The 64278-nt window shown below is 40.9% G+C and overlaps 2 long non-coding RNA genes and 1 pseudogene across 2 annotated transcripts; 2 read left to right on the top strand and 1 right to left on the bottom strand.

Moving 5' to 3' along the window:
- The first annotated feature begins 35265 nt into the window (after window positions 1-35265).
- On the top strand, window positions 35266-37738 carry LOC130989365 (uncharacterized). Its single transcript, XR_009090588.1, has 3 exons — window positions 35266-35603; window positions 36794-36854; window positions 37475-37738. It is a non-coding gene; the product is annotated as an uncharacterized LOC130989365 (long non-coding RNA).
- Window positions 37739-44857: 7119 nt separating this feature from the next.
- LOC130989364 (uncharacterized) lies at window positions 44858-47444 on the top strand. Its single transcript, XR_009090587.1, has 3 exons — window positions 44858-45309; window positions 46500-46560; window positions 47181-47444. It is a non-coding gene; the product is annotated as an uncharacterized LOC130989364 (long non-coding RNA).
- A 5590-nt stretch (window positions 47445-53034) lies between these two features.
- Window positions 53035-61929, bottom strand: LOC130990850 (bifunctional protein FolD 2-like; annotated as a pseudogene).
- Between the last annotated feature and the right edge of the window lie 2349 nt (window positions 61930-64278).

The following is a 64278-nucleotide window of genomic DNA, read 5'->3' as shown; positions in this document are numbered from 1 at the left end:
AAAGAAAGCAAAAACATAATTAATGAGAACGCAATTGAAAGAACTGAATTAAATAAAACTCTGAATAAAACAATTGTAGCGACTTGAATCTTCAATCTTGTGGAAATCCAATCCAAGCTGTAAAAACTGGAAAGCAATAATTATCTAAAGCTATGAAACTGAGAAAATAAAGTTGGGAACTGAAAAATAAAGTCTGGGAACTCTAGATAGGTCTAAATAAGATCTATTTATAGTGTCAGGGTAAAAAACAGTGTTTGGAACCCAGAAGAACTCTAAAAATCAGAAAATCTCGCAAAACCGCCCAATTCGGCGGTCAAACTCGGCGGTCGCCGAGTTGACCGCCGTTTTTGTGCTGAAAAATGACCAAATTCGGCGCCCGCTGAATTTAACACTCGCAGTGCAAAACAGAAAGAGAGATTTCAGCGACCAACTCGGCGGTCGCCGTTTAGGTCGCCGAATTTCTTCTTCAAAATGCCCATTTTCGGCGGTCAAAGTCGTTGACCGCCGAGTTTTAACTGCTGCGCGCGATATTTTTGTTTTGGCCATAACTTTCTCGTCCAAACTCCGATTTATGACCCGTTTGCGCTCACGAACTCGTATCGAGACGATCTACAACTTCTATTTCAGAACAATTTGCCAAATTCGAACTAAATAAACCTGAAAATTCCTTCAAAGTTCGAGTAAGAATCATGTTTCACAAGATAAAGCAATTTAAGCACAAAACAATCATCCAACACTCAATTTCCTATAAAATTATCATCATATGAACATTAAAAACCATGGAAACATGAGTGTTATCACTAATTAAAGTGTTAAATATAAATTTAAATATCTTTTTAGCAGCGGAAATATAATAAAATAAAATTATTTATAAAAATAAATAAAGAATTTTATTTTATTATATTTCCGCTGCTAAAAAGATATTTAAATTTATAAATTAACACTTTAATTTATTTCTTGAGGATTTTTTAGTCATGTGCAAAAACAGAAAAAATATAAAGGTGATGTATTTTGTGGCGGATTTAAAGGCGATGTGCAATTATAGAATTTAAGGAAAGGTGGTGTATTTAGAAGCGGATTTTAAAGGTGATGTGCAATTGTAGAATTCAAGGAAATGTGATGTATTTAGGGGCAATTAACCCTTAAATAAAATAAGTACCCCCTCCCCAAAAAACAAAATTAGCACCTAAACAATAATTATTAATTAATCATATAATACATGAACCACACAAATTTATTCACATTATTAATTAATCATGTAAAATATTCATTTTATATTCGCAATTATTGATATTAAAAAGATAGTATACTTCCCTCACAATTATTAAAATACTCTCGTTTATATTATTCATTTCAGATAAAATAATTGTGAGGGAAGTATACATTCTCACAATTATTGTTTAATCATATAAAATATTGTTAACCTTTATCGTTAGAGATTTATTGTTAAATTGTTTTCCCTCTACTGTGCAATATCAAGATCCCTTTATCTTGTGATTTTGGTGAAAACGACACGTTGTATTATAATTATTTATTTAATAATGATAAGAAACTACGCGGTTTTGAATTTTGGTGCACACAGAGATGCCTTTCTTTTGAGTTTTGAAAACAAATTATTATATCTCCAAAAATGCAGTACAACTTTACTTCTTTTTTTTTGCTTGCAGATTTCTGAAAGGCAAAATGGAGTACAATTTAAACAACCCTAATTCTAATTGTAAACTAAAGCAGCGCCGCTTCTATTCCTCTCCCTTCATCTTCTCTCTACATCTTTTCAATGTCTTCATTCTCTCTGTCTCCTTTTCTCCATTAATACCTCCCTCTCACCCTCTCGGCTCCTCTTGCGCCGCGTCGCGCCGGCGCCGTTGCTGGAATCGGCGCCTCTCTCTCTGTCCCCGACCTCTCTCCCTCTCTGACCATCTCTCTCTCGTCACCTCACCGGAATCCACCCTTCCTCGCCGTCTGCCTTTGTTCTCTAGATCCAGCGCCGCCTTCCATCCATCTCCCTCGCTCCCTTATCAGAACGGGCAATAGCCACCTCTGCCGCCGCCGCCACTTTGCTCTCTCCTCTCCGGCCTCCGTGGCGCACATCTATCCCTCTCTGCCCATCTCTCTCTCGTCACCTCGCCGGAGTCCACCCTTCCTCACCGTCTACCTTTATTCTTCAGATCTGGCCGCCTTCCATCCATCTCCCTCACTCTCTTATCAGAACGGGCAACAACCACTCCTGCCGCCGCTGCCACTTTGCACTCTCATTGCCGGCTGCCGTGGCGCAGGCGGCGCCCGGCAGCTCCGTCCAGCCATAATCTCTTTACAGTAGCTTTTTTTTCATTGTTTATTTCTCTTCACTTCTTCATAATTCCGATCTACTACCGTCGCCGTCGAACTGATCGGCCATAACCACTAACATCTTACTCCCTCTTATCTTCTCTTCTCTCCCCTGATTTATGGGAATGACCGAATGATTGAGAATTTGTGAGGCTGAACTGATATTTATATTCGATCATTTCTTGGAGCCAAAACATCCCTTGATTTGTGGGAATTCCTTGGAGCCAAAGTATTTGTTCACAAACAGAAACACATTGGTTAAAGAAGTGGATCATTTTCACAATTACATAGCAGATTTGTTCACAAACAAAAATACATTGGTTAAAGAAGTGGATCATTTTCCCGCCAAAATTCATGCAGGCTAAGGCTCAGCTTTTATATATATATATAGATTATGCAATTTAGTTTATGTCAATTAGATTAGGAGCTTTTAATTTACAAGTCTTTAAATTCTTAGTTGCTTAGCGTTTATGTTTAAGTTCTTAGTGCTTTACTTTAAGTTCGTTTAAGTTCTTGCCTAGGTTTTAATAGTTTCTTATTGCTTACGTTCTTGCTTTTGTTCTTTCTCACCTAGTTAATTCTAAGTTTAAGTTTTAAGTTAAGTTTACTTTACAAGTCTTAGTTTAATTTTACTGCTTTAAAACGACAACCTTTACTGCTTTCTTTACTGTTTTCTCGTGACATAATTAGAGCCCTTAAAGATCTTCCTTGAGAGACGACATTGGGTTAACTTACCACTGCTAGGATGTCCTTGTTCTATTGCAAGTCAATCTAGAGGTGTTTCTAGTTGAGTCACTCTACTCTGCTTTGCTCTGCTCTACTCTGCTCTGCCTCCGTTCGTGGCCGACGACAGCTGCAGGTCCGCCGCGCCCTGGCCTCTCTTTGTGAAAACCCAACCACCACCGCCCCAAACACTCAAACAGCAGGTGACAGTAAACTAAAAAAAAATCCTTTCTTGAAATAATTCTATCTTGTATACAAAAATGTATACAAAAGCATAGTCGTTACTTTATAGGGAAAAGTTCTATTGAGAAGCCTAAATATTTTGGGAAGTGAGAACAAGTGGCATCCCTTGGATCTACTACATCGGACGAACATGAATGATTCCATCATTATACTTGATGTTATCTACGAAGGCTATTAGTGTCTTTCTATACTTGTTGTAACGCATGTCTCCTAAATTTACGGATGCTGAATCTTTTTATTTTGGGTATTGTATTCCGATCATTTATATTAAGTCAATATTTGTACGATGTCAGATTTACATTCTTGAGGAGGAATCCTGCTACTTACATTTTTTTTATACATCATTTTCAAAGAATTAAAAGTTCATTAAACTACATCACATCAATATGTTCATTATAAATCCTTGTTGGGAACCTTGTGGAATATCCTAACCCTTGTTTTGATGATACCAAAATTCATAGGACTTAACTGTAATAGACTAGAATTGTTTTGAACTCAAGTGTTAGAGTTCGTTTCTAGTTTAGATTGCGGTGCCAAAGACTGAAGACTGAAGACTGAAGAACGAAGGACTGAAGACTGCAGATACCAACTGAAGTATCAGTTGAAGAATCAGTTGAAGACTGATTACTTAATGCGCGCAAATGGACTAATACTAAAGTCAAGTATCAGTTGAACATTCCTCCTAGGACTGATCTTCCAACGTTCAGAGGAAGCCACGTACTCACAAGTACTGCCGCATTAAATGCAGAGATCTCAGGATATCTTTATCTCTGCAGAGGTCATTCCTATCTGGTGGTTACTTTTCAGAGACGTCACATCTCATATCCATCAAAGAGAGCCGTTTCCACCCAGACAAGGAACCTCGAAGATTGAAGCCCTCAGCCCAAATTCGAATTGCTCTCCAACGGAAGAAATCTTGAGGACGATCTACGCCAACGGATCTATTCGAGAGTTCTCCTACAAATAGCGCTCGAGGATCACTTCAACCTTCACCGATTCAACGACATAAGCTGAAGCTCTGCCAAAATTGCTACTCAGCCTAAAGCTAAACCTCCCCAAAGCTTGAATCGAAGAAGAGAATTCCAAAGCCAAAATCAGTCACTGCTGATTACATACATTCTCTTAGACCCTAGGCATATATCTGTTTACCCAGAAGCCAAAGGTCAAACTTGCTTCAAAGAACTTGTTCTTTGTAAGTATAGTTAGCACTCGTTCAAACCTCCCCTCCATAAGAGTGTTTGAGTGGTTCGGAGTTCAGGAAGGTACTCTGAACTCTGAGTGAGAAGTCTTGGCACGGGTTGTGCTGAGCAGGGAAATCCTACGTGAGTGAAGCGTGGGTACTGAAGAAGGGTTTTCTTCAGTTTACGGTTGTGTGCACCAGGCAAGCACACGGTTCAGTTTGCAGTGCACCCGTTAAGCACTTGCGGAGTGGATTGTTGGTCTGATCAACCAACCGTGGATGTAGGAAAGGGTTTTTTCGAACCACGTAAAAGTCTCTGTGTTGTTTACAGTTTTCAGTTTTTATATTATTACTTGTGCTATTTCCATTGATAAACTGAATACTGATAAACGGCAAAGAGCAACCTAATAACCAACAACTTGCTCCACCAAGGCTATTGCGAAACTAAGTTTAATTTCCGCTTTGTGTGATAGCGGTCTGACTGATCTATCATCTGATAGTCAGGAAGAGTGATATCACCTATGTTTTAGCAAACACGACTGAAGCCCTTACTTGCATCGGTTAAGTTCCAGCAACTTAACTGATAACTCTTTACTGAAGAGTTTTCAGTATCAGTCGTCAACCCTGTTTGGTCAAAATTGATTTATATTAAAACAGGCGTCTGTGTTTGAATGCAAAGTTTCGCTTTGATCTCTGACTGAGATCCCTCTGATTGAGGTTTGATTAAAAATAGCCCATAGGTGTATTCCCTCCCCCCCATACACCTATTCGAGACCCTCAGGACCTAACAATCCCATTCAACAGTAACCATTAAAATACTTTTTTTATGCAATGGAGTTTAATGCTCAACCCATTAATCGATATTGGTTTTAGCAGTAGTAATATATCTAATTCTGTTTTGATTGAAGAAATATGATTATAACATATTTCATTCAATTAAATTTTTATAATATTGATGAACATGTGCAATAATATATATGAACATGCTCACTAATTTTGTTAGTTGTATATTTATCCCAAAGAACTAATTTGTCACATATGGATTCTAGTTATATACTTTTAAGATTTTTGTTAAATTATTTCTTAGATGGTACAAAGTTTGGGTTTTGACAATACAAACTTCGATTTTTATTGAACGTGTATCACAAAGTAACGAACAATTTCCTTTGTTCGTTATATTTTTTAATACGATCATTTGAATTATATAATGAACGTTATCTAATTTTTATTGAATTGTATCACAAAGTTTACCGAATGATTTATCCCTAATTGTTCATAATTTGAGGGATTAGTAGTTGATAATTTGAACTCTTAGTGATTGATGTGGTGAATTTAATGAAGAATGTTTCACTTTTTTTTTTGCAAAAGAGTTTAAAATGTAGGAAAATGGGCAGATTGTAGAGTGAGCCGCGGCTGACCATCACTCGCCAGAGCTCAAGCTGCCAGAGCTGGAAATTGCTCGCAAGCGGACAGAGCTAACAATGTAGCCAGAGCTGTCATTCACTCGGCAGAGCTCAAGATGTCAGAGCTGGCAATCATCGCCAGAGTCGCAGAGAAGAGCAGAGTGCATAGCAGAGCTGAGCAGAGTCCAGAGTAGTCAGAGCTCACAATTCCCAGAGCTGACTATAACCAGAGCTGACCAGGGGCCGCCAGAGTCGCCAGAGCTGACCAAGCCCATCAGAGCTGACCAGTGTCGGCAGACCTGACCAAGGATGCCAGAGCTGACCAGGTCGCCAGAGCCGACCAGCATCGCCAGAGCTGACCAACGTTGCCAGAGTTGAACAGTGCCGCCAGAGCTAACCAAGGGTGCCAGAGCTATCATACTTTTTTTGTTTGATAAATTGGTTTAATCGAATTTTTGCTATCATTCGATACTAAAATTTAGTGCCTCAATTAGAGTGCATTTAATTCTATGAAAAACCTAAAAAGAAAATTAGAAAAAATTCCAGAAAAAACTTTAATACACCAAAAAATAACGAATGTTGGACAAACAAATTGAATCAAGAATCAAATAAAAATTGCATACCTATAGAAGCATAATAACATAAAATTGCCCAAACGATATTGATCATAAAAGACTACAATCGAAGGCTAAAAATATCTGAAAAGCAAATACGCCATTTCAATGAAAGGTGAGAAATTGTCGGGATTTGATTATGTTGGAGATTATAGCTGAAAAAAGTTTGGCGAATTTGACCTCTTCGGTTTTAAAAGGTAATTTATGTCATAGTAAATGAATTAATAAATTAATTTGATGAATGGATCTTGTCCGTCAAATACTCTTTATTGGATGGATCTGATTTGTTCTTAATTCTAACACTAAGGGGCTTTCTCAATAGAATTGAACCATATATATATATATATATATATATATATATATATATATATATATATATAAGATACATTTTTGGGCAAAGACTACGACTATACTTTTGTATACAAGATAGAATGTGGTGAATCGTGATTGAGTGGACGATGTTTTTACGCGGGGAATCATAATCGGGTTGTGAGTTTTACCTAGTGTTGAACGTGAAAACCGAGAGAGTAGAGTTGAATTGCTGAGAAAAAGGAATTTGCTGTTGTATTGAGAGAAAGCACGTGAAAATACATGATACGAGTGCATGGGTATTTATAGAATACATTTGAGGGGCAAAATAGGAATTTCAGCCTTGAAGTCATGTTCCCCGTGTGGTTAGGGGTACTGTGGTAATTTCGCCTGCCTTTGCTCATTTCTCTGCCCAGAAACGTGTGTATCGGGAAGTCTTGGGTTCCTCTGCGAACAGATGACTCCTCTGCTCTGGCGCTTCCCGGGTAAAGTGGTCATTTCTACCGTTGACTATCTTGTGAGTAGAGCATTCCTCTGACCTCAGCGATTCCTCTGATTCGAGTAACTCCTCTGTCCGAGCCCATCCTCTGGCCCGAATGACTCCTCTGACCCGACTGATTCCTCTGTCCAAGTTCATTCCTCTGCTATGCATATATTACTCCTCATCAGCTACTACCCCTTTAGTCTGGCTAGTTGCTTTGAAACGAAGTAACTAGTCAGAGTGTTCGCTCGTATTGCTTACGTCACCTGCATTAAATGCCCGCCCTTTTGCAGCGTACTTTTTCGCATCCCGAGGCTTCCTTTTTAGCCCTTCCGTCTTTTCATTTTTTCGTAGAAATCCACAACCGTCGATCCTCCCCTCAATGCCACGTGTCATTCATCCCGCTACTTTGTTGTTGCCTGCGTAGGTTAAACTTTAGTGGATTCAAACTTAATTTTCACTTTTCATTTTCTTCGTTCTTGCTTCGTACGCTTCAACTACTCATATTGTTTCCGGCGGCCTTCCTTTCCCGATTCCGGCGTATACTTTGCGATTTATCTTCTTCAGTTTCCACCGCAGACTTAGGTAAATCCTGCATCCCCTCTCCCTGGTACTTGTGTTCGGCGTGGGTTGGTTGTGTTGAGTCTGTTGGTGCTCTTGTTCAGAGCTTGTAAACCCTAGGCTGTAATCATCCATGGCTTCTTCATCCGCTAACCGCCCTGTTTTTTTTCCCTTCTCCTACCCCCTCTCCTTCGGCTTTTCCTCCTTCTTCTCCCACTCCCCCAAATCCTCAAAACCCTCTGGCCTTTCCACCCTCTTCTTCCGATCCCCAGAATCCTCAAGACCCTCCGGCCTCCCCTGAATCTCCCCCACCTCCTCCTAAAATGCCCAAGCCCATTCCCCCATCCAGGCTAGATGTCGTGGACACGAATAAGATGGCCGAAATGTGTAGAAACCCTGCTGGCCTGAGGTTCAAACCACAGACCAAATCTTTAGAGCCATTCCGTATAATGCAAATGAACACCGCGGCTATATGGCAGGCCCAGATTGACGCCGGATTGAGACTTCGCCCTCCTCCACTCTTAGTAGAAGTTTGTAATTATTTCCAGATTCCCTTCTATCAAGTAGCCCCCTCCGCCCTTCGGAGATTATTTTGTTTCCACATTTTATGTAGATCTCACGGTGTCGAAGACACCAAAAAGCTATTCCTCCAGACCCAATCCCTGAGATTACAGGGTGGACCCCTATATAGCTTTGCCGCCCGCAAAACGTACCCCACCACTTTCCTCAGCTCCCTGAACTCCTATGATAAGGGCTTCCTGCCCTATTACAGCTATGTGGTAACCGCCACTGGTACTTGACGCTAGTACGGTGCCCAAGAGCTAAAATGGCATGATATCCGTACCAAACATAAGCCCGCTTCCCAAGGAACCCCCAGCGATTTTGATCTGGGGGTGATAGCCAAACTTAACGCCCTTAATAAAGAAAAGCCCTTCCCCTGCAAACAGCTCACCGAGAGCAACTCGGCTCTAGCAGCCAATGATTTATTCCCTCTATATCCACACACAACTATAGGTAATGTCACGTGTTAATAAATATATGTATTGGCACTACTCTGATTCTGATGATGTAGCGTTGTTTGTCTGCAGGCATGTCATGGAGACAAAAATGTCGATCGATTCTTCCTGCCGACCGTCCCTCTGGTCCCGGGGGATGCGGCTCTGGGACTTAAGGTTCCAGCGGCAGAGGCTCTGGAGACGCCAGCTCCAGGGCAGATACGTCAGCGCAGCCCGCTGGCTCTGAAATGGACACCTCTCGGACGGTATCCAATGTCGCAGGGGTGACCACCCCCACACGGAGCTTTCCTTCGGGCAAGGGCAAGTCCATGGATATCCTGGAGATGTTCAGCCCGGATCAGTAGAGAGCCGACGGCTCTGGTGGCAGTTCTCACAGGGCAGAGGGGGTGTCTGCTCTTACTGCCGTTTATGGGGGTAATATCCCCGTGGTAGATATCTCTGAGGATGCTCCCGCACTGGAGAAGACTCAGGACATCCATACCCCTACATATACAAGAAAGAAGAAGAAGGGTACCTTGATGTCTCTCGGGGAGAAGATGAGGAGAGAAGCCCTACAAAAAGGGAGCGCGCTGGTGATGGAAGAAGAGCCGGCAGATGAAGCGAAGACCACTTTCGCGGATGCCGAAGGGGGCAATCTTCTGGCCCTTACTGCAGAGGCATCGGAGGCCTTCACTTCCAAGCCCGTCTCGTCCATGAAGGGACGAGACTTTGTACGAAAACTGCTTACCCAGATCCATCCTAAGGATTGGGAGGCAGCTTCCAAAATGAAGAGGGCAAAGTTGGCCAGCAGCATCGGCCAATTGTGGACTCAGGTACCCTGCATTTACCCTTACCTTGGTGATGTTTTGTGGTCACTTTTTAGTTTCTCTGTTCTGACACTTTCCCTTTGATTCCCTGCAGTTGGAGTCCCACATAGGTGAGGCAATCCAGTGTATCGATGACTACGATACACTGGAGAAAGATTTGAAAAAGGAGAAGGAGGTGCAGGCGAAGCGTGACAAGGAGGTCACGGTCCTGGTGGAGCGCTTCAGCCAGGCTGATACGGACATGGCCGCGCTGCGGGCCAAGGTTGAGCAACTGGACGTGGAGAAGGCCTCCCTGGCCTCAGAGCTGGAGAGGACCAAAAAGGAGGGGTATGAGAACTTGGAGAGCTTCCGGGCCTGATACCGATTAGAATATAAAGAGGCCAAGCACCGCTGGAATGTGGCCTGTGAAGGCGCTCTGAAGTGTGGCTATGTGCTGGGTGCCCGGGACCAGCGACTGGAGTTCTTCATCTCCCCTCGGGGCCAGCAATTTCTAGACATGATGCTGGAGGATACCCTGACGGCGTTCCAGAGGACACCAGAGTATCTGGAGGGGTTCTCCCAGCTTTTTGCCCATGTCATCAAAGAGACGGCAATGAAGACGGCAGAAGTGTTGGGGGCGTCAGAGGAGCAGGCCTCTGCTCTGGATCTGGAGGCCCTGATGGACAATATCAAAGATGAGGACCTCAACACGCTGCTGGGCATAACTGCTGACTTCCCGGAGAATCCCCTGTGGTGGTATCCGGTTCTGGAGAAGGTCTTTCCCCTATTTACCTTTGGGGTTTGCCCTGATCCTGTGCAGGCTGCTCCCAAGTATCAAGCCCCTTTCTGTGAGGCCCTGAAACTGTTTGTAGGACAGTTGAGGGGCTGGGCTAACGTTGGCTCCCGGGGGTTTGATCAATTCAGCATGGACCCCCATTTGCCTCCCACCTTTGATGCTTCCGTCTCCACCTCTGAAGCTGTGGACCAGCTCTTTGCCTTGTACCGAAATGAAAACGAGTATACCAAAGAGGTCTTGAAGCTGTTGGACGTGGAACAGCGACTGCGTGAGGTGGATGACTCTGATACGTTGAAAGTGCTTGAAGAAGGGGTCCCCTCTGCCGAAGCCTCTAATGCTGCCGCTGAAGCTACTGACCCGAACTCCTCTGCTGCTGCTCCTTCCTCCTGATTGTTGTTATTATCCTCTCCTTCTTCCCGGAATTTGTATATCTCAATTGTAAATATTCTGCTACATTTGAATGATACCTTTTTTTTTTATTTCGCTGTGATGCAAGGCTTTATCTTTTTGAACTAATGATGAACTCCAATTGTAATTTCTTCTTCACTCTAAAATGGTGTGAGTTCGCTTTTGCTCCTCTGGAATTCTGGTGTACTATTTTGATTCTTGCTGTGTTGTTTTATGTTTTCCTTGTCATGTTTTTGATCTGACTCTGCATTTATTTTTGCTTCGTATTATCCTGTTGTTGTTGTCTTGCATTTGAATTGATGTGAGTTGTATTTTGGCACTCCGAGGTGTAGCTGTTATTTCCTCTATAGAAAATAGGGTTTTAATTTCTTGTTAAAGTGTTTGTGATTCCTCTGATCAGCTTTCCTCTGAATGTGTTGTTGATATTGTTGCAATTTCTCTGATCAGCTTCTATTTGTTTGTGTTGTTGAGGTATGAGTGATTTCTCTGATCCTCGTGGCTCTGGTTTCTTTTTAACATGCTTTACTTTGACTTTTCCCTTTTGTTGCTCTGACTCTCCCTTCGTATGCGCTCCTCTGACTATTTTCTCATATGCATTTATCTGACACTTTCCTCGTATGCATTTCTCTGACTCTTCCCTCGTATGCATTTCTCTGACTCTTCTCTCGTATGCATTTCTCTGACTCTTCCCTCATATGCATTTCTCTGGCTCTTCCCTCATATGCATTTCTCTGGCTCTTCCCTTGTGCTGGCTGGAATACTCTGCGCGGAGCATAGCTGGTCATAGGGACCCAGCTAACTTTCGCGAGTTACGATTAAGAGAACACTCTGCGCGGAGCATGGATGATCCGGGGGATGCATCCAACTTTCCCGGCTTACGATTAAGAGAACACTCTGCGCGGAGCATGGATGATCCGGGGGATACATCCAACTTTCGCGGCTTACGATTAAGAGAACACTCTGCGCGGAGCATGGATGATCCGGGGGATGCATCCAACTTTCGCGGCTTATGATTAAGATAACACTCTGCACGGAGCATAGACGGTCAGAGGGACCCGCCTAACTTTCGTGGCTTACGGTTAAGAGAACACTCTGCGCGGAGCATGGATGATCCGGGGGATGCATCCAACTTTTGCGGCTTACGATTAAGATAACACCCTGCACGGAGCATAGACGGTCAGAGGGACCCGCCTAACTTTCATAGCTTACGGTTAAAATGAACCCTCTGCTTTTCTCTTTTCATGGATGTTGATCTTAGATGTTTGTCTTCCCCTTGACTTGCTAAGCAACAATTTGGATTGAAATTATGAATTATGGGTATATACCCTACTCCCCCCTCTGGTGACATGTGCAATGCTCTGCATGAACATGTTCAGTAAAATATGCAACGTAAAATGAGATAATTAAAATGAACGAGACAATACCGCGGAATTCCTAAAACCACGCATCCAATTTTATTGATAACATGGCCCCAAACCTCGTTAAAACCTCTGTGGGGAAAAAGAGTATCCGGTCTACAATTTGGTATTTCGTTTAACAAAATTACACATAGAACTTTTTCAAGGTGTTGATATTCCACGGTCTTGGGAGAGCTCTGCCGTCTGGATCCGACAATACACATGCTCCGCCACCCAAAACCTCTGTGACGATGAAAGGAACATCCCAATTGGGCTCGAACTTGCCCACTGGTTTTAGAGCGTCGGCCCTCTTGAGAACTAGGTCGCCCTTGGACAGCTTTCGCGCTCTGACCCTTTTGTCATATCCGGCCTTGATAATGCTCTTGTATTTCGCTGCTCTGACCTGGGCTTCATCTCTCTGCGCTTCCACTAGGTCTAGCTCTACTCTGCGGAGTTCTGAATTTTGCTCTGTGTTATATGTTGTTATCCGGTACGACTCTAGTCTGGCCTCCACTGGTATCACCGCGTTAGATCCATACACCAGAGTGAATGGTGCCTCCCCGGTTGCTGTTTTTGGGCTGGTGCGATAGGCCCAAAGTACGGTGTCTAGCTCCTCGACCCACTTCCCTCTGCTCTGATTTAGCCGCTTTTTGATCCTTTCACAAATTGTTCTATTTGCCAACTCCACCTGCCTATTTGCTTGAGGATGGGCTACGGAAACGAAGAGTTGCGTTATATCCATGTGATCACAAAAATCGGCGATCCTCTGCCCTGTGAATTGGGTTCCATTGTCCGATACAATGATTCTAGGGACTCCATACCGGCAACATATGTTTCGCCAAATGAACCGCTCTACAGTTCCCTCGTCAATGTTTGACACGGCCTCGGCTTCTACCCATTTGGAGAAGTAATCCACTGCCACAATGAGAAAGCATTTACCCTCTGGTGCCGTAGGCAATTTCCCGACGATGTCTATGACCCATTTGTCAAATGGGCAAGCAGCATACATTACTCCCATAGTCTCCCCTGTAATATTAATCCTGCCAGCATGCCTCTGACAAGCCTCGCATTTGCGAACGAATTCTCTGGTGTCATTAGTGATGGTTGGCCAATAGAACCCTGCCCGGATGGTTTTTCAAATAAGATCTCTGAATTTCGTGGGCCCACCACAGCAACCTGCATGAATTTATGTCAGAGCAAAGTTAGCCTCCTCAGGAGATAAACATTTCAGTAAGGGATGGGTGAAGGAACGCTTGTAGAGTTGATCATTCATCAAGCAGTAATTCTCATATCGAGCCCTCTGATTGGACTCTCTGCTCAGTCGTTCCCCTGTTATGAGAAAGTGTATAATTGGAGCCCGCCAATCGTCCCGGATTTCCACCACAAAAACCTGGAAAGTCCCCATTTCTCTGGTGTCGCAGAGCAGCGTGATCTCATCATTCCACGTTTGCTCCACTGCACTAGCAACCCGGGCCAATAAGTCTGCCCGAATGTTCTCCTGTCGAGAGATCTGTTCTATTCTGAACTCCACAAATTTTTTCTTTAATTCAACAATTTTGCTGTGATATGCCCGCATCCGATCCTCTTTAATGTGATATCCTCCCGAGAGTTGTTGAGCCACCAATTGTGAGTCAGTTCTGATGATGACACATTCCGCCCGCAGCTCTGACAAAATATGCGCTGCTGTGACCACGGCCCCATACTCGGCTTCATTGTTGGATATCTTACAGGTGAATTTAATAGCGAATTGGTATACCTCTGATCCTGGAGAAATGATATACACTCCGATCCCACATCCCTCTTTTGTAACCTATCCATCCACGAAAGCCACCTAAAATTCTTGCACTGGGCGACGAGTAGTTTCTTGAATAAAATCCGCAAGGGCTTGGGCCTTGATAACCATCCTCAGCTTGTAATCCACATCATACTCCCCTAACTCCACAGCCCATTTCACCATGCGCCCTGAAAGATCTGTCCTCCCCAGCACTTGTTTGAAAGGTATGGCAGTTCGAACCACCACGCGGTGTGACAAGAAGTAGGGTCTTAGCTTCCGAGCTGTGACCATGACCGCCAGAGCAACCTTTTCAATCTCTGAATAGTTTAATTCGGGCCCCTAAATCACCCTGCTGACAAAGTTGATCGGCCTCTGATGGCTCCACTCCTCTCTGATAAGAACAGAGCTAACTGATTCCTTGCCCACTGCTATGTACAAATATAATACTTTCCCGGGAATTGGTATGGTCAGAGTCGGGAGCTCTGCTAAGTATGCTTTGAGATCATCGAAAGCTGACTGACACTCCGCATCCCATTCAAATCTGGTCCCCTTCCTTAAAATCTTAAAAAACGGCAAGCTTCGCTCTGCTGATCGTGAAATAAACCTACTCAGGGCAGTGATATGCCCATTCAGAGTTTGTACCTCTTTGATTCCTCTGGGCGGTGTCATATCCATTATGGCTTTCACCTTGTCTGAGTTGACCTCGATCCCCACCGGGGTGACCTTGTACGCCAAAAATTTCCTTGTGGTGACCCCGAATGTGCATTTCGCTGGATTAAGCATCAGTCTATGATCTCTGATGACTTGAAAATTTCTTCCAGGTCAGAGATGTGATCCTCTGCTCTAATACTTTGCACGAGCATATCATCCATGTATACCGATATGTTCTTCGAGAGCTGCTCCTTGAATATTTTTTCCATCATTCTTTGATATATAGCCCCCGCGTTTTTAAGACCGAATGACATGCTCTTCCAACCAAACACCCCGCACCAGACGGCAAAAGCCATTTTGGCAATGTCATCTTTATGCATTTTGACTTAGTGATACCCCTGATAGGCATCCATCATAGATAGCAACGCACAACCCGAGGTGAAATCCACGAGTTGGTTAATCCTCGGCAGAGGATAATGATTCTTAGGGCAAGCGGCATTCAGGTCCCTATAGTCCACACACATACGCCAAGTGTTTATCTTTTTAGCCACCATCACAGCGTTTGAGATCCATTCCGGGTACTAAACTTCTTCGATGTGACCCGCATCTAGTAATCTCTGGACCTGTTCTCTGATCGCAGCATCTTTCTCGGCCCCAAAGTGCCTTGTTCTTTGTTTTACTAGTTTTACGTTGGGGTCTACATTAAGTCGATGTTCCGCCAATCCTCTGTCAATGCCCTTTAAGTCGGCTGTGCTGAAAGCGAACACATCTGCATTCCTCTGAAGGCAGTTGATTAGCTCTGTTCTGGTTTGTTCACTCATGGATGACCCGATTTTTGTCTGAAAGCCCTCTTTTCCCGGGAATAGCTCAATCATGTTACACACATCATTGGTAGATATCAAGGCAGATTTCTCTGAGTTTTCTCGAGCATTTAACAGCTCTGTCAATTCCTGTCGTTCTTCTGTCGGACCAGCGATATCACCCGTCTTTCCCTTCATTCTAGTGTCTGATCTCTCTGTCGCCCTATCTCTTTTTTGACCCGAAGAGTGCGTGAGCATTCACACATGGCATTCTTTTGACATCTTTTGATCACCCCACACTTCCCCCACTCTTCCGCCTTCGATTGAGAATTTTATTTTTAGGTGGAACATTGAAATGACTGAACGCCGTCAGAGCAGGGAGTCCGAGTATCACATTGTAAGATGGTTTGGGTATGTCTACTACCAAAAATCATACCATCATGAGCTTACAGGCATTTGCTCTACCCAGAGTAACTGGTAACTCCACAAACCCCAGTGGCATGACGATTTCTCTACCGAATCCGAACAGAGGGGCATCCATGGGTTCAATAGTGGCTTCGATCCTCATAGCTTGGAGACATTCTAAATATAAAATATTCACCGCACTCCCAGAGTCCACGAAGATGCGATGTACAATACAACTTGCTATGTCGGCCGTGAAAACCAGTGCATCATCATGGGGGTATGTTCGCTATTTTATTTAACACGCCGCAAGTATATGGGTGCAATTGTGTACAGTAGCAAGCAATGTCGTATTCCACAGAGACTGAATTAACCAATTCCTATCCTAAATTATTCTACTCTATCTGGACAAGCGATATTGAGAGTTTTGTTTTTAAACTAAATAAATAAATAAACACTGGAAAGAAAATAAATCAAGCTGCGAAACAGAGAAACAGATAAGACGAGATTTCCCAAGGCAAAGGTTTCAACAGATTCTCCTAACTAACATGTTCAATTCAATTAATAAGGCGATTCCTAAGGCAATCTCTAAGCTAGTCCATACCCACTCCCGTGGCATACAAACCGTTGCTTACATGCAAGGCTACCATCCCTGGATCGCACTTCTAACATGTAACTCCTAAAAGTTCCTAGGATTAACGCCCTCACACTTATCAATTCCCTTTAGAATTAAAATAAATGTGTTCTATGTTCTTAGTTCAGGTAATAATTATCATCTCCCGATCTCAAATTAAAACCTATGATTATGCTAAATTGGTGCCCAATCAATAAAGCAAAACAATTAAAACAAGAACATAGAAAGGAATAACAATCCAATTAATTGAATCAAACAGTCAGAAATTCAAACCATGTTTACTCCCTAAACCCTGGGAAAAAAAGGGATTCTAGCCATACATAGACATATGAACTAGAATACAATTCTCAATAAAATAAATAAACATCCACAAGAAAAACCGTAGTAGAATTGAGAATCTTCGATTCTTGCTCTGGCTCCGTTCTCCGTCTCTCTCAGCTCTCAGGAAAAGTAAAATATGATAAAAGATGATAAAAGGTTCAGAGAATAAGTTCTTGGGGAGTATTTATATGCCCTAGGTCTTGTAGCTCTCAAAAATACCCAGAATCGCTAAAAAAACGAATTTTGGGCGGAAATACGGAGACTCGCGCGGCCACGTCGCGCGGCCGCATGGCTGGCCCGCGTGACGAAACAGAACTCCTGACAGCTTTGCGCAGTGATTTTGTTTTGGCTCGTTCTCTCTCGTCCTAACTCCGATTTATGATCCGTTTATGCTCACGAACTCCTCTCGAGCTAAACTAAAACTTGTATTTCAGCCAATTCTTCCAAATTCTGCTTCATTATTTCTGAAAATTCGTTCAAACACAAGCAAGTAACAAGTTCTTGACCATAAACGAATATAAGCTCAAATAAACCATCAAACACACAAAATCCTCATAACTAAACATCAAATATGACACACCAAGAGGTAAAAATGCATGTTTATCAACCCTCCAAACTTGAACTATTGTCCGTCCTCGGACAAAACAAAGATGAACCAAGAATGAATCAACAAGAGCGCAGAGAAAAGTGGATAACATTGTGGCTTCAGATTTGTCAACAAAAATACCAACATGCATTTGTATCTCCTATCATCAAGATATCACACTCATGACAAACTTCAAATTGTGGTCTCAATGACTTGCAATCTTCACCAAAAAGATAAAGAATTTAAGATCTTTCAACTCTCAAGTGTGTCAATCAACATGGACGTGTATACGCTCAGTTCAAGCAAAACAAGTACTCAACTATAAGCTTGTCAATAGTCTCACCTCTCCACCACTCAATGTGTGCTCCTATAACCAAGATCAAAAAGGTCTTTATTGAGGGTTGTAATGTAGGCTCTTTGGTAGGGTAGGATATATTTGGCTAAGTGACTAATAAATACTCTCAATGTAGCACAATCACCAACCTTATAGCATTCTAACTCAACACAATCCTCCACCTCCCATAAAACCAAAATTTTCAATACGAGAACCATCACAACTCAACAATTATTTCTCATAACATTATGTCTCTCTAATGCATCCTATGTACCCATTTTTTTCCAATTCTTTTTTTTTTCTTTCTTTTTTCCACCATTCTTTTTTTTTCTTTTTTTTCTTTCAACAACTTGTAGGGTACTAGGATTTTCAATTTAAAATCACAAAACATAACTCATGATCATTTATCTCCACAACCCAATTCTCTCCTATCAAAAAGTCTCCAAGCTCCCACCCATAGCTAAATCAAAGAATATGGAAAAATAAGGCTCAAAGGGGGTGAACTAGGATCATATAAAGATATAGGACAAATATGGGATAAATAGGCTAGCAAAGATGGCCTTCTATCATCTCAAAGTTATTAAGCACACTATGTGACCTCGAGGGAGAAACCAAGACAAGTTCTAGTGAAACACAAGCATGCTCGAACAATCACTCAAGAATAAGAAATAAGACTGTAAAAATAGTGACAGTCAAGGCTCAAATCTCACAGCTTATTTCATTGATTGCAACATCAAAAGAGACCATGCTTATCATTCATCAATCATGCTCAATCACAACGATATCAACACAAATGCATGCAATTTCACAATTTTAAAGCAGAAATCATCATAAGCCAATTATCCAACAAAACACTACACATCTCACATCATCATCAAGGTACATCACAAAGAAACCACCAAAGCAAGACTGAGAAAACTCAACGAAAGAACACAAACAACTAAAACAAAAAGTGCACCCACAAAGACACATCCCCCCAAACTTATTCACCACTAAGGAGAATAAGTTTGAAAAGGATTTGTGGGGCACGAAAACAACTATCAAACGAAAAGAAACGAACTAACCAAGATTGGGTTGCCTCCCAATAAGCGCTATTTTTAACGTCGTTAGCTCGACAATCCAGCAGGCATAGGTGGCGGCCACTTTTCATCAAATTTGAGTACATCATCTGTTGCGAACCAATGATAAGGTGGTTTTCCAACCTTCAAAATTTATTGAAAACTATGGCCATCCTGTGAACAATCAGAAGTACTACCACACTCCAAAAAGTGTTCATTAGATGAATCAAAATTAAAATCAAAAGATGGAGTTAGATAAAAGCTAAAGAGACAAGCCTTCAATGATTTCCCTTGGTCGATGCAAGTGTCAACTACATTTTGGACATCGCGCTCTTCAATACTTTTAAAATTTTCATCCTTCAAGCTCATCTCAACTTTCAGAACTTCTTGCTCTTCTTCCATCGCTTGAGGCTCTTCATATGATGTATCACTTTCGAGCTCAATGGTCATACACTGCTCTTTTGGACTCACCACAGTATTGCTTGAGAATTGGCCCGACTGATATAGATTGCTAATAGCAGTGGTCACTTGAGTCATCTGAGTCTCAAACACCTTCATCCGGGTCCCTAAAGCAGCAGTGGTAGACTCAAGCTTTTCCATCCTCTCATTCGACTTGGAGATAAATTTCATCAATAGCTCTTCCAAATTAGGCTTCTTCTCCTCATTGATGACTCCATTGGTGACAGAGAAGCCTGGTGGAGCCAAAAACGAGTTATTCAGGCACCCTCCATGATAGAGCTGTTGCCAACTCTGATTGTTTCCCTGCTGTACTCTTTGAAATCCACCCTGCTGAAAATTCCTGAAATTCCAATTGCTGACAAAATTTGCCTCTTCCATCATCATCGGATTTTTCACAGCTGACTCCATCTTAGTAATACTCAAAGCATTTATCTTGGAAGACAATGCAGCGATTTGAGTGGCTAACAAAGTAACTGAATCAGAATTTGTGGTGGCAGCAACATTATCCAAATATACCCTCTCGGCTGGCCATTGATAGCATGTAATGCCCATGCTATAAAAAATCTCCATAGCTGCTCATGCACTACTTGGAAAAACTCCAGAACCAAAAATAAGAACCAAAAGAAAAATAAAGAACATAAATAAAAATAACAAAAAAAAAATCCAGATTAGTCTCAAACAATCTACAGATAGTACTGATAAAAATCAGTCCCCGGCAACGGCGCCAAAAACTTGTTCGCTATTTTATTTAACACGCCGCAAGTATACGGGTGCAATTGTGTACAGTAGCAAGCAATGTCGTATTCCACAGAGACTGAATTAACCAATTCCTATCCTAAATTATTCTACTCTATTTGGACAAGCGATATTGAGAGTTTTGTTTTTAAACTAAATAAATAAATAAACACTGGAAAGAAAATAAATCAAGCTGCGAAACAGAGAAACAGATAAGACGAGATTTCCCAAGGCAAAGGTTTCAACAGATTCTCCTAACTAACATGTTCAATTCAATTAATAAGGCGATTCCTAAGGCAATCTCTAAGCTAGTCCATACCCACTCCCGTGGCATACAAACCGTTGCTTACATGCAAGGCAACCATCCCTGGATCGCACTTCTAACATGTAACTCCTAAAAGTTCCTAGGATTAACGCCCTCACAGTTATCAATTCCCTTTAGAATTAAAATAAATGTGTTCTATGTTCTTAGTTCAGGTAATAATTATCATCTCCCGATCTCAAATTAAAACCTATGATTATGCTAAATTGGTGGCCAATCAATAAAGCAAAACAATTAAAACAAGAACATAGAAAGGAATAACAATCCAATTAATTGAATCAAACAGTCAGAAATTCAAACCATGTTTACTCCCTAAACCCTGGGAAAAAAAAGGGATTCTAGCCATACATAGACATATGAACTAGAATACAATTCTCAATAAAATAAATAAACATCCACAAGAAAAACCATAGTAGAATTGTGAATCTTCGGTTCTTGCTCTGGCTTCGTTCTCCGTCTCTCTCAGCTCTCAGGAAAAGTAAAATATGATAAAAGATGATAAAAGGTTCAGAGAATAAGTTCTTGGGGAGTATTTATATGCCCTAGGTCTTGTAGCTCTCAAAAATACCCAAAATCGCTAAAAAAAACGAATTTTGGGCGGAAATACGGAGACTCGCGCGGCCACGTCGCGCGGCCGCATGGCTGTCCCGCGTGACGAAACAGAACTCCTGACAGCTTTGCGCAGTGATTTTGTTTTGGCTCGTTCTTTCTCGTCCAAACTCCGATTTATGATCCGTTTATGCTCACGAACTCCTCTCGAGACGAACTAAAACTTGTATTTCAGCCAATTCTTCCAAATTCTGCTTCATTATTTCTGAAAATTCGTTCAAACACAAGCAAGTAACAAGTTCTTGACCATAAACGAATATAAGCTCAAATAAACCATCAAACACACAAAATCCTCATAACTAAACATCAAATGTGACACACCAAGAGGTAAAAATGCATGTTTATCAGGGTACATGAGTGTCCTCAGGTCCTCTGACCCGAAGGTTATGGTTGGTTCCTCTGCTGCGCTCGTAATATCCTGACCTCACTGCCCGCACAATCTGTTTCTTGGCTCGGTTGGAAGTTGGTAGCCCGTTCTCCCCAAAAATCATGTGCACCTCCCTTCTAGCCGGAGGAGGAGGTATCCGAGCCTGTGCAACCCCTCTGCGCTGATCGCGGTTTTCTTCCAGGCGTCTGTCTCGGTCATTTCCCTGAGCTTGCCTCTGATCATTTCCCTGGACCTGCTGACCCTGAGCCTCATTTCTTCTGGCTATGAATTGATCCAGGTTGCCCTGGCGTACTAAGAGTTCTAATTGGTGCTTGAGATGCCCATAGTATCTGGTATAGTGTCCATAGGTATTATGGTACTCGCATAGTTTATTGTTAGGGCCCGGCTGTGACTGGCCATCCCTGTAAGTACCCGGCGGCCTGAAGAACCGCTGGTTTTTAATTAGGTGGAAGATTTCTTCTTGTGGCTTGTTCAGAGGAGTGTATTTATCGAAGCGGTTGACTTCGTTCACGGTACGCTGTTGGCGGGGCGGTGCCTCTACATCTAGTACTCTAGGGGGCAACCCTCTGAAAGGTGCTCGATCTTGGTTTCTGTTGCTCTGGTCTGGTGCGACCTCGGCCCTTCTGGCTTTGTGCTTATCATTTTTTGCCTTTCGTGCCGTTCGGGCATCTTCTAATTATAAATATTCTGGTAATCTTGACATGATGTCATCAAAATCTCTAGCCGGCCTGATCTGTAACTCGTCAAAGAAAAGTCCGGGCTTCAATCCCCTGACGCATGCGCAATTTTTAATTTGTGACTCCGCTTCTGGGACCTTCAGAGCAGCGAGATTAAATCGGGCAGTGTATTCCCACAGCGTTTCATATTGGTCCTGTTTTATATCCATCAGAGAGATGGCTGACTTTCCTACCCTTCGCGAGCTCGCGAACTGTCTGAGAAAATGTGTTTGAAGGTCCTCAAAAGAGTGAATAGAGTTTGGGGCCAATGTTCCGAACCATAACTGGGCGGGTCCAGTCAAAGTAGTAGAAAATATACGGCACTTGATGCCCTCTGAATACATGTGTAACGTGACTAGCCCTTCGAACCGGCTGAGATGCACCTCAGGGTCAGTAGTGCCATCGTAGTCGAGTGAAATAGGTTTGTAGCTTCTTGGAAAAGTATCCGCCAAGATATCAGCAGAGAACGGGCTCCGGCTGGTGGTGGTTTTGACCTTTGATGTTTTGGCCCGTTTTTTCTCCCTATATCTTCCCTGTTCCTTCCTGTCCCTCGGTGAATCATGAATGTGGTGGTGTTTGTGGATCTTGTGCCCCTGCTTGCCAGAGGTGTACTCCTGTTCTCGTTCCTCTGACCTTTCAGTCTGACGGGACTTCTCTGACCGATATGACTTCTCTGCTCTGCGAGATCTCTCTGACCTCTTTACATTTTTCCTTGGTCTTTCCTCTTCAAAAATAGGAGTAATGAAACGACTATCAGACTCATCCACCACCTCTCTTCGGACAATGCTACGCAGCACCGTGCGGCTCCCCTCTGGCCTCCTTTCTGGTTCCCTCTCAGCGGGGAATTTCTGTGTTTCTTTCGGCAATGCGAGTTGTTTACTGGTAAATTGTTCGTTCACCTCCAGAGCAGCGTGAGGTGGGAGTTCAGTGCTCTGTTGGTTGAGCATTCCCAACAGAGGAGCAGTAGTGGGGACAGTTGGTACGAGCGGAGTTCCCAGTGACCCATCATCAGATGTGAGGAGCACAGGAGCATAATTCAACAGAGCTATCATCTGCTCTGCCAAAACGAAGTTCAGTGACCCACCATCAGATGTGGGGACCAGGCTTTGTAGCTCAGACCCAACAGTAACCAGAGTAGATCTCTAGGAAGTGACGTTCTAGCCCGACAGCGGGGTAGCAGAGGTGTTAAGGAAGCCTAGCGGTGTAGAGAAAACAGTGCTGACTGGCAGACTGCTTAGCAGAAAAACAGGCATTTTAGTACGGGCGGCAGAGTTGAGCCCGGTGTTGTCAAAGTCCTTCTTGAGGGTGCGGCGAATGTCAGAAGAGTCCATGGTACCTACACATAGAAAATGTGAGAAAAATCGCGATAAAAGACAGATCGATCCACCCCTTGTCACAGGAATCCTCGACATAAGAAATCCTGAATACTGGCGCGAAGGCCATTATGAATTCCCGATCAAAATACTTCCATGCGCCGGGAAATAAACCCAGGGCACAGATTCAAACACGGAGCACGAATAACAGAGATTTCCTCTCTGGATTCAGATTCGAATTCGGCAGAAAAAATAGATTACCAGAGGAACCACCCAGAAAGCCCGAAAAACAAATATAAACAGAGCAACAATCGAGAGATCGTTAGTAAAACACATTAGATACGGTAGAAAATGAAGATTACACGAGAAAACATGAAAATCATGCACAATTAACATCATAACAACAAAATAGACAGATACCAGCACCCGATTCTCGAATTTACCCATCCTCCAAACGTGCACATACGAGAAAGCAACAAAACCCAAAACCCGTGAATCTATAAGTTTTCGGATGGATCAGAGCGGAAAAAGTAGATCTACCGCCCCGAATCCACCCGGGTACTCGGATCGTCGGACTAACTGGGACCTGCGCACACAAATTCGCCCGCGATTCGCAGATCTGCATGCGCAAGCTGAAACTCACGCCTTAGACTCATAGCCTTCCCACAGACGGCGCCAGCTGGTGAATCATGATTGAGTGGACGATGTTTTTACGCGGGGAATCATAATCGGGTTGTGAGTTTTACCAAGTGTTGAACGTGAAAACCGAGATAGTAGAGTTGAATTGCTGAGAAAAAGGAATTTGTTGTTGTATTGAGATAAAGCACGTGAAAATACATGATACAAGTGCATGGGTATTTATAGAATACATTTGAGGGGCAAAATAGTAATTTTAGCCTTGAAGTCATGTTCCTCGCGTGGTCAGGGGTACTGTGGTAATTTCGCCTGCCTTTGCTCATTCCTCTGCTCAGAACCATGTGTATCGGGGAGTCTTGGGTACCTCTGCGAACGGATGACTCCTCTGCTCTGCGCTTCCCAGGTAAAGTGGTCATTTCTACCGTTGACTATCTTGTGAGTAGAGCATTCCTCTGACCTCAGCGATTCCTCTGATTCGAGTGACTCCTCTGTCTGAGCCCATTCCTCTGGCCCGAATGACTCCACTGACCCGACTGATTCCTCTGTCCAAGTTCATTCCTTTGCTCTGCATATATTACTCCTCGTCAGAATGATTTCAAGAAAGGATTTTTTTTTTAGTTTACTGTCACCTGCTGTTTGAGTGTTTGGGGCGGTGGTGGTTGGGTTTTCACAAAGGGAGGCCAGGGCGCGGCGGACCTGCCGCTGCCATCGGCCACGGACGGAGGCAGAGCAGAGTAGAGCAGAGCAGCGTATAGCAGAGTAGAGTGGAGTAGAGCAGAGCTTTGATAGATAAAAATAAAATAAAAAATAAATTTTTATTTACTTATATGGATTGAAACTTTGAAATATCCAAATGCCTTTAATTATTTATACTCTCACTGTCTCATTACAAAATGTTTCACTTTTCAAAATGGGATGTCTCATTCATTTTTTGGCAATATATTCTCTTTATACATAATATTTAAATAATTTCCACCAACCCATTTTATCTACTTTCTACACATTTCTTAATCTTTGTGCCCAAAAGTAATGAGACATCTGTAATGAAACGGAAGGAGTATTATTTTAACTAATTTTGCTTAATTCATATCCTATTGAAAGGGTGAGATTGAAGAAAATATAATTAGAAAGACAAAACTATTTAATCATATAAAATAAACGATCTCATAATGTTTATGTGGCCTTTGCAATCTGGATTTCGCTATTAGTTATCCTTCCATCCACAAGTTGGGCTCAATATTGAGGCTCGTAATTTGGACATTCAATCTCTTCACAACATGTTAAAGTAAGCTTAAGTTTAATATTATCACTTTAAAATAGATGGATAATATTATTACTTATTGAAGTGAAAAGGGAAATGGGAAAGAATGAAATTACAAAATGAGAAAAAAGAAAAAAAAATTGAAGAAATAATTATTTTTCTACCCCTCATTTTTTTTCATGATAAATTTACGATCAAATAAAAATGCACCATTATATTTTAGTAATCGGTCGTAACACCAATACTACTTCAGTTGAAAAAACTATGATTTTGTTATTGGGGTCATGCAACGTATATTATCTATCAAATTTTATTCAAATGCAAGTAGCTAGTAGCCAAAATAAGTTTACGAAAGCTTCTGCGTGGAGTATGGACGTCGCAATCAGTAAATTTGTTATTATTAAGAAATAATTAGAAGGTTATTACTTATTAGAGTTTACTAATCCACCATTCAAATTTAATTTAATCATAATTAAGGTTTGAAGTAAATGTTCGATCATGCACACGTCGGCATAGGAGACTAGATCAAAGAAGTTTTACCCCCAAGGCCCCAACCACCAGCTCAAAAAATAAATGAAAATGGACTTTTTAAGTTTCCAAACAGAAATAAGGGAAAGAGTCGAGTAAGCGTTTTAGTGGGACATTAAGTATTGAAGAAAATATATTAGGCCTCAAACAAGGATACCATACAATACAATGCAACTCACAAAAGTTTGAAGAAATGCAAAAAGATCACTAAAGACTTTGTCTTAGATGCTACACCCGATGAAATATATCGTGTATAATACCCACACTCCGTTTACGCACACCCTGTATTTTGACAAGGGATACCACACCTACGAAATCCACCCAGTATAACTGATAAACACTAATTTTGCATGGTTTTTATGGTTTATTATTCGGCGGTTTAAGTCGATTTTATGCCCGTTTTATTATCTTTTGGAGTTCATTGGCTATTATTTCATGATTTCACGATCGGGTGTTGTTTTGGCTGTTTTGATGCAGAAATTAGTAGTACTGGAGCATGGAGCGTAAGGAATATGTTTAAGAGAAGAGTTTTGAGAGAATCGAGCCCAAAAATCGAGAAAAGACGAAGATTCTGAAGTCGGGGCGAGAAGGAGGCAATTCGGCGGTCAAAGGAGTTGACCGCCGAAAATTTGTGTTTTGAAGAGCAAAAATGGCGACCAACTCAGCGATCACCGAGTTGGCCGCCGAAATCCCTGGATCGGAAATATGCTATGTGGAAGAAATTCGGCGATCGCCGAATTTGGGCGATTTTAAGGGCAAAAATGGCGACCTATTCGGCGACCGCCGAACGAGCCGCCGTTTTGGCCGCGTGTTTTTAGCCTTCCGCGTTTTTACGTTTTTCTATGTTATTTTCGATTTAGAACTCTGTGTTTTACCCTAAGACTATAAATAGGTCTTCTTTTGACCTATCTAGGGTTCCCAGACTTAATATTTTCAGTTTTCTAGCTTTAGAATTTCATTGCTTTCTAGTTTTCGAGGCTTGGATCAAAATTGAAGATTCAAGCCGCTACAATCATTCTTATTCAGTTTTTATACAATTTGGTTTTTATAATTATGTTCTTTTTAATTATGTTTATGTTTTATTTCAGTATGTCTGGCTAGTTTCGTTTAGCTAATTCTAGGGTTTGTAAATAGTTGATTGAATTTATGTGATTTATTTGTTAATATCTTTGTGCCTTCCGGTTTATGATTCATAATTCCTGGTGCTTATTTTCTTGTGAATTATTTGATCAATAGTTTGCATGTTTAGCTATTCGGTTTGAGACCTAGCGGAGATAACTGTTTAGCGGATTCAGGAATGTATGATATGATTTTAACCTTGAGACCTAACGGAGATAGGTGGATCATAGGGAGCTATTTTTAGGATCTATTGGGAGTTAGTAGATTTTCTTGAGACCTAACGGAGATAGATAATTTACTAATCTACGATCGTTGCTACTCTAGCGAGAGTGATTGATTAATTAAGTGATCTCTCATCATAACTGGATTAAACTGGTACATGGGATTAATAGATTTATTGCGTAGATTTAGTTAACGAATTTACTGCCCTAGGATCAGTTGTTTTTAATATTTGATTTTTCCTACGTGTTTTGATTTATTGTTATTTGCGTTTTAGTTTAAGTTAATCAAACCTTCTTTTTATTCGTTTGCCTGTCTACTGTTATAGCCTGTTTCGGATATAGCTAGAGTTATTTCGTTGTGTCAGTCCCTGTGGATACGATCTTCGATTGCTGTTTATACTACAATTACACCTTGTTAGTTGCGGTATTTCTATTGCTAATAAAATAGTGATCAACTTTTTGGCGCCGTTGCCGGGGACTGATTAGAAGTTACTTTAATATTTCCGATAGGACTTTATAGTACTTCAGGTTTTCATTTGTTTTTATTTTTTTGTTCTAATTTATAAGTGTGATTTTGTAGGTTTCGCATGAACACAAGATCTCACGGTAATCCTCTTGTTGAGCTTGATCCTGAAATCAACGCTACTTTGCGCAATCTCAAGAAGCAAAAGAATCAAGTTGAGTCGGATACGATGGCTACCCCTGAGCAAATTCAAATTCGAGCTTTGCAAGATCAAATGAAAAAGCTACTTGATGAAAAGGCAGTTGCAGAGGCTCAGAAGCCTCCGATTAATGAGGCATTCATACTGCAATATATTTACCAGGAACCTCCACGAGTAAACGTTAACAATTTTGAGCTGAAGACGGGTTTGATTACAATGGTCCAACAGAGCCAATATGGTGGACATGCGATCGAAGACCCTAATGCGCACCTGGCGCATTTTCTGGAGCTGTGTAGCACGGTGAAGATGAATGGTGTTCCCGATGACATTATCCGTCTTCGTCTTTTTCTTTTCTCACTGCGGGATAAGGCGAAGTCGTGGTATCATACGCTGCAGCTGGGAGATAGTACCATGTGGAAGGACTTAGCTCATGCGTTCCTACGCAAGTTTCATCCGCCTGGCCTTACGTTGAAATTGAAGATGGACATCGTGCAGTTTCAACAGTTTGAAGGAGAAAAGCTAGCGGAAACTTGGGAGCGGTATCAGGAAAAGCTCAGAAAGTGCCCAAGCCATGGGTTCGATGAAGGCACACTCGTGATAATATTCTACAATGCCTGCGGGGAGCGTACACGGATGCACATGGATACAGCTGCAGGTGGCTCTCTACTCCAGAAAAGTAGTTCTGAAGCATGGAGAATTATTGATAGTATGGCTTCTACGAGCTACCAATGGCCATCAGAGAGAATACAATTGAAAAAAGTTGCAGTTGTTTCCAGTTCTGATCCTATGGCAGCGATGGTTACACAGCAGGCAGCGATTGCTACGCAGCTGGCAGAGCTGACTACTAAAATTAGTGAGTTGAATGTTGGACGTCCTGAGCAAGTTGTGACAGACCCGTCAGGCATGGAAGATATCAATTATATTAATGGCAGAAACTATGGGAATGTATAACAGAGGTCAGCAATATCAGCAGGGCCAGCAACAGTTCCAGCCAGGAGGACGCTCGCATCCGAATCTTTCTTATGGCAACCCAAATAATGTTGTGCAACCTCCACCAGGATTTTCTGTTTCTAGTGGGGGAGTAATCAATGAGCCAAAGAAAGATTCAATGGAGGACATGATGAAGCAGATGCTCATGAAGATGACTGGGATGGAGACAAATGTGGGAAATAAAATTTCTAGCATAGAAAATAATTTCTCAGCACTTTCCAAGCAGGTGCAGATGTTAGAGAATCAAGTTGGTCAGATGGCTAACCAAGCAGCTGCACAGCACAAGCCGGGCCACTTTCCTAGCAACACTGAAATTAATCCCAAAAATCAGTGTAATGCGATTCATCTTCGAAGCGGGACTGAGTACCAGAATTTTCCAGAGCTGCAGAATGACAAGGGAAAAAGCAAAGTAGTGGAGGACGATGATGATGACTTGGAGAAGCTTGCAGCGAAACAGCCACCTCTCCCTAAGAAGGATTCGAGCTCTTCTGTTGTTAAAGAGCCTGTTCCTATCCATTCATTCCCTAGATCGGAGTACAAGCATGTAGCTCCGTTTCCACGGCGTCTGCTAAAACCGAAGTTGGATGAGAAGATGGGCAAGTTTATGGAGATATTTTCAAAGTTACAAATAAATATTCCTTTACTTGATGCGCTGAGAGATATGCCGGGGTATGCTAAGTTCCTCAAGGATGCAGTTTCCAACAAGAAAAAGTTAGGGAAATACGAGATGATCAATTTATCAGAGGAGTGCAGCGCGGTACTACAGAAAAAGCTACCGTTGAAGCAGAAAGATCCCGGTAGCTTTACCATCGCTTGTGTGATTGGAGGACAGAATTTCTCCCGTGCTCTTTGTGATTTAGGGGCTAGCATCAATTTGATGCCCCTATCTATTTTCAAACGATTGGAGATTGGAGAGATCAAGCCTACATCGATTGCTCTGCAGATGGCAGATCGTTCCCTTACTTATCCAAAGGGAATTGTGGAGGATGTTCTTGTGCAGGTGGAGCAGTTTATTTTTCCTGCGGACTTTGTGGTCTTGGACATGCCGGAGGACAAGAATACTCCATTGATTTTGGGGCGTCCATTTCTAGCTACCGGCCGTGCTCTTATTGATGTGCAGGATGGAGATCTCACATTTAGAGTCAATGATGAAAAATTGACTCTATCTATCTATGACGCTATGAGAAAACCAGCCGAGCCGCAGCTGGATGAGTGCAACATGATTGAATCTGTGATAGATTTTCCTGCAGCTGTAGACGATCCCTTAGAGGAGTGCATCACACGGTCCTTATATCCATACTCTGAGCTAGATGAGGCATGTGATGAGATTTTGGAGTACATTGCTGAGCTGGAGGCTGTAGAGAGTCATCCTATTGAGCCTATTCAGTTCCTGGATATTAACAAACCTGTTGATGGGGGAAGCAAGTCGGTGGAAAAAGAAAAAGAATTTCATACGCCAGCTGCAGCAGCAGCTGCACCCAAACTTGAGCTGAAACCGCTTCCTAAGCACTTGAGGTACCAATTTTTGGGTGAGAATGAAACTTTTCCTGTTATTGTATCTGCCTATTTATCTCCGTTGGAGTTGGAGAAGTTGATTCGAGTTTTGAGGAAATACAAGTCTGCTATAGGATGGTCTATTTCTGACATCAAAGGAATTAGTCTTTCTATTTGCATGCATCGTATTTTATTGGAGCAGGAATACAAGCCTAAGGTGCAGCCACAGCGACGTTTGAATCCGGCTATGCAAGAAGTTGTGAGAAATGAGGTGCTTAAGTGGTTGGATGCCGACATTATTTATGCCATCTCTGATAGTGAGTGGGTGAGCCCAACTCAAGTTGTTTCTAAGAAGGGAGGCATGACTGTGGTAAAGGATGAAAGAGATGAGCTCATAGCTACAAGGCTAGTCACAGGATGGCACGTGTGCATTGATTATCGAGCTTTGAATGCAGCCACACGTAAGGATCACTTTCCTTTGCCTTTTATTGATCAGATGCTTGACTGATTGGCAGGATATGAGTACTACTGCTTTCTGGATGGGTACTCGGGCTACAATCAAATCATGATAGCCCCGGAGGATCAGTATAAGACCGCGTTTACTTGTCCCTATGGCATCTTTGCTTTTAGGAGGATTTCTTTTGGTCTTTGCAATGCTCCTGCCACTTTCCAGCGCTGCATGATGGCGATTTTCCATGGGTTGATTGAAAATATCATGGAGGTATTTATGGACGATTTCTCTGTATTTGGATCTTCTTTTGATAATTGCTTGGAAAATTTGTCTCAAGTATTGCAGCGTTGTGAGGAGACGTCTCTAGTGCTTAATTGGGAGAAGTGCCACTTTATGGTTCGTGAGGGCATAGTGTTGGGGCATAAAGTTTCTGCCCAAGGTTTGGAAGTAGATCGTGCCAAGATCGTAGCCATTGAGAAGCTGCCTCTTCCTACATCTGTGAAGTCTGTGCGGAGTTTTCTTGGGCATGCAGGATTTTATAGGCACTTTATCAAGGATTTCTCCAAGCTATCCAAGCCACTCTGTGCTTTGCTTGAGAAGGATGTAAAGTTTGTCTTCACCGATGAGTGCCTTGTCTCCTTTGAGAAGTTGAAAGCAGTGCTGATTTCTACGCTAGTGTTGATCACGCCGGATTGGAGTGCCCCATTTGAGTTGATGTGCGATGCTAGTGATTGGGCCGTGGGAGCTGTGTTGGGGCAAAAGAGAGATAATTTATTCAAGTTAATTTACTACGCTAGTAAAACTTTGGATTTTGCTCAGATGAACTACACTACTACAGAGAAGGAGCTGCTAGCTGTGGTGTACGCTTTTGATAAGTTCCGACCTTATTTGATTGGAACTCATTCAATTATCTACACTGATCATGCCGCCATTCGCAACTTGTTCACAAAGAATGACTCCAAGCCCCGATTGATTCGTTGGATTTTGTTGCTCCAAGAATTTGATATGGAGATTCGTGATCGAAAGGGATGTGAGAATGTGGTAGCCGACCACTTGTCTCGTTTGGAGAAGCCGGTTGAGGGAGACGATCCAAAGATAGCCATTAATGAGTCGTTTCCTGATGAGCAGATTTGGGCTATGCTATTCAAGGATCATTGGTTTGCCGATTATGTGAATTACTTGGTGATTGGAGTTCTTCCCGAGGGAATGTCACATTATCAAAAGAAGAAGTTTCTCCATGACGTCAAGTTTTATTATTGGGAGGATCCTTACTTATACCGGATGTACGCCGATGGCTTTATTCGACGATGTGTTAGAGAGCATGAATGGCCAAAGATCATTGAGGAGTGCCATAGCTCACCTAATGGAGGTCACTTTGCTGCCAACCGCACTACCATGAAGGTAAACCATAGTGGATTTTATTGGCCTTCAATTTTTCAAGATTGCCATCCTTTTGTGAAGTCGTGTGATCGTTGTCAACGCATGGGTAATATCACCAAGAAGGATGAGATGCCGGAGAATATCATTGTTGAGGTGGAGCTGTTTGATGTTTGGCGAATTGACTTCATGGGTCCTTTCCCTGCGTCCTGTGGTTTTTCCTATATTTTGCTTGCTGTGAAATATGTTTCTAGATGGGTGGAGGCGATTCCCACTGCCACCAACGATTCCAAAGTAGTCATTAAATTCTTGCAAAAGAATATTTTGACTCGGTTCGGAGCACTGAGAGCGTTGCTTAGTGATGGGGGGTCGCACTTCAACAATAAATTGCTAGCAAGCGTTTTGGCAAAGTATGGAGTAAAGCACAAGGTAACAACTCCATATCATCCTCAAGCTAATGGGCAGGCGGAGTTGGCTAATCGAGAGATCAAGCAAATTTTGGAGAAAAGTGTGGCCAACAAAAAGGATTGGGCGAAGCACCTAGATGATGCTCTTTGGGCGTATCGCACTGCCTACAAAACTCAGATTGGTATGTCTCCCTATCAACTTGTCTTCGGCAAGTCATGTCATTTACCTGTTGAGATTGAGCACAAGGCATATTGGGCGACGAGGAGAATCAATTTGGAGTTCAAGGAGGCTGGTCATACAAGGCGTGATTTGTTGACGGAGTTAGATGAATGGAGGAATGAGGCCTATGAGAGTTCCCGCATCTACAAAGAGAGGGCCAAGAAATTCCATGATTTGAGCATTCGTACCAAGGAAATCAAGCCAGGAGATGATGTACTTTTATACAATTCTAAATTGCGTTTGTTTCCTGGCAAGCTGCAATCAAGATGGACAGGGCCATATGTGGTGCATAAGAGCAATTGGAATGGAACGTATGAGTTGTTCGCTGCTGATGGCACTACTTTCACTGTCAATGGTCATCGCCTCAAACCGTAATTCAAGTCAAACGTGGATCGTGGTCTTGAAGTTGTCGAATTCAATGACCCATGAGATTGAGGTACCGTCAAGCTATAGACGTTAATTTTAGCACTTGTTGGGAGGTAACCCAATTTTAATTGCTTTGTTAGTTTTTTGCTTGTTTTTCTTTCTTTTTGTTTGTCGTTGTTTTCTTCTCGCTTTTGTTTTTTGGCGCCCTATTAGTTTATGTTCGTTTTTTATGTTTTTCCTAGTGTTTTTTTTCGTTTTTGCAGTTAAAAAAAAAAAAAGTGGGCGAAAACCAAAATCGGCGACCAACTCCCAGTAGGTCGCCAAACTCGAAGAAAGCCGAAATCCCTGAACCAAAATTACAGGTGGAGCTTGGAATTCAGCGACCGTCGAATTTAATCTGTAAAATGCCGAAAAATGGCGACCAACTCGGCGATCGCCGAGTTGCCCAGGTAAGGTTTTATTGCGTTTTTTACCCCATTTTTTTTCATACTTCACACCCAAAACACACACTCAGCACACATAGTGGCGAAAATCTCGATTTTTCATCTTCAAATTACTCCCAAACGGCTTTGAATCTTCTAAATCCCTTCCATACATCTACTACCCACATCTTTAGCTTCCATTCCATCCGATTACTTCGAGTTTTCTTCCACCACATTGGGAGATTCACGATTTTGGGGGTTTTGCTCAAGAAATTTTGAATTTTCAAATTTTGCTCCTAAATCTTCAAGGTATGTGCTTCTAACTCTTAATTTAGTGTTAATCCTATGCTACTACTACGATCCTTTGGTTTGAATGTGGAATTTTGATGGTTTTGTACAGCTAGGGTTTATACTAGAACAATATTTTGAGCTTAATTGTTTACGGAGATTGGATTGTGAATGCTTAGTGTTGTTGTTTGAGCTTATTGATAAATGCTTATTGGTGATGTTGAAATTGGTTGAATTCAAAAGAGCATGCTAGTGCTAGAATGGTTTGTCTCAAGGGGTTCTTATCTTTGCTTTGCTTTTGCTTGGTCTTTGTTTGATGTTTATATGTGATGTTGACTGTGGCATTGATAAAATCCATGAGACTTTGTATATTTGGGAAGATTAAGCATGATGTGGGGGATTATGATAGACAAATGAAGTTGAAATTGTAGAGGGAGTTTGATAGGTGGTGCTAGTTTAACATGTTTTAAAATCTCATGGAGTGATAAATGGTTTCTAACTAGCAGTTAATCTAGGTACAATGGCCCCCAAGAAACGTAGAGCTACCGGCGCCTCAAGCTCCCGCCAACCGGCCGAATACACACGTGAAGACCCCGAATTTCATGGGGTATCCCTCATATCATACGATGATCGGATTTGGTTTCGAAAGCTTGCAAGGAAGGGGATCGAGATAACACGCTACGCCGATCATGACCTTCTTAGGGAGATGGGAATCTATGATGACGTGCGTGATCTATTCTACCATGTTGGGTGGACCTACATCTTCAATGGTGGATGGCCCACCTATGAACGAGTAACGTTGGAGATCCTAAGCACTTTGGACCAGTTGGTCTTCAATCAATCCAGACCAAGAACCATCTCATTCCAGCTCAACAACATTTGGGAGGCTGATACCCCGGTGACCGAGATCACTACGGCGCTTAACTGCAGAGTGGGGGGTTACACCGTGCATACCATTGGTGCAGAGTTCAACTGTAACACCCCGTGTTTTGAGAAGCTATTTGTGCCCTAGCTCGAATTTAAATTGAGTTTTAAATAGTAGCTAGAGGAATTATGCACGTGGGCGAATAAATGAGATAAGAAATTTTTAGAGTTTAATAGGAGGCGATATTATTTTCTCGAGTCTTATAAATTCTCTTATTGAGAAACCTATCTTCGCCCTATATTTTTATTAAAATGTCTATGTGATATAAATATTTTACTTGGTAGAATATTCACATATGATTTATTGATGCATTGTTATTATGATGTTAGATATATCATAATAGAGATAATTTTTCCTCACATGAATAAATATATTTTCATGAGATATATTTTTCCCACATACTAAATAAGAGTTATAATTATTCAAGTATATATATATATATAGATATATATATATATATATATACACACCTATCTCTCTTTCTCTCTCACTCTCTCTATCTCTCTCAATCTCTCTCACTCTTTCTCTCTCACTCTATCACCCTTACGCAGCACTAGCTCCCTCCCCACTCTCCCACATTATTCTTCTCTTTCCCATCAATGGAAATCACATGCACCATTAAAGAGCCCCTAAAAAGCTAATCTAACTAGCCAACTCATTCCTCCACACTTTAAGCTCACAAGCACATGCACACCTCTCTCTCATCTCCCTCCCTCTCTTATTCTTCTTTATTTTCAGCAGCCCTCCTCCTCCTCCTCACTCCACCACACTTCTTTTTCTTGTTCCACCAAATATAGTAAGAACTAAGGTTTCTTAAAGTGTTCATCTTCAAGCTCAAGCTCCAAGCATACTACGCATCATCTTCTACTCCACCTCCATTGATCTTGTTGGTAGCAACCTCAATCCTCCTCTTATGTTATATATATATTTTCTTGTGGTATAAGCATGTATATTGATGCATAATTGAAGCATGATGAGTTATTAGTGTGAAAATGCATGAGAATGGTGATGAAAGTATAGATCTATGATGATATGTGTATATGTTGTTGTTTCAACCATTTTGAGAAGTTTTCTTACGTTCTGGACTGATCAGTCGACGAGGTTTCCCTCGTCCAAAACTCTTCAAAATTTTACAGTGTGTCGATATATGTGTCTTGAGGACGCTGGTAAAATTTCAAGTCATTTGAACTTCTTTTACTACCTTTTTAAAATGCAAAACGTTTACTGCGCATGTCCACCGGAAATTTAGAAAGGCAGTCCCTAGAGTCACACTTTTCAGTAACTTTCAAAAACATTCAGCCTCCCAAATTTGTATGGTAGAAAGATACATGTATTATACTGATTTACACCAAATTTCAAACCATTTGGCCAACGTTTACTATTTTTCAAAAATCATAGCTTCCAGTCGTGCAAAACTGCCGAATCTGGTAGACTGTGGGAAAACACCCATATCTCGTAAACCACTTGGAGTTTTTCACTCTACTTTTTTTTAAATAAAACTAGACGCAGAAAGGTTTTCAACAGTGTAAGTCTCGAATCTAGGAGATTTCTGAGTCAAAACAGTTTATTCGTTAAAGTTGAGGCAGAGCAGAATGATAAACTGTAGGAGTCTGAAAATTTCTACTTTGTAATTGTTTTGAGGATTTTAAAGTTTTGGTGGATTAATACACCATGTTATGTCATGAAAATACTACTAGAAAATTTTATATTTATTTCCAAGCTTACGTGAATATTTGGGAATTTACTTACAAGGAAAAAGATTTCGAGTTCATAGGATTATTTTTTTTAAGTCATTTGACTATTGTGATAAATCGTGAAAATGTATTATGTGGAAATTGATTATTGCAAAGTATGAATGACTATTTGATGTTTATGAATGCTATTTACCTAGGATTGAGAGTCTTTTAATTGGATAAGATATCTAATTAAATTGAGAGGTCCAATTGGGTAAATAGTAGATAGGTTATAAGATGAGATTAAGCATATGATGAAAGCATAAGTATTGAGATATTAGTTAGATGAAATTCTAACTAGAGTTTATTTTGTCACATGACAATCTAAACCACGTGCGCCACCAAAGGTTCGAGTGACGGCCGGCGTTAGTACGACTCTGAGCATTACGTCATCGACCCCTGAGACAGGTGGGCTTTATTCTAACTCTATTATGGCTAGCTACCATGATAATGAGTACAAATGCAAATTCTTATGAAAATGAAGCATGTTGAAGCATTATTGATGAATCTTATGAAAATGAAGCATGTTGAAGCATTATTGATAAGTATTATGAAAATTGTCAACTTGCCATATTTATTATTGATGAGAATGAGATATGGTATGTTGCCTCTATGAAAGACATGATTATGATCATGATGCAAGATATCGGCCTTTGACTGATTTATATGACAGTAAAGGTTTTGTGCGCAGAGGTGACCGTGAGCCGTCTCTAGTCGGCCGGTCACGGTGATTTGAAGGAGGCCTCCTTCTCTTCACCTTATATATATATATATTATATGAGTTCTCATAGTTGGCACATACCGTGAATATATAATGTCTGCAGACTAATGATATTATTATGATGATGCAAATGAGTTTATGACAGAAAAACATGAACATGTATTTTTAATCTCAGTTAAATCCTGTTGATGCATTGAAAAGGGCAAGATTGACATATAGCTCTAAGAGCAACATTTCAATTATTTCCGGCATGAGTCCACTGAGTGCTTTTTGGTACTCAGCCCTGCATGTATTTCTAAATGTGCAGGTCTGGCTTGGCGCGAGGATGGGTGAAAGCTGTTGGAATTGTCAGTTGGTTGTGTCTTTCCTATGTCTCATATTTATCTTTATAAGCTTTGACTCTATAAGAATTTGAACTCCCTGCTATATGTCTTCACACATATAGTAACGCATCTCGCTGCATAACTCTGATGAAACTCTTTATTTAATTTGCTTATGTCTGTAATATCCCTTAAGGGAAATACTTCTCAGACCCTTGCTAAGTTTCAATGGCTTAATCATGTTTACCCAAGCTAGTAATTATTTTGGTCTTGAAATCCTTCTTTAAAATGAGTAAAGTTTGCAATTGCTTCCGCTAAAATAAGATGTATTCCTATTTCTTTCACTATTTCTTTTATTAGTCGTACGATACTTGGTATACGCTATCACTGGCTATATCGGGCTGCGACAGAGTGGTATCAGAGCAGCTCGTCTGCTCTGAGTATAATCTCTTATAGAGTTTTTTTTTTATTGAGTCTAAGCTAGAGTCTTAGACTAAAAGAGCTATGTCACTGACAAGAGCCAACACCCCATCTCCGCCAGCTTGACGAGGTATGCAAGTTAAAGTTTAAAGTTACTTATGAGCATGAGATATGCAATTGATAAGTTGATGATATTTATAAGTTGAGAAAGAAGCATGATTAGTACATGATGCAATATTATTGATATCTAGTTTTGATTGACTGGATAAGTAAGATGGTGGAAAATTTTTATTGGAATCAATATTGATACCGATACACTACGAGAATCCTAGAGGAACACCGACAAACGAGTATGTTATTGAGTAATAAACGAGTAAGTCATTCTTGACTTAGTAACACGAGTTGTTATTCTAGCATGGCAGACGGATTCGACATAGTACAGGCTTTCTATGACTGTACTTTGGAGCACCACGAGACTATTGGAGAGTTCTTAGCACGCTTCCACCACAGGTGGATTGACGCCGTAGAGCATGGAGTCACGGCCCAGCAGGCCATGCAGATACTACCACATAGGATGCCACCCCACTGGCAGGCTTGGTGTCATTTTATCGCCCCAGACTTCTATAGCCCGTTGGCACCGGGAGGATTTGAGGTGCGATTCCCGGAGTACCTAACCATTCTGTTGAGCCGGTTCGTGATGTATGCGAACCCACCCTACTTTTACCTGACGGAGAGTGACACCCGAGAGGGTGAGGCAGAGAGTCAGCCTCAGGGTCTTCTTGAGACTGAGGATCCTTTTATGGCATTGGGACTAGACCTCCTTAGCTTCCAGCCGATTGATGACCCTATTCCTTCACTTCCTCAGGGCACTCTGCCCGAGGAGGAGATTTCTCCTATTGATATCTTGGTTACCCCTATGACCATAGACACCACTGAGGCCATCGATACCATCGAGCAGCTGATGAGCCCCATCCGTGAGACCCTCCCTGTTCCTCCCCTCCCTACGGTTGGAGAGGGCGAGATTGCTATGGCTGATGTTGATCCATTCGCACCAGGACCTTCACGACCCCAGGGGACAGCTAGAGACATGGAGGACGACACAGGATCAGTCCCGGTTGTTGGGACTCTCATCTCACAGCCCTTGGATCTTCCTAACATGGGCCAGGCCTTCGAGACGGACGTCCCTCGAGGAGATCCGATTCGAGAGAGAGCCGCCTTCGACCCTTTTCACCGTGCTGACTCTGACAGTGAGGATGGTGTGCCGTATGTGCCCCGATTGAGTGACGCTCGAGCAGATGTCGGTGCTGATGCTACGGAGGATGGGAGTGACGATAGTAGCCGGGGTGATGGTAGAGGTCATGGGTGGATATGGTTTTGATATGATGGTATTTGAGTAGAGATGTATATATATGGTAGCTTTGTCTAGATAGCCCTAGATTTGGCTAACAATGGATAGTTCCATCCCAGACCAGGGCTTGTACTTATTTTAGGCCCCTATAGTACACGGGTAACGGATAGTATCTGTACCCAATTGTAGGGCTGCTTGTACATAGACGCAGTATTGATGCAGTAGCTAGGTCTTTAGCAGAGTAGTACTTTGTACTGACCTATAGCAGTTTATAGATCATTTTGTACAAAAGAAGCCCTCGCTGAGGCAATTTTCACGGTATATACATGATGGGCCAAAGTGGCCATTTTTGACTAAATGAGAAATGTGATTACTTATTTTGATGCATTGTTATGATGTAGTTGTCAATTTGTATACATTGATTGAGAACCGAGTACTTGATGCATTGAGTATACTCTATGTGATAATGTATGTATATACATATATATATATATATAAGACGCATGGTATGTTGTGAATTACTCAGCCATAAGACTAGAGTAAGATGATCCTTGTCACATAGAGGAACTTATCTTTTGACCCAAACTTGTAGATTGTCATAATGCCTCCACGAAGAGTGAACAGAGATACACCCGAGAATGAGGAAGAACCCAGAGAACCTACGCCGCCGCCTCCACCTCAAGATAGGAGAGTGGAAGAACTTTTCTTAAGACAGAACCCACCGACTTTCGCAGGCACGGGAGACCCTGCTGAAACGGAAGAATGGATTCGTGCTATGGAACGAATCTTTCGATTTTTGAGATGCAACGACGCACAACGTTTTATGTGCGTGTCTTACCAGCTGAAAGGAACCGCCGACTATTGGTGGGAAGCAAAGCAGAAAACTATGACCCCGGAGCAGTTAGATGAACTCACTTGGGAGCTTTTTAAGACTGCTCTGTGTGAGAAGTTCATACCCAGAAGCTATAGGAAAAAGAAGGAGATGGAGTTTACCACCTTAAAGCAAGGGAATAAAACTGTAGTGGAGTACGATCGACTATTCTGCGATCTGGCCCGCTATGCACCGTATAGAGTGGATACGGATGAGAAGATGTCCGAGTTGTTTTGCGCCGGACTGCGACAAGAGATAAGAGTTGTATTGGCTAGTCAAACGACACTTTCCTATGCCGAGGCCTTGAACAGAGCTCTAGATATGGAGCTAGCAATGCAACCAGAGAAAGCAACACACACACCAACGCCTCCATCAGCTCAATATACGCAAGTATCAAACACTCCCTACTCTAACCAAGGACAGAAAGGAAAACGCAAATGGGAAAATCGTGGAAATGAGGGTAAAAAGCCATGGCAAGGTCAGAATGTCCAGGCTCCATTGGTGAAAGGCGATAAATTATTTTATGGTGGACCAGCGACCTCACACCCCGGACACCAAGGGATACCCCCTTGTCCTAAGTGCAACAAGTTACACACAGGAGTGTGCAGAGCTGGAAACCCAAATTGTTTCACTTGTGGGAAACCAGGGCATTACTCGAGCCAGTGCCCCAACCGACAGCAAGGGATGAGTGGAGGAAGACCCAATCAGTTTCCAACCCCACAACTCAGAGCAATGGAAGGAATTCTTCCTCTACCTCAACCACTACAGCAACAACCTTTTCGCCGTCCAAACCAGCCTCATAAGCAGCTACCTGCACCGCAAGCAGGAACACCACCGCAATATCAAAGGATGTATGCTATCAATCAGAAGAATCAGGATAAGAACCAAGGAAACTTAACAGGTATTGGGGAACTGAAAGGTGTACCCATTGTTATTCTCTTTGATACTGGAGCATCACATTCTTTCATCTCATATACTTGTGTGGATACGTTAGAGCTGAATGTAGAACCAGCCCAGCTACACTTAAGGGTAGCCACTCCCTTAGGGAAGATCACCACCGTGACACATGTGTGTCCTAACTTAGAATTTGAATTAGGACCTCTTAAGCTTAAGGCTAAGACGTTGAGACTTCTGCGCATGTGGACCACAGACATCATTTTGGGAATGGACTGGTTAGCAGAACACCATGCGGTGATACAATGCGAGCAGAGATGGATATCATTCCAGCCACCTGGCCTGGAACCTACATGTTTTTATGCCATCAATAGGAAATGGAAGAAGACACCTATCATCTCTGCAGTGCAAGCGAACAAGATACTAAAAGAAAAGGGCGCGACAGCATAGTTAGTATACTTGAGCCAAGAAGAGGAAGCACAAATAAAGATTGAAGATGTACCTATAGTGCGGGAGTATCAAGACGTTTTCCCTGATATTCTACCAGGTCTACCCCCGAACCGACAATTGGAATTCACAATCGACTTGGAACCTGGAGCAGCACCAATATCCAAAGCACCATATAGGATGGCACCAACAGAATTGCAAGAACTGAAGTTGCAACTACAAGAATTGTTGGACATGGGATTCATTCGACCCAGTGTTTCGCCTTGGGGAGCACCGGTCATGTTTGTCAAAAAGAAAGACGGAAGTTTAAGATTGTGTATCGATTACCGGGAATTAAACAAGGTGACCCTAAAGAACAAGTATCCTTTGCCACGTATAGACGATTTGTTTGATCAACTTCGAGGAGCACGCGCTTTCTCAAAGATAGATTTAAGGACAGGGTATCACCAATTGAGGATACGACCTGAGGATATTCCAAAGACAGCATTCCGCACGAGATACGGACACTATGAGTTCATAGTGATGCCTTTTGGATTAACAAATGCCCCCGCCGTATTCATGGATCTCATGAATCGAGTGTTTCATGAATATTTGGATCAATTCGTGTTGGTATTCATAGACGACATCTTGATTTACTCGAAGAATGAGAAGGATCATGAAGAGCACCTTAGAACTGTGCTAGAGAAGCTAAGAGCTGAAAAGCTTTATGCTAAGTATAGCAAATGTGAGTTTTGGCTACGAGAAGTCAATTTCTTAGGCCACGTCATTTCAGCTGCAGGAATCAAAGTGGATCCTGCCAAGGTTCAAGCAGTGCAAGAATGGAGATCACCAACGACACCTCACGAGATTCGTAGCTTCCTAGGATTAGCAGGCTACTACCGTCGTTTTATACAAGATTTCTCCAAAATAGCCAAGCCTATAACTCATCTGCTCAAGAAAGAAGTCAAATTCTTGTGGACAGACGAATGCGAACAAAGCTTTCAAGAATTGAAGAAGAGGTTGACCACCGCCCCAGTACTAGCCGTTCCAGAAGCAAACAAGGAATACACTATCTATACAGACGCATCAAAGAAAGGACTAGGTTGTGTACTGATGCAAGAGGGAAAGGTAATAGCTTATGCCTCGCGACAGCTTAGGCCACACGAAGCAAATTACCCGACACATGACCTAGAGCTAGCAGCAGTAGTGCACGCATTGAAAATTTGGAGACATCACCTTTATGGAGTAAGGTGTGAAATTTACACCGACCATAAGAGTCTCAAATATTTCTTTGAACAGAAGGATCTGAATATGAGACAAAGAAGATGGCTAGAATTGGTCAAGGACTACGATTGTGGAATCAATTATCATCCAGGCAAAGCCAACGTCGTGGCAGATGCCTTGAGCAGAATGGAACGAGCCAAGTTAGGATGTATCCTAACCAAGGAGAATGACTTGGTTAGGGAATTCGAAAGGTTAAGGTTGGAAGTGGTATTTCCACCGCAAACCACAGATTTGATCATGGCGACACTCAGTGTTACCCCCGACCTAAGATCAAGGATTGTTAGTATGCAAAGAGAGGATGAGAAATTGGAAAGATTGCGAGTGAAAATCCGTACCGAGAAGCTTGAGTCATACCAAGAAGCAGCAGATAATGCATTGATGTTTGAGGGAAGAATCTGTGTACCCAATGATGAGAAATTAAGAAATGAAATCATGAGCGAAGCTCATGACACGCCTTACGCAGCACATCCGGGAGGTACGAAGATGTACCAAGATTTAAAAGCAAGATTTTGGTGGGAAGGCATGAAGCGAGACATAGCTTCGTTTGTAGAACGATGTTTAGCTTGTCAGCAAGTGAAGGCATTACACCAACGACCTTATGGCAAATTACAACCGTTAGAAATCCCAGAGTGGAAATGGGACCACATTGCCATGGACTTTGTCACTGCCTTGCCAAAGTCGAATAGAGGGAATACCGCCGTTTGGGTGATCATAGATAGATTGACGAAAAGTGCTCACTTCATACCGATTCCTGTCACAAGTGGTTCTGAAAAGTTAGCTCAAATATACATTCGTGAGATAGTACGTTTACACGGAGTTCCAATGACGATTACCTCCGATAGAGATACAAAATTCACCTCACGTTTTTGGATGAGCTTACACAGGGAATTGGGTACTAAGTTGAATTTTAGCACAGCTTTTCATCCACAGACGGATGGACAGTCTGAAAGAACTATACAAGTTTTGGAAGATATGATTCGGACTGTAGTGTTAGATAGAGGAGCTCAATGGGAACAAGTGTTACCCCTGATTGAATTTGCCTACAATAATAGTTTCCAAACGACTATTAACATGGCACCATATGAAGCCCTCTATGGAAGAAAATGTAGATCTCCGCTTTATTGGGATGAAGTAGGAGAAAGAAAAGTGTTAGGTCCTGACGCAGTGGAAGAAATGATCACAACTGTGAGACAAATTCGGCAACGAATTAAAGAAGCTCAAGATCGCCAAAAATCTTATGCCGACACTAGACGCACAGAGATTCAGTTTGAAGTGGGAAGTAAAGTCTTTTTGAAAGTTTCCCCTTCTCGAGGGATTCACCGATTTGGTATAAAAGGAAAGCTCAAGCCTAGATTTATAGGCCCATACGACATATTGGAAAAAGTAGGCCCTGTTGCCTATAGACTCGCGTTACCTCCAAATTTCGCGAATGTTCACAATGTCTTTCACGTGTCGCAGTTGAGAAAATACGTGTTTGACCCGAAGCATGTTATTCATCGAGAGGATATATCTCTTGAACCAGACCTGAAATATGAAGAAAGACCCGAAGCTGTGTTGGATAGAAAGATCCAACAATTGAGAAATAAGTCACTTGCCTTAGTCAAAATACAATGGAGACATCACGGGCAAGAAGAAGCAACTTGGGAATTGGAGGATAAAATGAAGGAAAAATATCCAGAATTGTTTCCCGAAGGTGAGATTTCAAATTTCGGGACGAAATTTTTTTAAGGGGGTAAGGATGTAACACCCCGTGTTTTGAGAAGCTATTTGTGCCCTAGCTCGAATTTAAATTGAGTTTTAAATAGTAGCTAGAGGAATTATGCACGTGGGCGAATAAATGAGATAAGAAATTTTTAGAGTTTAATAGGAGGCGATATTATTTTCTCGAGTCTTATAAATTCTCTTATTGAGAAACCTATCTTCGCCCTATATTTTTATTAAAATGTCTATGTGATATAAATATTTTACTTGGTAGAATATTCACATATGATTTATTGATGCATTGTTATTATGATGTTAGATATATCATAATAGAGATAATTTTTCCTCACATGAATAAATATATTTTCATGAGATATATTTTTCCCACATACTAAATAAGAGTTATAATTATTCAAGTATATATATATATATAGATATATATATATATATATACACACCTATCTCTCTTTCTCTCTCACTCTCTCTATCTCTCTCAATCTCTCTCACTCTTTCTCTCTCACTCTATCACCCTTACGCAGCACTAGCTCCCTCCCCACTCTCCCACATTATTCTTCTCTTTCCCATCAATGGAAATCACATGCACCATTAAAGAGCCCCTAAAAAGCTAATCTAACTAGCCAACTCATTCCTCCACACTTTAAGCTCACAAGCACATGCACACCTCTCTCTCATCTCCCTCCCTCTCTTATTCTTCTTTATTTTCAGCAGCCCTCCTCCTCCTCCTCACTCCACCACACTTCTTTTTCTTGTTCCACCAAATATAGTAAGAACTAAGGTTTCTTAAAGTGTTCATCTTCAAGCTCAAGCTCCAAGCATACTACGCATCATCTTCTACTCCACCTCCATTGATCTTGTTGGTAGCAACCTCAATCCTCCTCTTATGTTATATATATATTTTCTTGTGGTATAAGCATGTATATTGATGCATAATTGAAGCATGATGAGTTATTAGTGTGAAAATGCATGAGAATGGTGATGAAAGTATAGATCTATGATGATATGTGTATATGTTGTTGTTTCAACCATTTTGAGAAGTTTTCTTACGTTCTGGACTGATCAGTCGACGAGGTTTCCCTCGTCCAAAACTCTTCAAAATTTTACAGTGTGTCGATATATGTGTCTTGAGGACGCTGGTAAAATTTCAAGTCATTTGAACTTCTTTTACTACCTTTTTAAAATGCAAAACGTTTACTGCGCATGTCCACCGGAAATTTAGAAAGGCAGTCCCTAGAGTCACACTTTTCAGTAACTTTCAAAAACATTCAGCCTCCCAAATTTGTATGGTAGAAAGATACATGTATTATACTGATTTACACCAAATTTCAAACCATTTGGCCAACGTTTACTATTTTTCAAAAATCATAGCTTCCAGTCGTGCAAAACTGCCGAATCTGGTAGACTGTGGGAAAACACCCATATCTCGTAAACCACTTGGAGTTTTTCACTCTACTTTTTTTTAAATAAAACTAGACGCAGAAAGGTTTTCAACAGTGTAAGTCTCGAATCTAGGAGATTTCTGAGTCAAAACAGTTTATTCGTTAAAGTTGAGGCAGAGCAGAATGATAAACTGTAGGAGTCTGAAAATTTCTACTTTGTAATTGTTTTGAGGATTTTAAAGTTTTGGTGGATTAATACACCATGTTATGTCATGAAAATACTACTAGAAAATTTTATATTTATTTCCAAGCTTACGTGAATATTTGGGAATTTACTTACAAGGAAAAAGATTTCGAGTTCATAGGATTATTTTTTTTAAGTCATTTGACTATTGTGATAAATCGTGAAAATGTATTATGTGGAAATTGATTATTGCAAAGTATGAATGACTATTTGATGTTTATGAATGCTATTTACCTAGGATTGAGAGTCTTTTAATTGGATAAGATATCTAATTAAATTGAGAGGTCCAATTGGGTAAATAGTAGATAGGTTATAAGATGAGATTAAGCATATGATGAAAGCATAAGTATTGAGATATTAGTTAGATGAAATTCTAACTAGAGTTTATTTTGTCACATGACAATCTAAACCACGTGCGCCACCAAAGGTTCGAGTGACGGCCGGCGTTAGTACGACTCTGAGCATTACGTCATCGACCCCTGAGACAGGTGGGCTTTATTCTAACTCTATTATGGCTAGCTACCATGATAATGAGTACAAATGCAAATTCTTATGAAAATGAAGCATGTTGAAGCATTATTGATGAATCTTATGAAAATGAAGCATGTTGAAGCATTATTGATAAGTATTATGAAAATTGTCAACTTGCCATATTTATTATTGATGAGAATGAGATATGGTATGTTGCCTCTATGAAAGACATGATTATGATCATGATGCAAGATATCGGCCTTTGACTGATTTATATGACAGTAAAGGTTTTGTGCGCAGAGGTGACCGTGAGCCGTCTCTAGTCGGCCGGTCACGGTGATTTGAAGGAGGCCTCCTTCTCTTCACCTTATATATATATATATTATATGAGTTCTCATAGTTGGCACATACCGTGAATATATAATGTCTGCAGACTAATGATATTATTATGATGATGCAAATGAGTTTATGACAGAAAAACATGAACATGTATTTTTAATCTCAGTTAAATCCTGTTGATGCATTGAAAAGGGCAAGATTGACATATAGCTCTAAGAGCAACATTTCAATTATTTCCGGCATGAGTCCACTGAGTGCTTTTTGGTACTCAGCCCTGCATGTATTTCTAAATGTGCAGGTCTGGCTTGGCGCGAGGATGGGTGAAAGCTGTTGGAATTGTCAGTTGGTTGTGTCTTTCCTATGTCTCATATTTATCTTTATAAGCTTTGACTCTATAAGAATTTGAACTCCCTGCTATATGTCTTCACACATATAGTAACGCATCTCGCTGCATAACTCTGATGAAACTCTTTATTTAATTTGCTTATGTCTGTAATATCCCTTAAGGGAAATACTTCTCAGACCCTTGCTAAGTTTCAATGGCTTAATCATGTTTACCCAAGCTAGTAATTATTTTGGTCTTGAAATCCTTCTTTAAAATGAGTAAAGTTTGCAATTGCTTCCGCTAAAATAAGATGTATTCCTATTTCTTTCACTATTTCTTTTATTAGTCGTACGATACTTGGTATACGCTATCACTGGCTATATCGGGCTGCGACATCAACGCTGCATCATTATGGAGAGAGATAGCTCTGCCAAGCGCCGGTGCATTTGTGTCGGGGACATCAAATGCAGCGGACATTAGAAATCATGTCCTAAGGATGACACACTGCATTCTGGCTTATACGGTGCTTGCTAGGAAGGACAACAGTCACGTGACGCAGCACGAGCTGTTTATCATTTGGGGGATGCTCACACGCACACCAATGGATTTAACCCAAATCCTCCTCAAGCAGTTGTTCAAGGCATCAAAGGCCAACACAGGAGTGATCACGATTGGAGGGATGCTTACACCCCTTGCACGCCGTGTTTGTCCCGCAGTTGCTGAATGGGAAGCTTTGGCGGGTGATAATCTGCTCAATGGTCACCGAATGGTCCGCATGAGATTTCTGTCGAGGGCCCAACCACCATTTAAGTTGGTGCAAAGTGAAGGTGATCACTTCCCCCTGCCGAACCCGGCTCTCACCCGTGTGGGCGGGCGCTTTGAGACCCAGAATTGGCTAATGAACACAGGTGCCCATGTGAGGGCTATAGCAGGGGAGCAGGCTGACGAGTAGGACCCTCAGCAGGTGAATGAGGAGGAAGAGGAGCCCGCAGCAGGAGAACAATAGGGACCGGGAGCTCATTTTGATGTTACTGAGCTCACCGAGAGGATGCAGCAGTTGCAGGCCTTTGCCGAGCAACAAAAGGCGCAGCTCACTGTTATGCGCACAGACGTCACGGCGGTTCGCCTGCAGCAGCAAGCTATGGATGTTTATCAACGTGAGCATTTTGCTCATTATGACGCCTTTGAGACGTGTGCACGGGAGGAGTTCAATCGGCAGGCAACTTTTGAGGCTTGGCAGCGGGCAGAGATGGAGAGGCAGCAGCAGGAGTATGCTAGGCAGATGGCGATGCAGGAGGAACTCCTACGACAATTTCAGGAGTTCCAGATGAGACAGGGATGACCGCCATCTTGAGTGCTTTGTAAGTATGCTCACCATAACCTTTATCTATTTTTCCCTCCAAACTTATTTTCGAGCATTCGCTCCTTAATAAGTTTGGGGGAGGGGGATAGAGATTGGTTATGGTTTGCATTTTTAGCCCAGTATATTTTTGTTCTTTTGGCTGTTTTGAGGAGGTATTCATAGTCTTTTATTTTTGGGCCTGTAACTAAATTGATATATTCTCAGACGTATTCCATAGTTTCTTTTATTTTTGAATGTTTAGTGCTCCAGTTAGTTGTTGGTAAGGTGCCTATGAGGAATTCTGCGAAAAGAAGGTAATTTCCGATTTTTCTCGACATTTAGACATGATTTGAACTGACGTGTGTGATTGATGAGTATATTTTGCCTTGATTTTCGACGTTGAACAAGCTTGTGAGGAATTGAGCCTTAACTGCCCATTTTTGCAGTTTGTTCTTTGTTTTTGAGTGTTGTCACGCATGCAGTGCACTTCTAGAACTTGCCATGGTTCTTGGTTGAGATTGCTTGTTGTGCCCAAGAGTTTGAGATGATTTTAGGCCATCGTTCGTAAGCCACGTTATATCCCAAACACTTTCCTGAAAACATTATTCCCTTGTTAACCGTGTTTGAGCCTTCTTAAGCTTTGATTCTTTAACCGGATGATAGGGGGTGATGGAGTATATGGGGATCGTTGTGTGGTATTTGTTGCGGGTTGATGAAAAAAAAACGGGTGAAAAATTATACTAGTCATTCTTATAAGCTCTAAAGAAACAAAAACAAAAAAAAACAATGAAAGTTGGTTGAGAAAGTCGCGTGTATAATTGAAAATTTCATGGTTAGTCGACTTTGTTGTTACTAGAAAAGTGAGAGCATAAGAGAATGTCTAGTTTTGACTTATGATGATATTACCCCTTGGTTTGTGATGTTTGTGGAGGCGTTATTAGGTGGAAGATGGAATTTATTCCATGCTTGAATGGTGAAGTCATAAGGTTGGTGTAATCAATTTACTTTGAGTCACTTAGCCAAATTGTCCTACCTAATCCAATGTTCCTACATTAGAACCCAATGTAAAGACCTTTTTGATCTTACCCTTGACACACTTTTAGCGATGGAGATTTGAGACGATTGGCAAGCCTATGGTAAGTAATCTACATTGCATGAGTTTCGATGAGAGATACACGTCATTTTCCATCAATTGTGAGTTGAGTGAAACACTTTTATCTTGAGAGTCAATTGTTGGAATGTCAAGGTTGAATTTGCCATTGATTATGCTTGTTGGTAATTATTGTGTTCATGTGTTGAGGATTTGAGGGAATTCAAAAGGTTTATTTTTCTGAGGCATCGATGATCCAATCATCATACCCATTCGTGTTTATTGTTTTGTTCTTCTCGTTGTTCGAGGACGAACAACATCTTAAGTTTGGGGGAGTTGATAAACACTCATTTTGCATGGTTTTTATGGTTTATTATTCTGCGGTTTAAGTCGATTTTACGCTCGTTTTATTATCTTTTGGAGTTCATTGGCTATTATTTCATGATTTCACGGTCGGGTGTAGTTTTGGCTATTTTGATGCAGAAATGAGTAGTACTGGAGCATGGAGCGTAAGGAATATGTTTAAGAGAAGAGTTTTGAGAGAATCGAGCCCAAAAATCGAGATGTTAGGTCCTGAGGGTCTCGAATAGGTGTATGAGGGGGAATACACATATGGGCTATTTTAAAAACTCCTCAATCAGAGGGATCTCAGATAGAGATCAAAACGAAACTTTGCACGCAAACAAATACGCCTGTTTTACTTAAAACAGTTTTGACCAAACAGGGTTGACGACTGATACTGAAAACTCTTCAGTAGGGAGTTATCAGTTAAGTTGCTGGAACTTAACTGATGCACGTAAGGGCTTCAGTCGAGTTTGCTAAAACAGAGATGATAACACTCTTCCTGACTATCAGAAGATAGATCAGTCAGACTGATATCATACACAACGGAAATTAAACTTAGTTTTGCAATAACCTCGGTTGAGCACGTTGTTGGTCTTAGGTTTCTCTTCGCAGTTAATCAGTATTCAGTTTATCAATTGAAACAACACAAGTATGAAAGTAAAACTGAAAGCTGTAAACAACACAAAGACTTTTACATGGTTCGAAAAAACCATTTCCTACATCCACGGTCGGTTGATCAGACCAACAATCCACTCCGCAAGTGCTTAACAGGTGCACTGCAAACCAAACCGTGTGCATGCCGGGTGCACACAACCGTACCACTGAAGAAAACCCTTCTTCAGTACCCACACTTCACTCGTGTCGGATTTCTCTTGCTTAGCACAACCCGCGCTAAGACTTCTCACTCAGAGTCAGAGTACCTTCCTGAACTCCGAATCACTCAAACCCTCTTATGGGCGGGAGGTTTGAACGAGTGCCAACTATACTACAAAGAACAAGTTCTTTGAAGCAAGTTTGACCTTGGCTTCTGGGTAAACAGAGGTTTGCCTAAGGTCTAAGAGAATGTGTGTAATCAGCAGTGACTGATTTTGGCTTTGGAATTCTCTTCTTCGATTCAAGCTTTGAGGAGGTTAAGCTTTAGGCTGAGTAGCGATTTTGGCAGAGCTTCAGCTTATGTCGTTGAATCGGTGAAGGTTGAAGTGATCCTCGAACGCTATTTGTAGGAGAACTCTTGAATAGATCCGTTGGCGTAGAACGTCCTCAAGATTTCTTCCGTTGGAGAGCAATTCAAATTTGGGCTGAGGCTTCAATCTTCGAGGTTCCTTGTCTGGTGGAAACGGCTCTCTTGAGGGACAGGAGATGTGACGTCTCTGAAAAAGTAGCCACCAGATAGGAATGACCTCTGCAGAGATAAGGAGATCCTGAGATCTCTGCATTTAATGCGGCTGTACTTTGTGAGTACGTGGCTTCCTCTGAACGTTGGAAGATCAGTCCGAGGAGGAATGTTCAACTGATACTTGACTTTAGTATCAGTCCATGGCACGCATTAAGTAATCAGTTCCTAACTGATTCTTCAACTGATACTTCAGTTGGTATCTGCAGTCTTCAGTCCTTCGTTCTTCAGTCTTCAGTCTTCAGTCTTCGAAACCGCAAACTAAACTAGAAACGAACTCTAACACTTGAGTTCAAAATAATTCTAGTCTATTACAATTACGACCTATGAATTTTGGTATCATCAAAACAAGGATTAGGATATTCCACAAGGTTCCCAACACGAGAAAAGACGAAGATTCTGAAGTCGGGGCGAGAAGGAGGCAATTCGGCGGTCAATGGAGTTAACCGCCGAAAATTGGTGTTTTGAAGAGCAAAAACGGCGACCAACTCGGCGATCGCTGAGTTGGCCGCCGAAATCCCTGGATCGGAAATATGCTATGTGGAAGAAATTCGGCGAACGCCGAATTTGGGCGATTTTAAGGGCAAAAACGGCGACCTGTTCGGCGACCGCCGAACGGGCCGCCGTTTTGGCCGCGTGTTTTTAGCCTTCCGCGTTTTTACATTTTTCTATGTTATTTTTGATTTAGAACTCTGTGTTTTACCCTAAGACTATAAATAGGTCTTCTTTTGACCTATCTAGGGTTCCCAGACTTAATATTTTCAGTTTTCTAGCTTTAGAATTTCATTGCTTTCTAGTTTTCAAGGCTTGGATCAAGATTGAAGATTCAAGCCGCTACAATCATTCTTATTCGGTTTTTATACAATTTGGTTTTTATAATCGCGTTCTTTTTAATTATGTTTATGTTTTATTTCAGTATGTCTGGCTAGTTTCGTTTAGCTGATTCTAGGGTTTGTAAATAGTTGATTGAATTTATGTGATTTATTTGTTAATATCTTTGTGCCTTCCAGTTTATGATTCATAATTCCTTGTGCTTATTTTCTTGTGAATTATTTGATCAATTGTTTGCATGTTTAGCTATTCGGTTTGAGACCTAGCGCAGATAACTGCTTAGCGGATTCAGGAATGTATGATATGATTTTAACCTTGAGACCTAACGGAGATAGGTGGATCATAGGGAGCTATTCTTAGGATCTATTGGGAGTTAGTAGATTTTCTTGAGACCTAACGGAGATAGATAATTTACTAATCTACGATCGTTGCTACTCTAGCGAGAGTGATTGATTAATTAAGTGATCTCTCATCATAACTGAATTAAACTAGTACATAGGATTAATAGATTTATTGCGTAGATTTAGTTAACGAATTTACTACCTTAGGATCAGTTGTCTTTTAATATTTGATTTTTCCTATGTGTTTTGATTTATTGTTAATTGCGTTTTAGTTTAAGTTAATCAAACCTTCTTTTTATTTGTTTGCCTGTCTACTGTTATAGTCTGTTTAGGATATAGCTAGAGTTATTTCGTTGTGTCAGTTCCTGTGGATACGATCTTCGATTGATGTTTATACTACAATTACACCGTGTTAGTTGCGGTATTTCTATTGCTAATAAAATAGTGATCAATAACATCGCAAAATATTTTATTAATGTTCGGCAAATGAGACACTAACCCTCTATTACTCTCTTAGCTCCATCCAAAGTGTTCTTTAGCAACATGGCAACTGTCATCGGCCCGACACCACCGGGAACCGGAGTGATGCATCCGGCTGTCTTACATGCTTCCTGAAAATCTACATCCCCAACAAGCCGATAACCAGATTTCTTACTAGGATCTTCCACAACATTGGTTCCCACATCGATTACTGCAGCACCGGGTTTGATCCAACTGCCCTTAATCTGAAAATCGAGTAGCTTGATCCGTTAGTAAAAGTAATCTTTCATACATCAGCACATCACATGGAGCAAACACTACACAAAGTTAAGTTGAAACAAGGCCAAAGGAAATCGTGATATGATTCTCGTTACCATTGCTGCTTGTCCTGCAGCAGCGATGATAATGTCAGCATTTCAAACAATGCTCTCGGGTTCTTTGGTACGAGAATGAACTATAGTGACGGTAGCATCTTCATTTAGGAGGAGTAGGGAAACCGGCAAACCAACTATGTTACTCCGACCTACCACAACATCATTCTTTCCCTTAATAGTAATGCCATGGCTGGTTAGAAGCTCGATGCAACCCTGTTTATGAGAAAAAAACACTGATATAAGTGACGAATTTACTCCATAAAAATCTAGTGAAGTAATATATTTCATAAATGGAAAGCCAATTAGGAAGTAGCATTTAAATAGCATCTAAGGTAGTGCACTTGTATATTATTACCTTGGGGGTGCACGGGACAAACTGAGGATCTCTGCCTTTCATTGCTAATTTACCAATGTTCGGAGGGTGAAATTCATCCACATCATTTCCTAGGGATATCTCAGTTAAAATTTTCTCTTCGTTTATATGTTTAGGCAACAGGAGCTGAACCAGTATACCTACAACAACCAAACATAAATTCTTTTGCTTTTCAACTTTCCAACTTCAAAATATTGAGTCAGAACAACAACGTATATTTTGAAAGGATCTTACAATCTACGAGGAAAATTGATGAAAACCATCATAATAGCACAAAATCAAGGCATATGGATATATGTTAAATCAATCTTAACTCGACACTGCTCCCATGAAATTTATTTCTACAAAGCTTATGAGTTTCAAAGGTTTAGGTACACTAAGAAATATACATCTAAGCAGATACAACTACAAAATGATTGCACGAACAAACAAGCAACAAACACAAATCCAGCAACTAATCTGAACCGCATAAACTCAGACGAATTTTGCACATTTAGCTAACCAACCATGAACAAAAGGATTGGCATTCAATTCATGAACTTCGCATATTAACTCAGATTCGGATACTGCTCCGAACAAGCAAAAGACTCAAGTTTCAAACGGGTAAATCATCAAATTCATCTCTACAGAGTCTACGAGATTCAAAAAGACATTTCTTGGCACAATACTCAATATGCATGATACATCCGAGCGGATACGATACGACTACAACATCATCACACGAACAAACATGTAAAATACACATATCTAGAAAACAATCAAACCCAAGAAACTCGATGACTGCAACAAATTTAGCTCACCAACCATGAACATCAGGATTTACATTCAGTTCTTGAACTTTGCTAATCAATTCAGATTCGGATACATTCTCTAGTAGGTCCAAATCAATCGACTTGATTCCAACTTCTGCACAAGCTTTCCTTTTCATATTCACATAGCTCTGAGAATCCTTCCTTTGCCCCCACAATCACAACAGCTAGACCAAGAAACTGAAATCAACTCCAAAAACCTATAATTAATAGAGCAATTTGCATTCCTGCCAATACCAGAGCTACAAATGAAGTAAATCCGATGCGAGAGAAAGAGAGAGAGAGAGAGACCTTGCCGTACGTTTCGGAGAGGCGGCGGACTTCGGCGGTGATCTTCGATCCAATTGTTTGGGCGACTGCTTTGCCGTCGATTATGTTGGGAACTTAATGGAATATCCTAATCCTTGTTTTGATTATACCAAAATCCATAGGCTTTGTTTGTAATAGACTAGAACTATTCGAACTCAAGTATTAGAGTTCTTTTCTAGTTTAGTTGCTGTTCTGAAGACTAAAGACTGAAGGACGAAGGACTGAAGACTGAAGACTGAAGGACGAAGGATTGAAGACTGAAGACTGAAGTTGTCAACTAAAGTGTCAGTTGAAGAATCAGTCATGAACTGATTACTTAATGCGTGCCACGTGGAATCAGCGGACTGATACTAAAGTCAAGTATCAGTTAAATATTTTTCCTCGGACTGAACTTCCAACGTTCAAAGGAAGCCACGTACTCCAAAAAGTACAGCCGCATTAAATGCAGAGATCTCATGATCATCATTTCTCTGTAGAGGTCATTCCTATTTGGTGACTACTTTATCAGAGACGTCGCATCTCCTGCTCTTCAACATAGCCGTTCTAACCAAACAAGGAACCTCGAAGATTGAAGCCTCAACCCAAATTCAAATTGCTCTCCAACGGAAGAAATCTTGAAGACCTTCTCCGCCAACGGATCTATTCAAGACCTCTTCTATAAATAGCGCTCGAGGATCACTTCAATCTTCACCGATTCAATAACATAAGCTAAAACTCTGCCAAAATTGGTTCTCAGCCAAAGCTTAATCTCTCCAAAGCTTGAATCGAAGAAGAGAATACCAAAGCCAAAAATCAGTCACTGATGATTACATATATTCTATTAGACCTTAGACAAACCTCTGTTTACCCAGATCCTAGGTCAAAACTAACTCCAAAGAACTTGCTCTTTGAAGTTTAGTTGGCAAGATTTCAAACCTCTCTTCGACCGATAGAATCGAGTGTTTGAGTTGCAAATGAGTTCAGGAAGGTACTCTGTGTCGCAGCCCGATTCCCGACACTAGTGATAGTGGGGTACGAGTATCGATACGACTATTTTAAAAGAATAAAAGACGAGAAGAATAGGTCGAACATCAAGCGGAAGCTCGCATGAAAAAGTGTTAAGGAAAACTCCATAAATCAACCCAAGGGTAAAATCGTCAACGTCGTTATAACTTTTTAATTATCAGGAATTTCACGAACAAAAACAAAACGGGTATAGCTCATTTTTCATAAGGAATCATAAAATGCAGAGTATCGTAGCAAAAGGCGAATCGATTACATGTATGAAGACACATAACCGTGAGTAAATTGCTTGATTTCAAAAGAAAACAAAGTATCTCAATCATCAAGACTCTATTAACATGAAGGCAATACGGAAATATAAATACATCGATTGAAACGTTCCCCCACCAGCACCAGACCAATCTCGCTCTTCGCTTAGCCTGCACATTTAGAAATACATGCAGGGCGTGAGTACATAATACTCAGTGAGCAAACGCCGAAAAACAAGAAAGGTGCTCTTAGAGCTATAGGTTTGAAACTTGCCCCATCTCAGCAATACACAGGAATAAATTTAGCGTAAATGAACCTGTGTAAGCAGTTTTAATAATCATGATATCATAAAGAAACGACTGCAGTCAAAGATCTCAACATGTATGCACCACATCTACAACTCGTTATTATCAAAGGTACTGAGAAATAGGCCTCCCTCTCAAGTACCGTGACCGGCCGACCCGAAGACGGCTCACAGTCACCTCTGTGCACAAAATCCCGCTAGTGGCAGGACCGAATTCGTCTCAGTAGAGGGTAACACACAAGTCATTATCAGCAAAAATCGGCAAGTCAAACAGTTCTCAAACATTATTTATCTCAAAACATTTGATAAATTCATAACATCATCAAAACAGTTTAGAAAGCTCGTATGATATATGTATACTCAAAATATTGCCCACCTGAAGTCCTTCGCTAATCCTGGAAAGAAATCAGGCAACTTACTTCTTTGTCTCGTTCGGGCCTTCATATGTCATCATCACATCGTCATCGTCATCGAAGGTTCATGTGATAAAACAAACCTTAGTCAGAAACTCAATTTCTAAATCCAATCTCATCTTAACTATAACTTCTCACTCAACGTCTATTTACCCATTAAAACTCAATCCCTAGGTATACTCGGCTTCTAAGGATTCATACATCCTATTTTCGACTTAACTCTCAACTCGGCTCAAACTCATAGCAATCAAGCATATAAACAAGTATAAACACTTAAGCATATGAAAAACACACATAGACAAGTCGAAAACAAACTTCACTCTGCACTGACTCAACTTTAAAACCTCACCAGACTCTGTAAAGAACTCTCATGTGGTCATAACTTATACCAAAAGAAACCTCTTGGAGTCTAGTTTCATTTAAAAAAAAGTAGGATCAAAAACTCCAAGTATTTTAGGAGATATGACTGTTTTACTACAGTCTACCATATTCGGCAGTTTTTAGCAACCGAAAAGTTTGATTTTTGAAAAAATAGTAAACGTTGTCAAAAAGGTCTGAAATTTGGTGGGTACTTATCTAAGAAACTCAGGTATCAACCATAAAAAGTTTGATTCCAGAATGCTAAGGAAAGCTACTGGAAACGATGACTCTATCGGCTACTCACCGAACAATTCGGCAGAACGTAGCAGTTTTAGTTTCACATTTTAAAAAAAATATCAAACGAAGTCCAAATGACTTGAAATTTTACCGGTATGCTCAAGACTCTCAAATATACTTACCATAAAATTTTCATGGTATTTGGGTATCAAAAATTCCTCGAAAACAGTATGTCAGTGCGTCGTGAAAAACGACTCCGAAACATACACACAAGCAAACATGCTCAACTCAACATTTATTCGAAGCAAACTCATCAAAGCTCATTTTAAGCACTTATAGCACTTAAAAACATTCAAATACAACAAAATACTCATAATACTCAATCTCGACTCTTTTCTTTCATCATCAACTCAAATCTCATAGAAAACACTTCAACGAATGCATCAAACAAATCCTCTTTTCAATCTCATGCTCAAAGTTACTCAAATACTCAAATATGATCTTTTACATCATATAACTCATTATTCACATATTCATTCTCTTTTTATCAAGAAAACTATTTTTTAATGAAAATCCATGTATCAACATAAAACTCTTAACAAAACATGGATAAAGTTCACATAATGACCATAGAGCAATTAGACCTCATTTTATCAAGCATCAAACTCACATCATACAAGAACTCAATAACTCATACAAACTAAACTAAGCCAAAATTTTATTTAGCCTACAATAGACTTAATCAAATATACAAAGACACTACTATCATGCTTAAAAACATATATCTTAAGCAAAATCACTTAAATAACACATAGACCAAAAAGTCCTAATTTTTACTAAACTATCTCTTTGAAAATTTATAAACACATATGAATCTTTAATCTATTCATAGATCTTTCATTTTTAACCAATTTATCTCACATATAAACCATCAATTCACAAATTAGAGCATGAATACACATATCCCTAATTTTATTAAACTAACTCACATCAAAATCATCAATTGACATCATATACTCAATTTACTCCATCAATCATCATCATATACATCACATAGACTCATTCTCATCATCAATTCATCACTTAAAACATCAACTCACAAGTTTCCAAATTTTGGGTAAACTAAACTCATCCAACTTTCACATCTCAACGCATAGTCTTTCACAACACACATCAATCATCAACAAACATCATACAAGTCTCATTTTTCACCCCAAAACAAGAAAAGAAAAAGAAAAATTTTTGAAGGGTAGAGACCCAAAACTTTCGAAAATTTCAAGAACAAGGGAGGGGTGATTTCTTGCTTCAATCTTTCAAAAATACTCACATACAACATCATTCAAGCTAGATCTATGGATTAAATGATCACTTACCCAAACTTACACCCAAATATCAAACTTTCTCTCTCTAGCTTTGAACTCAAACTTCAAGGATCTTCTTGGATTCAAGTAGATAGAAGGTGTTTAGGTAAGATTTAGAAGGTGATTTATGTGTTTGGTATGATTTTGTGAAGCTTCGAAGGTTTCATCAATGGTTGACAATGGAGGAAATGAGAGATGAGGGAGAGAGGGTGAGTGTCGAAAATGATGAGTGAGGAATGAGAGAAAATATTTTGTGAGATATGAATTGATCTTGCTAATCTTTGGGGAGATTTGAAGATCTTAAGGAATATTGGCAATTTAATGCTTGATCTCTCTCACTCTAATCTCTACACTCTCAATCTCTACTCTCTCAATAATACACTCTCAATCTCTACTCTCTCAATCTCTACACTTAGTAATTTGAGGCATATAACATAAGGTAGAGAAAATAAAATAAAGTATGAGAAGGGTGATTGAATAAAAATCACAATAATTATGGAAATGTCACTCATTAATAAAATACCATAGTATAATTATTCATGTGACCAAAATAATAATTATAGCACTATTATTAGTGCACTCACTCAATTATAATATTCCTCTTCGTAGGAAAAAATAATTTAAAAAATATTATGCTTGGAAAAATTTTCATAAACCGGCATCATTCGATTTCTCGATAAAAATAAACCACACTTGCTTTGGAAACTTAATCAAAATTCCAAATGCTAAAGTCTCAAATAAAAATCATAATAACTTGGTCACAGTGACACACATCACGAAAATCACATAATCAATCAGTCACGTAATTTCACATAAGGTCACATCAAAGCAGTCGGCAAACACAAACAAACTAGACGTCTCTTAAACCGACTCTTGTCATCAAGGTTCTCACTCTTTCTTCCTCGACTCTATGTCAACTCATTATTCCTATTTTCTTAATAGGTCAGTCAATCTCTGATAACTCGGTATCTGGTAAATCTATTCCCAGTAGTCGGAAAATAAAATAAAATCTCAACTCAATTCAATCAGCATCTCTATCTCAGCTCATTTTTTGAATCTCATCAGTCTAACTCTATCATCGGCTTAGTCACTCGTATCTCTATTTAAAAGACAAACTGTCTTATCTGCTTATAAAAAAAAATAGTCTCGTATTTCGACATCTCAGTTCTCTCAATAGTGTTAAGACACTATCTCACAACATAGGAAAAGTACGGGGTGTTACACTCTGTCTCCGTGAGGTCCTAGTGCCAGTTCGTGCTAGGAGTGAGAAATTCAACAAGGTGTGTTGGTACTGAAGATTGGATCTTCAGTTGATTCGGTTGTGTGCACCCGCAAGCACACCGTTAGGTTTGCTGTGCACCTGTAAGCACTAGCATCGGTTTGCAGTGCACCTGTAAGCACTTGCAGAGTGAAGTTGTTGGTCTGATCAACCGATCGTGGATGTAGGAAGCGTTTTCCGAACCACGTAAGAATCTCTGTGTTAATTACAGCTTTCAGTTTTACTTTCCTACTTGTGTTCTTACCTTTCATAAACTGAATATTGATTAATTGCAAAGAGAAACTTAAGACTAACAACGTGCTCAACAAAGGCTATTGCGAAACAAAAATATTTCCGTTGCGTATGTTATCAGTCTGACAGATCTATCCTCTGATAGTCTGGAAGATTTATAACATCTCTATTTATCAAACTCGACTGAAGCCTTACGTGCATCAGTTAAGCTCTTGTGACTTAACTGATAACTCCTTACTGAAGAGTCTTTCAGTATCAGTCGTCAACCTTGTTCTGGTCAAAACTCTTTTCAGTAAACAGGTGTCTGAGTTTGTGTGTAAAGTTTCATTTTGATCTATGTCTTGAGATCCCTTCTGGTTTTAAAAATAGCCTATAGGTGTATTCCCCCCCTCCATACACCTATTCGAGACCCTCCGGACCTAACAATTGGTATCAGAGCAGGTAGTTCACAAGAACAATTTTGTTTCGGATTAGGTTCTAACTGAACTAGATCATTTTGAGGGTAATTTTCTTTGATCAAAATCTTCTCAATATTTTTCTTGAGATTGCATGTTCTATGTTTCTTTCTTGCCCCATGTGTGTTTTCTTTTATTTTTATCATGAACAGGATCAAGAAAGACTCCTCCAGCGACTATATTCATACATACTTTCGAGAAGTCAACGGACTTGAGATTGGGACGTTGGACTCAGACCTCAATGATAGATTCATCTTTTCAGAAGAAAACCAGAGTCCAACCCACTCACAGTCAGAAGGAACTTGCAGATATGATCAAGTTCGACAAGAGTATCAAGACCTAAGAATGAGATCTGAAAATCTTCTTAGGGAGCACAGACAAATCATCAGAGAGATCATCTATGTGCAAGATGCTCGAAGGATTGCCATGCGCTATGTCTCAAATGAAGACGAAGCTGATCGAAGAAATGTTTAAGAGCGCAGACTGATCAACAGACTGAAACTCCTTCGGTCTCATAAACAAGAACTTCTGCCACGTCTTGAAGAAACAGAAATAGACTTCAAAAGGACGTCAGAAGTATATGAAGAAGTGATTCATGAAGAAACACTTCAGATTAGAATAAAGATGAAACAAGAGAAGAAAGTGCAATAACAGTCGACACCGAAGTAGCTGAAGAAGAACTAGTCATCTATTTAAGGGGAAACTTCCACTGCAGTCAACGTCTAATTCAGTACTGGTTAACGTGTAAGTTTCTCTCAACAAGTTCATAAGGTCTAATGACTAAGTTCATTTACTTCTCTCGACTGAAAACTATTTCAAGGCTGATGTGTCATGATACATATATTTTTCTTTTTCTCATATGACACGTAGAAATTTAGTCTAAATATGGTTGTCACATGTTTGCACGATCCCGCCCTTTTTACTAACAAGCGGATTGATCCACGTGTCACGTCTCTATTTGTACGGATTTCAAAAGTTCATTGAAACCGCCCTGTGCACGATCTTCCACATTCTCTTCAAAGTCGTTTCATCTTCTGAAAAAGATTTACTCAATCTCTGAGAAATCATTTGTCTCAAATCAAACAAGTGTGTTTTCTCTCCTCGACTCACCGTGAAATCCACAGTTCAATCTCTGTGAGAACATTTTCGAGATTTTTTGCAGAAACCTCTCATTTCAAAATCTACACATGGCAAGATCCACGAAATCCGTCTCTCAACAAGCAGTATGTTACGAGCCCATTGTCACATCCGAGGCACTTCAGAGTCTCACTGAACACGATAAGATTAATAAGATCTTGAATCGTCATGGATGGACAAGGTTTCTTCACAGCTCGCCAGAATTCATTCTCAACGAACAGATCATCAGAGAATTCTATGACAACATTCAGACTGATGAGTCAACTGGTGACTTTACAGCAGACATCAATATCTTCACCAACGAAGATTTTTCAGAATCAACGAAGTTCACTGTCAACATCTCTCGAGCAGTAAGAGAACTGTTCAATCTTCCAGCTGAAGGACCAGCTCCAATCTTCACTGATGAAGAAGCCACCAATCTCATGAGAGACACACTGATGGATGATGCCTCCTCCGATCTCAACATCACAAACGTCTTGAGCATGTCAAGACTGCATCCCCATCTCAGACCAATTGCCAAAATGATCAAGAAATGTTGGTTTGGCATTCTTGGATCGCCTGGTCACCTGTCAAGACCACACAAATTGGTACTGATCGCACTGCTTCAAGAAGGTCCATTCAACTGGGAAAGGGCCTATATTCAAATCCTAGCTGAAGAAAAGAAGGAGACTCATTCCTCTCGACATCTACGTCAAAGAACAAGAGTATCATCATTTGATCCTTCACAGCACGAAAGAAATTCAATGTTTCTGGAAGAATACCACCAAAGTGTCTTCAACAATCCATCTCTTTGAAGGGCAAAAGAGTTCAACCAAATGGATTTCCAGCCTGCCTAGTGAAACCCCTGGTTCTACAACAGAGGCTCACTACAGAACTCGAGGTTCAGTCAAAAGGAACCTTGACAGTTCCTCAACGCCAGTCAAGATCTCTCTTGACTCTCCTCAACAACCACTCAAAGAAGATTCTGAAGAAGCTGCACGAAGGATTCCAGAGGAAGTGCTAATTCAAGACACATAAGCTTCTCATCAACAACCGCCATCCTCTGCTGATCCTTCACAATGTCAAGAAGAACGACAATCGAGGGAGTCACAAGCAGCTGATAAAGAGATAGATCATACAGAAGAGCTCCATCCTCCTCTCAAAGGATTCTTCCACTACAGCCTTGACAGCTTCAACAAGAAGGTCAAATTTGCAGAGACTGCTGATCTCAATGCTGCATCCTCATCTTCAGTGACTCCGCTTGCTCTTCTCAAGAATTATGTGACACTTCTGGCTCAACACTGTGTCACTACCACTTTTCCCTTAATCATGGCAACCAAGCATGCTGAAGAGTTTCAAGACCTCGTCAACTACTTCTTCTTCATCTTCGTCAAGACAATGCCTAGATCTCAATTTCAGGGAATTGACGAAGTTCTTACGAATACTGAAATGAAAGCTCTAGAGAACAGTGTCTTTGAAAAATTTAAAGTCACAAATCTCTGGGACGCAATCTATGACTGGTCTCCCAATTTCAGACAGTATCTTGTCTCCAAATGTCTTTTCAAGGAAGATCACATCAATGATGCTGAAACTCATCCTGGGTCTTCACCTTGTCAAACTGCTCCTTCCGACACAGGGAACGAAGACCCAGATGATGAAGTTCCAAAGTCGGCAAGGCCTCTCACTGATGAAGAAATTTAGATGCTAGATGAAAGGCTGATCATTCAAGAAGATGAGACTTACGAGCTCAAGGTTAAACTTGCCTTCCTTGAATCTACTGTCATAAATCTTCAACAGCAATTGGGAACTCAGACCAAAATCAGCGTCGTGTCTGAATCTCGCAACAACAAGAAGCAAGAAGAAGACAAGAAGGGAAAAGGGAAGAAAGCTGAAGAGTCAACTGAAAGTCCACAAGAGAAACCAAGCAAGAAGCTTCGCATCAACTGAGGACAAAGGAAGGTCAAGAATGTCAACTGCCTTTAAAATTCATACTTGTACATGACGTTCTAGAACTACTTTGACAACTTCTTTTTGTTCAGTTCTACATTGCAATTCTCAATTGTTGATGAATTAAAACTGCTTTTTCCTTGTTTACGTTTGGTTATCTTCATTCCATTCACATCAATCAATCTTTATGATAATAACTGATTATCAAACCTAGGGGGAACGCTGGTTAGTACAAATCAGTTGTTGATATTTCTCCTGACTGATTGTTGGGAACTTGACTGAATTAATATTATCTCTAACTGATGAGAGAATAAGATGGCTTTTGCCTTATTGTTGACTGGTGACCATATGTTATTGATGAATGTGATTCATTCAAAATACCTTATTTGTACTTATCTTTTCTAATCATTGCATAACTTGTTCGCCGCCT

Source organism: Salvia miltiorrhiza, chromosome 6, assembly GCF_028751815.1.
Source record: "Salvia miltiorrhiza cultivar Shanhuang (shh) chromosome 6, IMPLAD_Smil_shh, whole genome shotgun sequence".
Taxonomy (NCBI): Eukaryota; Viridiplantae; Streptophyta; class Magnoliopsida; order Lamiales; family Lamiaceae; genus Salvia; species Salvia miltiorrhiza.
Note: the sequence above shows the minus strand (reverse complement) of the source record. Positions and strands in the feature narration are given on the sequence as shown.